This window comes from Alosa sapidissima, chromosome 17 (assembly GCF_018492685.1).
Source record: "Alosa sapidissima isolate fAloSap1 chromosome 17, fAloSap1.pri, whole genome shotgun sequence".
NCBI lineage: Eukaryota > Metazoa > Chordata > Actinopteri > Clupeiformes > Clupeidae > Alosa > Alosa sapidissima.
In genome coordinates this window covers 26,465,003-26,537,091 of record NC_055973.1, presented here as the reverse complement: position 1 = coordinate 26,537,091, position 72,089 = coordinate 26,465,003, and the positions used below count along the sequence as shown (strand labels likewise).

General features: G+C 42.7%; 2 protein-coding genes and 2 long non-coding RNA genes across 5 annotated transcripts; 1 reads left to right on the top strand and 3 right to left on the bottom strand.

Moving 5' to 3' along the window:
• Positions 1–22,091: 22,091 nt before the first annotated feature.
• Positions 22,092–26,241, bottom strand: en2a (engrailed homeobox 2a). Its single transcript, XM_042067321.1, has 2 exons — positions 24,663–26,241; positions 22,092–22,857 (listed from the first exon to the last, which is right to left on the bottom strand). The coding sequence occupies exons 1-2, from the start codon at positions 25,138–25,140 to the stop codon at positions 22,535–22,537; spliced, it is 801 nt and encodes a 266-aa protein (XP_041923255.1). The 5' UTR covers positions 25,141–26,241; the 3' UTR covers positions 22,092–22,534.
• Positions 26,242–34,417: 8,176 nt separating this feature from the next.
• Positions 34,418–39,941, top strand: LOC121688028. Its single transcript, XR_006024489.1, has 2 exons — positions 34,418–34,764; positions 37,593–39,941. It is a non-coding gene; the product is annotated as an uncharacterized LOC121688028 (long non-coding RNA).
• A 1,166-nt stretch (positions 39,942–41,107) lies between these two features.
• Positions 41,108–49,171, bottom strand: insig1 (insulin induced gene 1). 2 transcript variants are annotated; one of them, XR_006024487.1, is made up of 7 exons: positions 48,917–49,171; positions 48,356–48,695; positions 47,134–47,258; positions 46,124–46,290; positions 45,260–45,359; positions 41,662–43,317; positions 41,108–41,223 (listed from the first exon to the last, which is right to left on the bottom strand). XR_006024487.1 is itself a non-coding variant. In XM_042067322.1 (6 exons), the coding sequence occupies exons 2-6, from the start codon at positions 48,687–48,689 to the stop codon at positions 43,288–43,290; spliced, it is 756 nt and encodes a 251-aa protein (XP_041923256.1). In that variant the 5' UTR covers positions 48,690–48,695; positions 48,917–49,090; the 3' UTR covers positions 41,564–43,287. The 2 variants fall into 2 exon arrangements, 1 of the variants encoding a protein (XP_041923256.1); XM_042067322.1 differs by lacking the exon at positions 41,108–41,223 and having other exon boundaries at positions 41,564–43,317; positions 48,917–49,090.
• On the bottom strand, positions 41,564–54,530 carry LOC121688027. Its single transcript, XR_006024488.1, has 2 exons — positions 54,500–54,530; positions 41,564–41,675 (listed from the first exon to the last, which is right to left on the bottom strand). It is a non-coding gene; the product is annotated as an uncharacterized LOC121688027 (long non-coding RNA).
• Between the last annotated feature and the right edge of the window lie 17,559 nt (positions 54,531–72,089).

The window sequence follows — 72,089 nt, the reverse complement described above, 5'->3', positions numbered from 1 at the left end:
GTTTTGTATTTGTTTTAACGACAATAAATTGCATATGTGCAGATATTAGTGTGTACTTGAATTTCACTTGTTTCGCTATACCGTTTACTTGTTTCGCTATACCGCTTTCAAATTACTGTTTTCTGACCAGTAAATAACTGCAATATTTGTGTTCACTTTTACTGGGTACAGGATAAGACAGGACAAGAATAGTCCCAGAGCCTTTTAAATTGAGTTCTACTACTATGTCATATGTGTTTGGCCTTTGAGTGTGCCAGCAGAGATCTGTCGGTAGCTGAGGCGCTTCGATGCTCAAAGTGAATTTCAGGAAAAATGTCCTGTGTACCACTCCGCCAAGCGCATTTGGGCATGCCATGGAAGAATGACAGGAATTCTGTCAGGGAAAGGTGTGTGATGGCGTGAACGTGGGGGAGCCTGCAGGCAGATGAGTATGCTTGCTTGCACTGGAGGGGCTAATAGCACTGGAGGTCAGATCTTTTTGTCAAGCCTTGTGTTAAGGCTCGCGCTGAGTAATCGCACTTTCAGCTCCACCATCCTGTCATGTCTACCCATCACTTCATGTAAATACTCATTCCTGATCTCTTCATTGAGTGAAATAATTAGATGGGTTTATTTGCACGCTTTGGGCTTCAGACCTGTCATAACTCAGCTAAAAGTACTACTGTTTTCCTGATAGCTTGACTTCGTCTGAGCTTAAATGCCTCCTGGCAGCGTCTTGCAGTCATGGGTTCCTGTGCAGGAACAATAGTAATGTCGATCTGATTTAAGACACATCTAAAACAGACGAAGTCGAAATGTGGCTGAAAATGTGTTATGGGCGCGACTGTGTTGGTGAGCATTGTAGCTCGGCCATTTTGGCTGTTATTGTGCAGAGTACTGTTGGTCCAACAGCGACCCCCTACTGCCTGTCTGCCTGTGAGTGGCAGGTATCTTTTCTTGGCATTGCAGCTCTCCCTGTCTGGCAGTGTTTTGGCATATTCCATATAACAGCAGCAGCAGCAGCATTTAAAGGACTGTGTTGGCGATGTGCCTGCCCTGACAGAAAAAGAAATGCAAACCCTCTCCCCGCTATGCCTTGCTTTTCTTCCCTTGTCTTCCTTCCCTCTCTCTCTTTCTCTCCTGATGGTGGCGTAGCAGGGTGATTCTCCACACAGCTGCCCCCCTGAGTTAAGCAGAGTGGGCTGCAGTGGGGTAGCGGCCTCCATTTTAGGGTGCACTGTTCAGGGGGAAGATGGAGAACCTTGCCCATGTACTGTGCTATGGCAGCTCAGCGGAAACACACAGTACTCAATGCCAGCGCTTCGACTGTACGTCTGTTGGGCAGCTGAATGCCATCCGAGCACAGTAGATATTGTGTCTTGCACTGATCTGACCGTCAAATGCAATGCCGCTTTTTCTGTTTCCCCCTAATATTTGACCAATCACACGCACAGGAAATTGTGTAATATATCAACATTTAGGCCATAGTAGTCCAATGATAGTCTGTGTGATTTTATCAATCTGCGATCTACAATATAACATTTTACGTATTATGAAAAATGTGATAGCGCGGAATATTTTGTGATATATCAGCATTTGTTTTTGAAAAAAAATTGTTTAGATGCTTTCTAAAAGTGGAAGCGTATTGTTGTACAGTTACAAATGATTATTGTTGTAACATTTGTTTAGATCTTCTAAAGACATATTTAGGAAACGACTGAAAATATTGGAAAAAGTGGAGTACACCCCTTAGATCAGTAAGATAGCAACTAATAACAATAAGTTTGCGTTCAAAGTGTTTTAAGTGCAAGATCCGTTTAGTTATAGCAATATATGACTACATACTATATGCACTGAAAATGCGAAAGAAGAAAGAAGCGGTGAAAATAACAAGAATAAAAAATAAAGGCCTTATCAAAATTAATCAAACAAACAACAACAAATAAAAATGGTAATGACCAGACATGGCTACAATTTAATAGATTTCAAAATTGTAGGATCACACAAAATCAAGACTTAATATTGCTATAGAGCTCAGCCTCAGCATTTTTTATCCCGGGTGAAGTATGAGGGTCAGCAAAGTGAAGCGATTACTTCGTCAACACAGTGATAAATATCTGGAACATGAAATGTAAGATGATCGAGTGAGACACTGACCTGCACAGAATCTGGAGCTATCCAAAAGAGAAAAAGCATAACAAATCTGATGGTACTTTTTAAAATGTAAAATGGGTTTTAACCACAATGACCAGCATTTCTCTGTCGTAGCACAGGCCAGTCAACCTTGTCATACAGTACTTGAATGTGAATTGTGCACTGTGTTTTAAAGTGTCACCAGATTCTACCTTTACATTAGACATACGGAAAGACGACCAATGCACCTGTAAAACAAGTTAAAACCTTTGAGCACAACTTTTAAACAAAATTATTAAAAGTGAACTCTGACAGCAAACTTTTATTCAGTCCAGTCAGATTTCCCAAATGTTTATACAAGGTTGATTTCTAGATAGATAGATAGATACTGTATTGATCCCCAAGGGGAAATTCAAGAAGGAAATTCTTGTATGCTGTGAAGTGTTAAATGCAGATTACAGAGTAAGGCCTCTATGACCAACAATGTCTGTTCATGTGAATATTATTAATCTTGTCTTGAAGCAATTTAGGTGCCCATGTCACCCATTTGCAGTAAACTATAGGAAGGCTCCATATTTTCAAGAGAAACCTGCATGGTGTTGTACAGCAATGCAAATCTAGATGACCATTGTTCAGATTAAATGTATTGTTTCATAAATTGGCCTAAGGACTGAACCTTGGGGGACACCTGATATATAAGAACTTAGACAGGACAACCTACATAGTGAGACACTGTTACCTATTAGACATTGCATCTACACATACATAGTAAAAACAAAACAGAATGATCTAGGTTAAGAAAAGATGATGTAAGGGGTCCACCACTCCTGGTAGATCTGTTAAAAAAGCTAACAAAACCTTTTTCTTTTGTCTAGTGTTAAATCGATGTAATTTGTTACTAAGAAGTGGTACATCCTAAAAGTCTGAAAAGAGAACTATGCAAAGTTGAAACAGACCACTTTAACAACTCCAGGGAGCATTTCCAAATTATTACTGTGATTCTGAGACATCTTTACCATTTTTCTTGAGCAGGAGAAGAACCAACTTTTTTGGCTTTTTGCCTATGATGATGGTGAGGCTGACGGTACGGTGTATGAATTATGGAACTACCTATACTGAAAGTTATAGAAAACAGAAGGACAGCACCCTGTAGAGGAGGCTCATATCAGGATCATTAAATGGCGAGCATCAACACTTGTGTAAAATATAAAACTGTTTTAAACAATTGCAGACCGTCAACAATGTTTAGAGGCCACTTTTCCTAACTATGATACATTGGAGAAAAAATATTTGTGTCCAATTGCCTTATTAAAATAGCCTGCTAGTAACTCACAATGTTTATATTCATGATTTTAAAACCTTGATTTTTATACAGCAAAAAGTTAACTATTGCATATTTAATATTGCATTATTCATTTTCAGGGTGTTACTTCACTACTTCAATATTTTACGTACTTAGTCTTGCCTAAATATGTCTTTGAAAAGTATATTTCAAAACTGGTTATATAGTGATATTTTTTAACCATATTGAAACATTCCATGGTGTTTAACTCAAAACATAGTTTACATGGTACCACTCAGACTGCTTCAAACTACTAGTTAATATGTTGGAGTCGTTCTGAAGGCCAAAGTAATTTTGTCACATTCATAGTATAACCACTATTCCTGGCCTAGGCTTCCAAATTAGTAAAACTTGTCAATCTGAATGAGCAAAAGCCACCCCGCCATATGAAATTGAAACATATAGCTCAAAACAACACGCAACCTCTCATCAGCATGCAACAGTGCAGTATATTAAAAAATCATCCAAATCATTTATAACCTGTCAATCTGACCGGCTTCTTGGTTGGAATAAGAATGGATTTTCCACGACTTGCCTAAAAACAATCGACTCTTGCTCTATAAAACATAAAGTCTTGGGGTGTGAGGCTTCTCAGAGTGGGATTTTGTGTTGGGTCTATGGGGAGGTGGGGGGGGGGGGGGGGGGGGGGGGGGGGGGGGTTGCTTGCTACTCAATCTGTTCTCTGCTCTTACGCTCCATTCAGGACACACTAAGCCCTGCCTGTGATCTTCCTACCACAAAGGTATAGGAGAGGAGGGGTATGGGTGTGTTGTTTTGTTTTTTTGGATGTGTGTGTGTGTGTGTGTGTGTGTGTGTGTGGCTATGAGTGGATTGGGTGATATTTGTGGCTTAGTAAGTTCAGTGGTCTGTGCTCCTTAACGATCTGCTATTTGGTAGAATTACTGACTTACTGAGTTTGACCTTCAGCTCCATTGCAATAGAACATGCACTGCTCCAGTCAGTGTTCATGGGAATGTTTTAATCAGAGGCCATCGTGTACATGCTATACTTTGAGAGTGGTGCTGGCCTCTCTGCTATGCCCAGTGAGACTGATTTGCATGTGATCTGTTTCGAGTAAACCCAGAAGACAATTTCATTCTCACCCATACTATTCCAAAAGTCAGTCAAAACACATTAAAGCAATTGTAAATATCTACAAAGTTTCGAGTGACTTAGATGTCACTCGAAATGTAAAAAGAAGTGGGAAGATCATCAAAGGATTGCATTTGCGTATTGCAGGATGTGCAATATATTATTTTGAAACGTGTGCAAAAATACAACCTTTTTCATGCGGTCAGAATTGTATGTGTGTTTTATGTATGTTATGTAGAGAAAACCTTACCTGATTTTGACTGGACAAATACACACTTGATTACACTTGACAATTTGTTTGAGCTATTTCAGCTCAGTTTTGAGAGTTAGGTTGGTTGTTTCTTTTTGAAGACCTCCCATCAACGATGTGTGTAGCTGCTGAGTAAATAGAGTGCTTTTGTTCTGAGCTAGCGGAGAGCAACCTTGGGCTTGGGCTGATTGTGTGCCAGAGACATCCGTGGTAATGTTATTGGATTGTTTATTAGGGAATGTGAATATTTTCATTAAGTTGGGGAATAGAGCGAGGGAGGGAGGGAGAGAGCCTCACTCATATCTTCAAGGTCCCCAAAGGCACTGCAGTGTATTTTAATGAAATCTCATCTTCTATTCCATCTCTCTCTCTCTTTCTTCTCTCCCTTCTCTCTCACTCATTCTCTCCCCATACACACTTCGTTTTCTCCATCTCTTCTCTCTCTTTCTCTCCTTGCCTGTGCCTCCTATACACACAGCAGCTGCGTTCCTGTGTCTGATGGGCTTTTAATTAGCCCGTACGGTGGAGATGAGAACAAGCATGCCACAGCTTGTCGCTAAAACAGCTGATGAACAGGTCTTATCATTTCATTCAGTGACCCACCCCCCCACCCCACCCCAAGAGATCCACCAGCACATGCCCTCGCACAAAATGTTTAATAAAGCTTTCAAGTCATAATATTTCATACTCATGAAAATCAAGCCAGAAGTTCAGATGGTTCTCGACAAACGGGAGCCACAAATTGCATGATATACGGTAGAGCTAATAGAGCCGTGTGCGGCGCTCCCCAACACCCAACCATGACGTTGCAGTCTCCTTGGCGAAATGGGTGGTAGGTCGTAATGTTTATTTCGCTCTGGACAGGTCTGTTGTCTGCCTCAAGCCCATTTATTCCCACTCTACCCATAATTTTGGTGGAAAAATGCAAAACAACCCTACTTGATATTCACCTGTGTTTAGTATCACTTCAAGTATGCAATGAGCTAGTCATTATTAGCAAACAACTTCTAAACCACCCGCATTAGGCGTAATCAAATCAAAGTTAGAATAACAAATATATGCCTGAAAGATTAAAGTAATTGGCAAAATTATACCGCACCAATGTTTTTCATTTGCAGTTTTGATTAACATAGGCTTGGGATGGGTCTGGACCACTGGACCACACTGAAAAATAAATCTACCACAGGTCTCTGGTAATTAATTTTCAATAAATAAATGCATTTCTATTTGATGGAACCAAGATTGTCAGTAAGCGACACGAAATGATGCCCCCATAAACAGGGATGATTCAATCATTGGCCAAACGTCTCTTTTTTTGTTTTTCACTGCAAATTCGTAATTGTATTCCGCAACTGTTCCCTAGCTGGGATTTAATATGCTGACCCTTTCTGACATTCGAGAAGTGTGATTTCCCTGAGCCTGTTTTGACTGACCATTTTAATGGAACAATGACACGATCAAACCCCCCTCACCCCCCTGTAGTCCGATAAGGCTACTCGCTACCAGCATGTGATGAGAGGTGAGAAGCAGGCACAAGTTAATGGGGAGAAAATGATTTTGGGGGATATAAAAGGTCAAGTGTATAAGCTCCAGTTAAAGGGCATTTCAGAGAAACACCCAAATTAACACTGCCAGTGTGTGTGGGTGGAAGGGGCAGGTTTAAACACACAGCCACCGAAAATATCAATTTCACGTTTGGTCTCACACTTTAACACCCAACACCATGGGGAGGTGTGTGTGTGTCTGTGTATTTGTGTGTGTGTGTGTGTGAGAGAGAGAGAGTCAGAGAGAGAGACAGCCATACTATGGGCTGTGGACCAAACAGCCCCATGTTATCTCCCATCAAGTCAGGGCCTGAGCAGGATTAACCCCTGGGAGGAGGGCAGTCAGGTCCTGGGGGCCCGGCGGCTCAGTGACCAGAGGTCAAGTCCACACTTCATTAGGACTGACCTCTAGACAGGCACGTCTGCTGGCCACTCTCCCTATAGGATCTCTTCCTGCATCCTTTTCTTTGTGTCACTCTTTTTCTCTCACTCTCTCTCTCTCTCTTTATCTCAATCTATCTCTTTTCCAACTCTCTTGTCCAGCTCTTTTTCCCGCTCTCTGTGTCTCTCTCTTTTTCCCGCTCTCTGTGTCTCTCTCTTCTTCCCGCTCTCTCTGTCCCTGTTTATCTTGGTACCTCTCACTTGCTCTCCTTTTCTGTGTCATTCTCGGCATGTCTTGTTCTCTTTATTAGTCTTGTCTCCCTCTGCGTATTTCGCACTTTCCTGCTGTTGTTTTCTTGTCTCTCTTTCTTTTCCTCTTGCGCTTTCTACCTTTGCCGCTTCCCTTTTTTCTCATATCACTCTTTCCCTGCCCTGTGGAAACAGGTAAGGAGTAAGCAAGGGGTTTGTGGCTCATACCCCCCCCCCCCCCCGCCCCCCTCCTCACACCAAGAAAAATCCTCTCTCTGGTGGGTTATACTCCCGAGCTCAGCGATAGAGTTGCACACCAAAAACACACTGGCTTCTTATCGGCTCTCTTCCTCCCCTTTCCTCACATGTGGTGCAAGACTCTTCCATTGCCAAATATCCCCTTCCCTGACTGGGGAAATACCTGAAGAAGGCAGAGGAAAGCTTGAAGTGGAGCTTGCACACCTAACTGGCTGGTACATGCACACATGCAGTGCAGTGCACACCCACACTCAAAAGGCCAGAGTAATTGGAATGTTTCTGTGAGTGTATGTGTGTCTATCTGTGTGTCTATCTGTGTGTGTGTGTGTGTGTGTAATCCCCATGTCTCTGCTTTATAATATTGTGAGATGCTTAGGGAGAGCAGGTGAGAGGAAGTGAAATACCTGCTGATTAGTTATGGTCCGCTCCAGGTGAGAGACAGGTACAGGGCTCAGGTTATTCTGAGCAAAGATTGCCTTTTATTAAGGAAAACTCTGTAACGCACACTTCAGGTGTTTGATATGTGCTGGTGCTACGTGTTCTGGATCGCTACCTCACAGAAGTTATGTGCTCTGAGAGCACACCACCACTTTCCCCCTCATGAAATTGCAAGTAACCATTTTGAAGGAATTGACATACACACATTACGGACGACTATAGATATGATTACCAAAATGCCACCGGCTTAGCCATCAAAATGGAGAACTGCCTAAATTAACTATTAGGTGGTGTATGCCATCAGGTCTAATCGAAACCCAAGGAGTGCAATCATTGTGCTTGAGATGTGCCTTCACCGTCTTCTGGTTTTGGTTGACTCATACAATACCTATTTTAGCCACATCTGTGTATTCAGTGGACAGCTCCACGCTGTTAGACCTGGTGCAGTGCAGTCTCTGTCTGTTTTTAATGAAATGTTATTTTCGCGCACACAAAAATGTGCAGCCCTTAACAGTTTCAATTCAAAATAACACCGGGAAATCTGTGAGAGGGAGAATTTGTGCCATGCTCCGCAGGTTCAGTCTGGCACCATGGTGCATGAAAAAAGGAGCTTTTAAACTGGAATACGCCTTCATTCCAAATTTAATTCCTGTACACTCCCCCTGTTAAGAACTCCACAGAGGAAGAGCTCTATACGCCCACCCGTTAATAAGCAACAGAAGTAGCAAAACTTTAACTGCTGAAGACTCTGGAGTTTTTCCGTAGACTCTGCTGTTTTAATGTGTGTGAATACACAAAGCATTGACAGCATGTGCGATTTTCAAACACATTCAACTTCATTAACATGATCACGCTGACTTATGTTGGTTTAAAGCATCTTTTCATGGGATCGGTACATTTTTCCCAACCGGGAGGTACATCTTGACCAGACACACCAGGCAGCACCGTTCACTTAAAAGTGTCTCTTTGTGCTGAAGGAGATGTAATCATGTGTAATGTTCCTGCTGTGTTCTGTGTCTCTGTGCATGGCCCTCTCTCCGCGCTCTCCACAAGCTTTTGGTCTGCCATTCCCACTCAGGGTAATAAAGATGCCGGGCCAGGCTTTCATTAGTCAAAGCCTGCAGGCAAACACTGCCACTGAGGAAACACACACACACACATGCGCGTGCTCACACACACATGCAGACACACACACACACACTCACACATACATGCGCACACACACACACACACACACACACACACACACACACACTCACACATACATGCGCACACAATCACACATACATGCGCACACACACACACCTATACACACACAGACATACACATGCACACACACGTACATGTATACACACACCACACACACATACACAGAATGAGAGGGAGAGAGAGAAAGGCAGACATAGACACATGGAAGCACAGGCTTGCTTTTTGCAGGGCTGTCCATCAAACCCCAATCTGAAGCACAGAGAGAGGGACACTATTCACTTGACACATGACCAGAGGCTCACTCAAGCTGAGGATGGCCTTTTACTGATCCATTCATGTATTTATTCATCTGGGAAAACAAAGAACAAAGAAGGTACAATGCAGTGCACAAACCATGCAGATTTCCTGTGTCTTTGGTAGGCCGTAGCGAAAATGGAGGATAGTGAAAAAACGATGCCATATAACCGAATAAACCTTACAAACACATTTCCCCGCAAATCGCCTATCAGTAATATTTCACTTGCGTAGATGTAATGTAATGCAGATTGAGTTCATCAGTAATATTTCACTTGCGTAGATGTAATGTAATGCAGATTGAGTTCATAGATTGAAAACATTTTGTAGGTAGTAGATGTTGTTGATTTTTTTTTGTTGTATAGTAGTGGGCCGATTTTGAGATCAGCGTTGTACGAGTATCACAGGATGGCTAAGGCGGGCAAGGGGAATATAATATGGAACCGCTTCTTCCACTGATTAAGTGGAGACTGAATCTGCACTGCACATAGATGACATCTGCGCCGATACTCATCTGAGAGATAAGAGGTAACATTTATTTTTGCCGACTGAATTGGCACAGCCTGTCCATTTTTTCAGTAATCACTGTGATGTTGTTGCCGTTAGGAGCTTCTGGCTGCATCAGCGTCACTCTGCTTGCTGTCTCCATCCACAAAGGAGAAAATCCCAAACAACATCATTTCTCCTCGTGCAGCGTGGCAGTTGCAACTTTCCCCCAGTGAAGCTTCAGGAGTGTGCCGGTTCCGCTGAGAAAACTGCTGTCCAACACGTACGGCGTCTTTCTCTTTCTCACACAAACACACACACCACACGCAAACCCCACACAAGCAGTGTCAAAATAAAGCTTTCTATCTAGCATTCCAATGGTCTCTTTAGTGGGACAGTTTCTCTTCTTTGCTTTTCTTTCCATCTTCCTGTCAGTCAGTCTGTCTGTCTGTCTGTCTGTCTATTAGTCTGTCTGTGTTTCAGTATATGTTATGTGAACTGAACTATGTTACCAGATAGTGAACTATGAACTATGTTACCAGATCTGTATGTCTATATAAAGCCTTGTTTGAAAAAGCCAGTCCTGTGTAATTAAGACTGATGCAGGAGGAATTAGCCCATAAACAAGGAAATTAAGGTCTCCTGTAGCTTCTGCAACCCCAGGACGAGCATGAGATTAAATAGGATTCAAGGTGATTTTGTGCAGTACCCCCTCAGCATCGGAAAACTCCAGCTGGGTTTAGAACAAAAAATGGAATCCACCATGAGCTCCGATGTTGCTGTGCTGAATAAAGCAATACGCTAGCTAGGCCCATTTTATATGTTCGCTTCGATGTAAGTAACAAATAGCAACAGATGCACTCTGTTTATATTACTCATCTCCCTGGGACTTGTTGTGGTGTTTTTGTAAACAAAAACGGTATAGATGGTGGGTTTAGATGTATTATTTTCTATTGTTAGCTGCAGCCCTATCTCTGCGCATTCATACCCACATAGATTGTAGGGTGATTTCCATGTGGACCAGGAAGCTCTACAGTATGTTTGCTTGTCTGTCTGTGCTTCTGTTGGAACAGCCTGCGTTTATTGGAAGAGAGAGAGAGAGAGCGGAGTAGTGGAGAACAGGGAGGGGTACAAAGCCTTCTCTCCTGCCCCACTTCTTTTTGTGTTGTTTTTTTTTTGGGGGGGGTGGGGGGTGTTATTAGCTCCCCAGATGGTAAAGGGGTGCAGAGTCACCCCTTTGTGTGTGCTGGTGTGTGTGTGTGTGTGTGTGTGTGTGTGCATGTGTTTGTCAGAGCGGGACGGGGCTGGTGAAAGGCCGTGCCCTAATGTGATCAGTGGCAGCGGAAGAGGCGGGGAGCGCGCAAACAATGGGCTTTGGAGCCCGGGCCCATCCAGAGGCCGTGCCCTCACTGCCCTCTGCAGCCCCTGGCCCTCGCACCCTGCAGGGGGCTTTGATCAGCAGAGGGAGGACCCCCCCAACCACCTCCTGGACACCAGCACTTACACCCACAACACCACTTTCCTGTGTATCCTGCACTTGGCCAGCGCTGACCCCTCCTTCCGGAAGGATCCGCAGGGAAGCGGCGAAGGGGAAGGGGTGAGAAGAGGGGGCACGGTCCACCTTGACCCGTCTAGACGCCGCTGTGTGTTCTGCTGTTACCAAGGGGAGGGAGTGAACTCTGACCCCTGATGTAGTCGGATGGGAAGCGCAATAGTGATTTGTGTGTGTGTGTGTGTGTGTGTTTGTTTGGGGCGGAGGGCTTAAGGGCGAGAGTGCTAGGTTTGTTCAGGGCTGGTGCTACACGGAGAGAGCATTGGCAGAGAGAGAGAGTTTAACTTTACACAAACTTTTGTTCTTTTGTTTTCTTTTTTCAATGCCCTCCTTAGGATGCCCCTGTTTAGTTTTTTCTTCCAAAGTGGGTGTTAGGACATGAAGTCAGTTTCTTGGCATGAAGCGAGTTTTACTGTGTTTTCTGTTGCAATTATGCAGAAGAGTCAGTTTAGCAGTTTATTTTTAGACCTGGAATGTGTAGTGGCTTAAAACTAAGGCGTTGCGGCAGCACCCCTAAACACTCATTCAAGTGTCTTCTCTACCTGGATTACTTTTAATGTTTTACTCCATGATGTCCTCCCAACCTCTGTAAGTACCATGAGTAGCCTAATAATTGAGCTTATATGCTGTGGTGTTGTCATGACACAACCTTAGCCATTTAACCTAGCCCTCGTTTTCCACTGTTTGTGTTATCCTGGTCATATTTTTATTCCCCTCGTTTCCATAACTCTGTGATGAATATGACATGCAAGATTGAGTTGCCCAGTTTTTTTTCCTGAATGCTTACATGATCAAAGAGTAATGATGAACCTTTGATGGACTGTTAATATTATTTGATTCCTGCAGAAAATAAATGAAAAGCTGGTATGTGTCCACTGGATGCCACTGACAGTGTAAATGGTATAGTATTGTTACTACCTGCGGTTATGAATCCTTTGTACTAGGAAGCATTGTTTCTGTTTATTATACTTAAAAGATTTGTATGTAAAGCAGGTTATGCATAATTCCCTGATTGAGCGGTATGACTGTGGATATGAACGAAGGATTTAGAATGCTTTTTGAAAATTGGATTTGGTGAAATGATTTATTTATTAAATTGATTCATTATTTCATTCTAATCTCGATGTGGCAGGTTTGCATCGCCACGATGGCACGCCACGTGCTTGCTGATTGTTGTATGACCTATTTCCAAAGCACTTTGTTTGGATGCCTATTAATGCCAATAAAACACGCAAAATCATACAGCAGCAGTCACTGTGTGGAGTTCTGTTTATTGTGTTTAGAGTAAATTCTCTTTTTTCTTTTTCTTTATCTCTCTCTCTCTCTCTTATAAACACATAAACATACAAACAGAAGTTTCGATGCAAAACTAGACATTCGGTGCAGCGAGTTAATTGTGTGTGTGTGTGTGTGTTTTGGAGTGCTGGTTGTCAAGTGTGTCCTAGGTCGGATGACTCAGAACGTGTAGGATGGGTGTGAGAGAGTGGGCACTCTAGGTTGTGTCAATCGGGCGGGTTGTCTGCAGAAATGGGGGGACTGCTGTTGTTGCAGTGAGAGCTCAAGTGGGCGTTTGCTGCTGCTACTGTGTTTGGAAGCTGGGCATTAGGACTCCCCAATGCCTTCGGTAGGGCCCCGCCCTCCCAATCCACTCACACATTCACCAATCAACCTTGTGCTTAGCGACCCACTCATTGCTTCCTGCTAGTTATCTTTCGCTCCTATCCTATGTCTCTTTGGGTGCATATCGCCATCTGTTTTCCTTATCTATGTTTTAATCATGACGATCGCTAACCCCTATTCTCAGTCTTGTGGTCTTGCGTGGCACTTGGATCCATCGACTTTGAGTCATTGTTTATGTCTGAATACTATTCCTCTCAGAGGGGAAAAGAGGGGAAAATGTTTGTTCCGCTTTAACATTCAGCACAGTGTTTTAGGAATTGCTGTGTCAGATTCTCCCACTGTGTGTGTGTGTGTGTGTGTGTGTGTGGAAGGGAATAGGGAAGCCCGTGTTCCAGAGGCCAATGCAGATGTTATTGTCTTCTCTCTAGCTCTATCTGTCTGCACACCCTTGGCCGCCATGGTGCGTAACCATGGTGAGTGAGTGACAGATGAGTCCCACACACAGGGAGGGGGTGTGTGTGTATGAGTGTGTGTCTGCCTGTGTGCATGTGTGTGTGTATGGTGTGTGTGTGTGTGTGTGTCTGTGTGTGTGGTGTTTGTACAGAGGAGAGATGGTGGGAGGGAGAGAGAGATAGAGAGAGTGGAGTTCTGCCTCACCACGCAAACACTGGCAGTGAAACGTGTCAAAGTCAATCTGCCGCTCGGTCCATGTTGGGCCAGAATGAATGTGGAGCAGTAATGTGTTTGTTTACCATGGGCTTATTTTCACACCAGCCAACTCGCCTTAGTGTGATTATGAACTGGTTGTGTGAAACGCGAGATGGCGAGCGCCATTTCCTCTCCGTCTCAAACATGGTGGCTGTTGCTCCTGCCATCACTGTGGCCGCCCTTCACTAGAACATTTGTTCCAAAGGTTGCTGGGGGTTGCAAATTAAATTGCGGTGGTGCCTTGAAATTAATGAGTCTTAGCGAAATTCTCCATTTTGAAATCGACCGAAAATGAGGATAGCGTGTGGCTAAGTATTCTCTGAATGCTGTGCACGTGCTACTTTGTCCAGAAAAAAAATAATTAGCTTTTAATTAGTATCCTCATGTGATCATATACCAAAGCACTAAAATGCTATTTAGCTATACAGTTATGCACACCAACAAGCATCGACAATTTGGTTTGGATCACTCTATATCATAATGCTTTGTAAATTTGAGCAAAACAGACATTTACATCTAGCATAATTTCAAATGCTATAGTAAACAATTTGTAAGAAATTCTTTTCACATGTTCTCTGGTCCATGTCTGCATCCAATGCGTAAATGAACTATTTGACATATATTGTCGAAAGGGAACAACTAATATTGTTTTGTAAAAGATGAAGGGTTGGGTGCATCACGACAAATAGCACAACAAATCACAACATAAGAGAGCGCTCGAGCTCATTCCATCCTGTTTCACTGCACTGATGACATTTTGTTCTCTTCCTCTTTTTCTCTCCTTCCCTGGTTCCCTGCCCTTCCCGCTCTGTCCCAGCCCTCGTCCAGTGAAGGCGTGATGAAGAGGATGTCCTTCCCTGGTTCCCTGCCCTTCCCGCTCTGTCCCAGCCCTCGTCCAGTGAAGGCGTGATGAAGAGGATGTCCGTCCATGAAATATGTCTACAGCAGTAGAGCAGGTACTGAGCTGACACAGATGTATCACCCCGCCTGTCTGTCCATCCCTCGCTCTGCGCTGTCCTCTACCCTCCAGTCTTTTCTCGCATCTGGCCGCCACTCAGCCACACTCTTGTCCCTCTTTGCTTCGCCTGTCCAGTTACAGTGTCCACACACACTGCCCTATACATTTGAGATACACACATACTTGCAGCAGAGGTACAATAAGTTGGTGAGCCTTCCCATTCTTTCCACATGCCCTCTAGTTCTGACCCTCTTCAGTTCTTGCTCTTGTGTTGCAGTAATGACTCCTGTGTTTATCCTACAGTAATGAATAAAGACATGATAATCACTGACTGATTTTGGTTTGAGAGTTTTAAATTGGCTCCTCTTACAATCTAATAAAGTGAGAATTGGTCCAATCTGACAAATTATGATAAGCACTGACGGACACTTACAGACAAAAATGCTATATCTCAAAAGCACATTTTACATCTTTACTTACCAAAAAATGACATAACCTTGTTTCTTCATTGTCCAGAAGGATGATTGTGCCGACTATCCTTTTGATTGTATAATAAATTACTTGTCTATATTTTTTCAGCTACTCCTACTGCTCATTAACAATGTTTATTGGAAATGAAAACAGTGGGCCAAAGTAGCTTGCTGGGTGCATGCGTTGCTAAAACAATACTCATGGCTAAAAATGTATTCTATTTATTCTATTTTATAATTGTTTAAATGTGAAACACTGAGAGCAACCCTGACAGACTGTGCCGTCTTAGGTCTTTTTCATAATGAACACAATCATTAAGACACCGGGCCATTTGTACATGTCATAGGGTGTCCAACAGCAGAAGGGCAAAAGTCAAGTTGGAATGTCCAGAGGCTGGCGAGGAAGCAGGTAAAGGTCAGCTGCATAAGAAACGTTTAGTGCCGAGGGAAAGAAAGTCCAGTAATAAGGAATCATCATTTGGTATTTCTTCTGTTTCTAATAAAAAAAAATGAATGCTGTCTCTGTGGAAGCAGATATATTTTCCAGCATGTTCTGCAGAGTGCAGTACACACATTTTTGTGCGTATTTTAATTGAATTTAAATTATATTTTGTATTTCTGTCCAGTGGACACAATGCATTTGAAAGATATAATATAGCTGAAGGGCCTTATGTATGTGTGTATATGTGTTTGCATACTGTATGCATGCTGCAGGTATATATAGTGTTTGCATATTTGTACAATTGAGGTTCACCCTGGGTGATAAAGCGACAAATACATGACATATCCAAGTCATTGTGAATGCAGGATAATCAAAGTCTTATAAGACGCTATTGAGCTCTTATGTTTCACACCACACCAAACATTGGCAAGCGAGTCTAGTTCAGATCACAATATTCATGATCATACATCTCACTCATAGATTCACATATGACCCAGCTCTCGCCATGTCTTTTGCCACCACATAATCAAGACACAAACATGGAACTACCAGATACAGTTTTTGGTCTCTAGTGTCTTAACAAACTTGAGAACCAACTTACGCCAACTTTTAAATATTTTTGGCAATTTGGACTCTGGTCTGTGTGTGCCCTAATGAAATAAGGTGATTCAATTAGGGAAGTGTAATTACGATAGATGTCTTCATTAGACTGTCTTATTGCCGACCGTCTCATTATCACAAAACAATGTGTTCATCACGCTTTTTTAATGCCTCGGCGACGTAAATTATGTCATGCCACGGTTTTTCTTTTTATCAAACCGAAACTCTGTTCAGTGACTGAACCAAAGAGAGTATTTGCTGTCAGTCTTTCTTATACACTACTGTGATTTTTCGACATCAACTTCTCCTCGTGTTAATAAGTGCACTTGATGAAAGCGAGAATGGCAAAGCTCTTATTAGCTATGGCTATCAGATGTCTCGTATGAGAAATCCTTGGTATCTTTGACCACCTGCCTTTGTATCACAGTGCAAATGCCTTTCTTTAGCAGAGGTCACTCAAAGACTCAAATGGTGTGAAATGAAACTTTGTGTGTGTGTGTGTGTGTGTGTGTGTGTGTGTGTGTGTGTGTGACTTCTCCACAATGCATCTGTTTCCCTTTTGTTCTCCCTAGTCGACTTCTGAGCAGCCTAGGCCTTGTGTCCCATACATGAGAGATCAAGAGTTACCAAGGTGCTATAGAGGAGGGACACGGCAGACTGCTACACACAAATACTCCCTCTCTCTCTTTCTCCTCCCTGTCCCTCTGTCTCTCTCACACACACTCATTTCCTCTCGCTGTTAGAATCCTGCTGAGCCTGTGGCCGGGGTCACTGACACCAACACCAAATTCGCTGCCTTAATGAAAAAAGCATGTGTGTGTGTGTGTGTGTGTGTGTGTGTGTGTGTCGATGTTTGTGTGTCTGTGTGACTGTGTGTATGTAAGAGATATATATATATATATAGAGAGAGAGAGAGAAAGTGAGCGAGTGTGGTAAGCGTGTGGTAGTCTGTACATTAGTGTTATCGTACCATGACGTTTCTGTGAACTAGTTACAGAAATACTTGAGTTGTAGAGTTTCTACCCTAGTTATACAGCCTCTCTGTGTCTGTGCGTGTACCACGATTTATTGGTGCCTTAGTAAACCTGTTTTGTGTGAACTTATTGTGGACAGATAACAGCAAGTGGACCAATCTGGATCTTCTCCCTACAGGGTGTCTTTGTGTTGGTGTGTGAGAGAGAGAGAGTGTGTGTGTGAGAGAGTCTGTGTGTGTGTCTGCATGCCTCCATGGATGTGAGTGTGAGCGAAAAAGACAGAGAGAGAAGGGTGGGTCAGTGTGAATGGACCAGTGTTGCACTAGTTCTGTCTGGTTGGGGAAAGGTAAGACTCTGTGGACCAGTGTTGCACTAGTTCTGTCTGGTTGGGGAAAGGTAAGACTCCAGTCCCTGTCCCGTTACCCTCCTCATCCAACGCAGTGCGTTGTGGCATTAACTTGTATTCTAACAAGATTAAAATATATTTGTCCTGGGGATTAGCATAGTTAAGTGTCCTTTTTCCTCCTCTTCTGCCCGGTCCGGTGTGGAGGCGACTGCGCTTTGATCTTCGTGGCGCGGAGAGGACCCTGGCTTGGGTCTGGCCATCCAAGGGCCTAGTGTGAAATTGGCCTGATGTCATCCCCATTCTGCTGCGTTTACATCCCTCCCTCCTCCTAATGATGTTTCCGCACCTCTGAGGCGCAATCCAGTCAGGGAAGAGCTGCGAGAAATGCTTAGAGCACTCTGGGTAAAAAAAAAACTTGGAGAGAGTGAGCGAGAAGGGAGGGTGTGTGTGTGTGTGTGTGTGTGGAGGGGGGTTAGTGTGTGAGGGGTGTGGTATGAGACCATTGTATGGGAGGTAGACAAGTGGACATCAATACTCCTCCATTTTCTTTGTCATTTTCTCCCTTTTCTCATTCCTTCCATTTTGCTTTGTCCGATGAGAGTCTTTTTCTTCACGTAGGCTGGTGAAGTTGAATACTCCGAGGTGAAAGTTGTTTCTGATTGTTTTGTCATTGCTGAATAAAAACTAATATCATTATTTGGTTGGGTTTCTGCTCGGCACCACATTGTTCCGAACTTGCCATTTAATGACAATTTTTAAACTTGTCTTGTTTGTTCATGTTGCATTTTTCTTACTAATAAAGTGACCATCAAGTTAAAAAACAGATTTTTCATAAGCAAAACACATCAGTCAGCAGTCATGATGGCCATCTAAATGTTGTAAATATGTTTACGCCCTTGTACCAAGGAACAAACTATAGACTCAGATTGAAAAGGGTTTCCCGTCCGATCATATTATGCCCATACCTCAGTAGATGGGGGTGCCGAATGGCTACTGTGTGAGAAGGGGTGTGGGTGTTGGATGGGGTGGGTGCGGAGCAGGAAACGAGCCACCTGCAGCCATGACAGCCGGCTTTGACCTTCATCAGGGTATTGGGGTGTCTGTACCCCCTCCCCACATATTTCTTTTTTTCTCCAACCACAGTCTTTCAATGCACAGTGTACTGGCCGCTTTTGAGGTACCCCTCCCACCCTCTCTCTGTTTCTCTCTCTCTCTCTCTCTCTCTGGGTCTTGCAGTCTCATTTTCTTTGTCTCTGTCCCTCTCTCTTTCCCTATTATTCTCTCCTTTCCCCTTTTGTCTTTCTCTCTGTCTTCTACCCTCTCTCCCTCTCTCGCTCTCCCTCACTCCCTCTCTCTTTCTCTCTTGCTTGGTCTTACTTCCCTCCATGTGAACTCAAGTCATTCAGGGCCCATTTGGTGTCACTTCCTCATACATGGGTCCTGAGAATGGAAATGGAGATGAGGCTCTGTGAGGGTTGGCATTGCAGGGGTCAGTGCATGGGAAATGTTTCCCTGCCAACCATTTTTTGATTGCTTTTGTGTGTGCTTTTTCAGTAGAGGAGAAGAGGGTTCAACCGACATTAAACCTATGTCTCCAGACTATGCCAGGTGGGTGTGCCCAAGGTTCACCTTGGTGGGTCAGTGTTGCCTTCTAAAGGGGTAGATAAAAGTTTGGTCAGCTTTATACCTGAAAAATAGTGGACGTAGTATGAACATTGAAAATTGTCCCATTCTGTTTGGATTGCCAGTTTAATGTATGGCTTAATGCGCATTTGACGCTAATAACTTTCAAGTGCTTCATGTAGGGCAGCCGTGGCCTACTGGTTAGCGCTTCGGACTTGTAACCGGGTGGTTGCCGGTTCGACCCCCGACCAATAGGCACGGCTGAAGTGCCCTTGAGAAAGGCACCTAACCCCTCACTGCTCCCCGAGCGCCGCTGTTGTTGCAGGCAGCTAACTGCGCCGGGATTAGTGTGTGCTTCACCTTACTGTGTGTTCACTGTGTGCTGAGTGTGTTTCACTAATTCACGGATTGGGATAAATGCAGAGACCAAATTTACCTCACGGGATCAAAAGATTATATATATGTAGGCCTATGACGTTATGTTTCAAAACGCAGTTCTTGCGCATTGTGTAATTCGGTCGGCTTTCGTGCCCTTATTTTGATTAATTGTACTTTTGCTTAACAGACATGCCCTGCATGTATTGGCTGACCAAAAACAATAAATGAAAAATGTCTACTACTCGTCCACCTTTAAAAACATGTATTTACTCTCTTGTATACAAAACTGGTACACTGTGTTCGAAATCTATTTTTGTCTATAGGTCTATCTTTGAAAATACCAAATGCCACGGGTCATAACTAGAACGTATTAGGGAGCTCAGTGGTGAATTTAAAATAAAAGTAAAGATACGCCTACGGTCACTCTAGCCTTTACCATTTTTATAATTTGCCAAGGCAAATAGGCAAGGTGACCTTGATTTCTACTATATTAAACATTATGTTAGTGTGGTAATCATGACTTTAGAAAATACCTGTATTATTAGCAAGTCTACATCAAGTTCCATGTGACTGATCTAGGCCTGGTGGTAATGGCTCGAAATCAAAAAAGGCCTATTATCGTGAGAGCCTAAAGATTCAGTCAAATGCTTTATGGATCATTACACGAAAACAGGTCTACAACGGGTTACATTTTTGTGCAGTGATAGCCTACAACGAGGCTAAAACCTTCGCTGGTTAAAGAGAGGACGCATGGTTAAGTGCAATGAACAACCAAACAATATAGGCTAGAGCAAGTTCAATAAAAGTAGCCTAGTTTCTAACAATATCTTATGTTTCACATGTCCAAACACAAAGTGGATTTAGATCATTAGGACAAGCATGTAAAAAAATCCCATTACTTTGTTAGTTATAATTTGGTTACGAATTTTATGTCACAAAGCGCGTTGGTGATGGCTGTCACGCACGGTCGGCTTTTGCGGCACTTGTCCTGCAGAACTAAAGTTTCTCCCAAGAAGCTCCACTGAGACCAAGGAAGTTCAAAATAGCCCAGATCACATATGTTTTAGCAACTAACTTTATCCATATAGGTATATGGACGCTAAACACTATATGTTTGAATAAACAAGCTGCACTTTCTTTACACAGCCAATGTGAGTGAGAGTAGTAGTAGCCTATCCTATCACGACATGACTCATCTCTGACTTGGCGAAGCTTTGTTTGCCAAACCATGACGTCATATCCGGGGGGCTCAATTCTCATTTGATAACAGCGGCACAAGCTCTGCTCAGTCACCGCTTTAAATAGATTCTGTGCCTTCCCTCCGAAATAATTTCATAACAACACCATGGTTCAAAGACCAAACCATGCGCTTTTATGAAAGCGAGAACACAAGTTAAACATGAAGATGTAGTAGGCTATATTTCAGATTTATTTTTTCCTCAAGTTCAGGAGGCAGTTAATTACACAATTAATACATACATGATACAAACTATTTACATATATAACAAATAATATTTAAACACAAAATAAAAATAGCATTGTAGTATACAACTCAAATTGTGTCATCAATTCATTTTAAACATAGTCATATATAGATAGATCTTCGCTGATGATTAGGATAAATTCATTAGGTCTTACCAGCAGTTCACATAAAGGCCATGTTCTTAGATAAACTCATATGCATTGAAATACTGTTTTTTCTGATTCGGCACAGTTCAGTGTCACAAAAAGTTCGTACTGGAACTTGTAAGGCAAAGTGTGGCAAGTTTGGTGGATTTTAAATTCACACACACTTTTATAGATATACAGCAAAATGATTCAGACAGCAAAAAGTCCACAATTTTGGCATGGATACAATCTGCAACTTATAACTCGATCATACCCCTATCGACAAAGATCATAGTTAATAAACATTTGAATCTGCCATAATATAACATCGCAGCTTTCATGCAAAGGCCCCGAAACTGCTTCATTCACATAAAGAAGTTATTGCAAGATAAATAAGCCATGTAAACACCTCTGAAATCTAAAAAAGCAACATCGGTCTCATGTTTTTTCCTCGTCTCCAATATAATCTATATAAATACATAACAAATATGAAGTTTTTTTCCAACAACGATAAAACAATATTCCAACAATAGTATTACAGTAAACAATTGGCTTGCTTCATTGTTAATGGTTATAACTGTGGTTGTGTGTTTATATATCTATGTGTATATATTTATTTATTTATTTTCATATGTATGTATAAAGTTGGGCGACGTCCTACATGGCGCCATGAGTTCGCTCTCATTTCTACATCATTGCCAGTATGCTACACTTATAGGCAGTTTTCATTGATTAAAAGATATTTTGCTACAAAATGTTATTGTTATATTGCTCTTTCATAAAACTATTCATATATCAGGAGGCCACGAAACTGCATTTCTATTATTATTTGATATAATGTACCCATTTAAAATTAATGGGATTCTAGCACTTCGTAGTGTTAGAGTGTTATCGGACTGTGTTGTTTGGCTTCACAACCGTAGGGCTATGTTGTTACATCAATAGATTACTTGTTTGATTGTATACACGTTTGTTAATAAAGTTGCCAAAGATGGCCAGGCAAATCTGAGTATCTAAAATATATATGTATATCTTTAAATATGCATTCTGTTACATTTTGGGAACACGTAGCCTACGCAGTAACCATTCAAGACTCCTGACATGTCCGTTTTATCTAACTCAAAATCAAATAAAACCAACAAAGCTGAAACAAAATATCTTCTTAGCTATTTATTCATATTCACAGTTGCCTGGATGCAGCAGAAAAAGGATTCTTTGGACTTAAGCGAGATGTTTTCATGTTGCTGACATGTAATGGTCGAGTAAGCTTATCAGTCGAACGCACTGGATGTACCTGACAATATGTTAACGATACAAAACGTCTAGAGACACGGTTTCTCTCTCACGAAGCATGTAGGCCCACTTACTCAGAAGGAAAATGCCATGTTATATGACATATATAGATATTTAACTTTTGTACATTTATGTAATAAATCACGTTTATATGTATGTAATAACAGATATGTATTTGATAGTAATCTTCTTAGATTCAGTTAATGCTGGTATTTTTATACACTGGCCCTTATTTACTTTCTTTTCCTTTTTTTTTTTTTTTTTAGAAATTATTGCATTGTAATCATAACGATATATTTTTTCTGTCTTAGTCGCTGTCTCTGTCTGATTTGTCGTCCTTTGATGTGGTGGAGTGATTGTACAGTCCCTGCGCCATGAGATGTAAGGCCAGAGAATTCTTAGAGCCGGTGGCTTTCTTGATTTTGGCCCGTTTGTTCTGGAACCAGATTTTGATCTGAGACTCATTGAGGCCGAGTTCTTGAGCCAGGCTCTGTCTTCGCTGTTCGGTCAGGTACCGGTTGGTTTGGAACTCGGCCTTAAGTCTCTGGAGCTGCTCTGCCGTGAAGGCTGTGCGTGGTCGCTTGTCCTCTTTGCTGGGGGTTTTCTTCTTTGGTTTACGAGATCGAGGACCTGCAATAAATGAAAGTGAATACATTAGTTTGAAGTCATAACTTGGTGTGTGTGTGTGCGCGCGTGTGTGTGTATATGTGTGTGTTTGTGTGTGTGTGTGTGACTGCGTTTACTTGGTTATCTGGTTCTCAACTCTAATTGGAAGATTGGAGCAGCTGAATGAAATATGCTTGTTTACACACAGATCTGAGCATACTCATCTACCCATTCCTTGATCCATTTCACCAACCAGTCAGTCAACTATAGGTGTCGATTCACCCTGTACAACTCGATCATTCCACGCGCTTTTCCAGCAGTGTGACTGAACAGATAGTGTTGGGGACCTCTAATGGGTGACAGAATAAAGATGATGGAAAATAAGTTGGCTATTTATCATGGAGCATGACTACGCTTAGTAATACTATGGCAGTCATTGCACAAGCAACGATTATCTATCTCAAATACAATCCCAATGCTTGTTATATTATGGTTGGCATTGTAAACTTCGCTAAGGATTCATTCGCGACACGCCCTTCTCCATCCTACAAGACACTGCACTGTCCGCCGAACAATAGCGCAACGATAAAACTCTCCAATGCAATGTAGAAGATGTAAACAAATCATGATTTTGATGGGTCTATTTATATTCTGAACTGGCTGCAGCCTGCTGACCAGGCTACACTCTAGTTCAGAGCAGAAGCACTTGCACGCAAGACTACGAGCATCGTGCAAAGCTCTGTGCTAACCACCCTATCTGACAACATAGAAGATCATTTAAACTCGATTAACACAGACCGTTAGGTAACAACACAAGAATATTTTAGCAGCGAATAGTTAACACGAAAGGTAAAACACCAAACAGAGGGCTTCAGCCTACATTGAGGGGGAACACTGGCGACAGGACGAGTACAGAAGAAACAGTTGAGGAACCTTTTCTCAGGACGCCTTTTAAATTTGTTAACACACTTTTAAAACCACCGATCCTACAGTAAATGGACAAAATGAAGGAGATGTAACAAACATCGAGCGCGATTAAATCGAGGAATCCCTTTTGCATTATGCATGAGTACACATTGTTCTTCTTGACTCCATAAAAGTATGTAAATATACAGTTTACGTCTTTCCACTGCAAAATAACAGTTTGAAGAAATGTGTGCGTTCCGAGAATCGTTCGCTTTCGCTAAAACGCTGCGTGCAAGGCCTTGGCTACTCCATTGTGGAGAATATGCTAATGAAATATCAACAAAGGCAACGGGATTCATTCGGATGAATTGAAATTGGACCCAGATAGATTTATACTTTTATTTATTCTGTACACATCTTATTTTTCTATTGTTAGTCTAGTCCTTTGAAATTACATAAGGCTCATTTCCAGAAGGTAGGGAGAGAAATTCACACTAGAGATACTCTAAAACAGGCCTCCAAATTGTATTCGTTTGATGTTGCATATGAAATACAAAACAGATTGTTGAGATGGAGCTTTCCCAACTAACCCTACAAATATTTTGGGGGTGTTTGGCTCAGGTCAACTGGAGTAAAAGTCATAAACCACACTGATATTACAGACTTGGGTTTAAATGTATCAACTCCATTACTTTCGACTATATTATTTGCTATTTTTCGCTAATGCATTTATGGCTCATCTTGCACAACTTATTAAGGTCCTGCACGTCACCTTCCCTAGCAACATACATGTTCAGTTTCGGAAATGTTACAGGTAAATTGTGTTCTCCAAGGAATCTTTCTGTTTGCAAACTGAACAATTCCCTGACTACTGCAACACTGCGAAAGCCTGAAAGTCACACTATAAGAAGAATTAGGCTTACCTGACGAGGGCCTATCCGAGTAACGGGTACAGTACACCCAAGCCGGCCAAAGCATAGGCGCGCTGTTAGGTAAGGTTGTGCTGGCATGAGAACTATCCGAGTCCGAACTCAGGCACTGGTCTCCACTCTCACCACGGGACTTCAGCTGTTCCTCGGTCGCTATCTCTGCCTTCTTCCCCCCTGCGCCCGGATGAGGCGTGGAGGTTCCCTCTGCTGGCACGGTACTCCCCACCTGCCCCACTCCTGGAGTCGTCGGGCTATGGTTCTCTCGACTTGTGAGGTTGCTTTCATCGCGCGTAATGTTCGCTTCTTTTCGCCGTCCAAAGTCAGGACGTAAGATGTTGTCGATAAAGAAGTTGGTGATTCGATGCGGGAGTTGCAGGTTTCCCGGTGCTTGCAGAAGTGGAAGGATCCCCCTATTCGACTCGTCAGCCGACCCTTGACGCTCCGCTTCTCTACTCTGCTCATTCTCTTCCATACTGATACACTTTCCACTCTCTGCCCTTAACCCTTTTATCGCTCTCCCGGACACAGTCACTCACAATCCACTTCTGGAGAGCTTCGGATCACTTTGCAATATATTTAGGAATAGTTAAAAATTATGCTGAAATATCAGTGGATATTGGGGACCCCAAATAGCCCTTTCATGTCGTAAACACAAAGGAAAATCATAGTTTTGCTCCTTTGTCCCCTTGTTCGCTGTCCTTTACTTACAGTGGCAGGTGGGAAACACTTTTTGCCAGACGTGGAGCCCGTTTGGTATGATCCGATCTCTGCGTCAGTCCACTACCAGGGCTCCAATAGCAGCGCCGATGCGATATAAAAGAGCTTCTAACTGCTCCCGAAATACTTTCACTCCGGATTTTTGTTCTTATTTTTAATACGAGCCCCCAGTGACGTCGCACTCCCGTATCCTAGACACGTGCCTCCAACCAATGGAATTGGAGAGGTTTGACCACATGACAGTGAATTGCGAGTAACAGACAACGCGCATCCTCGCATTTTTAAAGCAATAGTGCGCAATCAACGCATTAAATGCAAAAAGTAGCGCAAAACGCAGCTTGAATATTTGATTTGATAGCGAGGTGGAAGCCAATGTCATTACGCGTTTATACATCACTTTTGTGACTATCCGCGCTCTATTTAAGAATATAAATTAGGTTTCTATTGTAGCCATACATGCATTGTATAAAATGTATATTTTAGAATACTGTTGTATTGTAATTGTGTCTTTGGGAAATGTATAATAACCAAAAGCTAATCGCGGTGGCTCCCAAAGCGATGTACTGGAATGCCTGCATTTGACGTTCTTGCAGGTTGGTGTAGGCTACGCCCAGAGAGGGTGGGGTAGAACACCGCGATTTCTAATTTTTCATGTTTATAATTCAGATGACTTGTTTTAGCATATGCTACTAATACTGTGGAAGGGTTCAAAAACTATGCACCAGCAATATGTGTGGTGTGAAAAACAACTACGGTCCTTTCTGAAAGATAATCATTCGAATAACTTTCGAATGGAAGGCACAAGGACTGTAGCCTAAATTCATTTTGGGAAATATAACAACCATGCTGCTGCTGCCTTAAACTTACATCTAGTTAAAGACAAACACAAACACACACGAGCGCGCTCACGTAAGCACTGAATTATACACACACCACGCACGCACGCACGCGCGCGCACACACACACACACACACACACACACACATTGAGAGAGAGTGAGAGACCCTCTTGCCTGAGCTCTGCACAGGTTAACCAGAAATCTGGGCGATCTTGAATATGATAGGCCTACTTGCTGCAGTTGGGGTGAAAAAGGCCTGTACCTCTTTAAAAGAAATCGGTGATGCAAACAAACTGTTGTGCTCGCGGTGCACATGATGTAGAATCGCGCCAAAGACGAAACTTTGCAGAAACTTATTCAGTAAACTGCTTTGCCATTTTCATTCCGACACAAGCATTGACCGAATGACTTGATGGTACCGTTTCTTTCTCGACCGCTGTATGTAGGGCTACAGTGGATTATGGATGGACTCTGAGGCAGCGCGTTAAGTGTGAGTGAAGACTGGGAAAGAAAACGATTCTGTCTACTTTACGCACCTAGACCAAACATCGGGAACGTCACAAAATATTGTCTTTATAAATCACTGAAAGGTTATTGATGTCTCTGCGGTTATTGGTATCACACAATAGCGAGATTTCAGCCTTATATAGCTACAAAAGAGTGGGTTACCGCGATTACAATTGGCATGCGTGTGGTTACACTTTCGCTGTAGTTTATTTTTCACTCTCGATTTTTGAGAAAATTGCATTTCCTTTGAAAATATTAAATGATTGACGGACTAACCACTGGTCTGAAGTAACCCAGACTAAACATTCGTCTAAAAGACTTTTCGTTTTATTTTGCTTTGCCGGTGTTTTGTTACATTTTTACTCGATTTAGGCTACCGCTTGTCTCACTGCCTCTCCGTTTGGCCATAAGTGGCCCAAGATGAGGGCTTAGGCGCACTTGGGTGGATTTTGTCGCTGAAGAGGTTTGGTGAAGTGACACTTCAGAGTTTTCCAATTATCAGTCTGTTCCATGGAACTAAACAGCCCCCAATTAAGATGATGTTGTTGCAGTCTTCCAGCATCTCCTTTTGCAGCAAAATGTCTGTCAAACCAAAGCATAAATGTATAGAAAAATAAAGGACTCACACAGCCTATGGGACACATATTCAATCAAATATAAACCTCAGAGAGAACATGTTATGTTATTGTGGGTTTGTTCAGATCGTCTATATTGGTTGACGTGCGCGTGCCGTTCAGCTTCATTTTGTAAGCAAAATCAATAAATTGCCTCACTTTGTCATTTTGAAAGGAACAGTGGGGTATTAGTTAGATAGGATGCTGTGTGTTGCCTGTCGTTTTCATAACCACCACGTTAGTCCACTTCACACGACGAGTAAGTACCTCCTAGCAGCAATAGGCTAGGCGAAGAGCTGACCAACTCCAAAATAATGTGTGTAGGACTCAGAGGGCATAATTAGACGATCCATTTCCACAATATTTCTTTTTTGCTCACGAGGGATAGATGGATGAACTCAAAGGCTAAATGCAATGAAAAACAAAAACTCGCGGAGAGAGGCCGCACGCCGGTGCTGCCCTTTAACCCCGCTCCGCCTATCCCATTCAGCCGACACCAAAAAATGCTCTCTATTAAGGTAGGAGCGTGCTTCTTAGTCTCCCTATAGAAGAACCAGCGCCATGTGGTAGGTGATTCTTAAATTAGACATAGTGCTTATTATTTTTTATTTTTTGACATGTATCGCTGTTAACGGTGTTGAGGCTGATGTAGGCCTATGCCCTCTTTCGACTAGACTTTATTGGATTGATACTAAGTATAAGGGCAAAAACAAAATGATATTGGCTACGCCCATATTCTTACTCTATATTTTACTCTAACTGCAATTCTAAGATGACGCCCTTTTAGTGGCACTGCAGTCACAAGAGAACATATAAACATACAGGAAATGAGCCCGTTGTAATGGAAGCATTGTGAAAAGTGTAGGCTAATGGGCTGTCTTGTATTTTGTATGTTGCAGGTAGGCAGAGCTTACATACCCTATGCCGTTTGTGCGCAAAGTCTCCTCTTTTAGAGGTTATCCCATCGCAGACAGCCGTTGACTGGCTTCCGACAAGTTTTTAGAGTGCTCCATTAAAACAATTGGGTAACTCCTCGAGCTTTATTTAACATGAAATATTGTATTTCTATGTCTAATACTGTACACAGCTGATAACATCGCATTGCAGTCACAGTCAAGTAGGCTATTCTCATTGTCTGTAACCTAGGTACCCTATATTACAGACCATTTAATGGTGTCGCCTAGTATGGTGTACCTGTATCAAAGTTGCAGGCCTCAGGTCATCGACATACTGCAGTAGGCTAATGTAGAGAGTGTGTAACAATACTGTGTTGTTGCATGGGTAAACACATAATTTCGCCACCCACTATGCGCTCAAGGTCAAAATATGGCGTGCGCACTGTTCCATGTCGCAGTGGACTAAGTTCCTACATTCACAGCCATATTGGCTATAACGCTACCCTACATCGCCTAGAAACTGTCTCTCTGCGAGCGTTCTTATTGCACAGTCTGAAGACTACTCTAGCCTATCCTACATAGCATACGAAACACGTTGATGTTTTTATTTCGACTGGATATGACATCACCCCCGCTTTTCGTGGTGTTATTTCTCTAGGTGCTTACGCCTGTAATAGTCTCATGCGATGGTCGTCGTCGAGTCCACACCTGAGAAGGATGCTAGCCTACCATGTTTTTCTCCCATTGCACCTCTGACTGCCGCAGAAGATGGAGACCTTTCCACATTTCCGATGGTCGTAATGTAGGCTACACAAATACATCGAACCATCGACAGCAACGCTATAGCCTACTTTATACTTTTGAAGGATATTAGGCTATATCTCCCAAAGTCTTTCAATTCCAATGAATTTCATGGCTTTCACGTCCAAGAAGGGCCATGTCACAAGTGATCACAATTAATGCAGCCATTTTAATAAACAATGATGGAAAAAGCGGCATTCTTCTTGTGGGAAATTATTTGGGCTGCAGATGATTATGACTTTGTTGTACAGTCCGATTGATATTACATATTTGCTTTTTCACCAACTCATTCCCCTATCTCATCACAAATAACACGTTAAAGTAGCCTAACCTATCAGGATTTTAATCACTACAATGAAAATTCCATTTGGTATTAAAACGCATTTAATAAATATATCATCTCTTAGGCCTAAATGTTGATCACGTGAAATAATTATATAAATTAAAACATCTATCTAAAAACGCATAACATAATACAGACACATGTCGCTGTGCAGTTCAAACGCTAACTATAGTTACCAGTTGCCCTGTAGGCCTACATCACATTATAATATATCCCATACCCAAGTCAGCTCGAAATATGGGCTAGGCCATTGCCTACGTGAGGAAATTATGAAAAAACATAATTAAAAGTCTCGACTTGGGTTTGCCAAATTAATATTTAGTTTTAATATTTTTTGTACCTTCAGGGGAAGTGAAAATATCGATTCTCCTTCAGGCAATGGAGGCTTAAACCGTACACCTGTCAAATGCACTTGCAAACAAAAGTCGATTATCAAGGAATAGACATGGTTTTATCAAGAAAGCACCGGTGTGCATATCGAGTTTACTCGCAATGGGCCTACATAATCACGGGTCTAAATGATTGCCTATGCTTTGCGTAAAACGTGCGTGTGTATGATTGACAGGTGTCCCATAATGAAGGTGGCCAACTGGTGTGGGTCTTAAGAGTTGGCTAGTTTACATCGGGTGGTTTGCTCGACGACCTCCCTTCCTAATTCAGCCCCTACACAGACCATGCTGTCAGGACCATAAATATATAGGCTAGTTAGTTACATATGTGATTTCTGCTTACATCTTTCTGCATGCGTTCAAAGAGCAATTCGTTATATCTGAGCATATCTGAGATTCATTTGCAAGTTTGTTGAATTGGTTGATTGGGGCATCCTAACACGCTGCATTCATAGGCCTGCCAAATGCAGGTGCTCATACATTTAGAATCTGAAGCAACTTCACACACTAACTGACGTGAATAGCCTATCTCTAAAGAAAAAAACTAGAAGTCTACATACGCGCATACAATATTCCCGTTATGGGCCCAGAAGGTTTGTGGTTGTCACCCGTGGCTCTACCAGAACTCCGTTTTTTCCTGAAACTGATAGAAAGGGGTCCTTGTGGGGCCCCAGACGTCACAGTCACTCGGAGCCGTTGGCACAGACGCTCCACTACAATGGGTGGTGACGCGCGAATTGGATTTGTGAATGGAAGGGTTGATGTGTGCGCGGCTCACTGATCATAAGGCTCTGAGCCATCTGTAAAGTATCCCCGCTAAAGTTGTTCTCTCTCTCTCTCTCTCTCTCTCTCTCTCTCTCTATACTTCACACACAAACTCACTCACACACACACATACACACACACACACACACACACACACTCACACACACACCATAAAATATTCGGCCAAATTGTGAAAACAGAGAATTATCTAAGTCAATTTACAATGACAATGCTCTTCATAACAGCAGACTTCACCAGACTTGTCTTAAGTGCGTGTAGAGTCATGTACTTTGTACAAGTCATGGAATACAATAAAAACAAAAACAACTTCGATATAGCTTTTGGTTAGTTTGCCAATCACGATCAGTCTTTACACACTTTCTGACACATTAATTATTCCAAGTTGGCTCTAATTTCTTACCCAGATCCTTTGTTTCAAGTCTTAGAATCTCCTGGACAAAGCGAATTAACTGTCGGGGTCCTCGTCTTAGCAGAGTGGACACTTTGAAAAATGTTGGGAGGAGAAAGTTGATGACTTTTAATTCCTTCAACAAACGTCTGATCGCCCTGCCGTAGATAAGTCCCTTTTCAAAGACCATATCCCTGTCACTGGCTGCACCTCAAGACAGCTGTATCCCGCAAACGCAATTAACCTCCTTTGGATGAGATCACGCTAATTGAATGCTGCCCCCTGTCCTGAGATACCCATTCTTAGGAAAATGGCTTCATTGACAGTCAAAGCTTTAGCCGTTTATCTGTCTTATAGGTTTTCCTTGACTTTCGCTAGGAACAATGGCGTAAACAGCAGGGTAGATCAAAACAAACACCCCCAACATACCCAATTTTTATTCTCAGGCCCATCTCAGTTTCATCTGAATAATGTAAAGTGGATTTCAAAACGCTCGACGACTGACCACTTCCATTCCCCTCTCGGTTGGAAATTAATAGCTGAATTTGACGCAAATATATATTTTTTTCATCAAGGTGACCAAACGTTTCTAATGAAACCATTTCAGTAAAAAAGTGGGCTAACCCAAAGTCAATATACCCAACTAATCATAGAGCAGCCCCTCAACACATAGGCCTATACATAAGCTACACACAAAAACAGAAATGTGTATGTCCTAATTTAAAAAAAGACGTTTGTTAACTTTTAGTAAATTATTAAATATGCTTCTAAAAAATATCACAGAAATATCTGCACTTTTTTTTAAGTTTCTCACTGGATATCATTACTTTTCGTGAAGAGCTCTAAAAATGCCACATGGTACAGTTTTTGCAATTTGTAAAAGTCTTATAGTCTGTGCTGGTGAGCATCAGCCTGACATTAAAAACGTAGGCCTATATGTATTTTAGATGAATTTACTCTGAGTAGGCTGCAGCTAGTCCCCCAAGGGAAAACGTACTGGTACTGGCGAGGGTTTCTGCATCTTGTTTGTGTGATGTGTATGCTATTTTATACAACAATATCAAACTGGAATGACTGTTTCTTTATGGGTTTGTGCTTATACGTTACACAACTCCAAGACATTTGTACCAGAGTCTGAAGTTGTTTATGTTAAAACTATCATACGTTTTTATCTAAATTATTTTCTGGCTGTTCATGTCCGTTTTTAACCGAGGTTTAGTGGCCATTTGTATGTATTTTTTTGGGAACTGAAATTAATTTACAACCGACAGGTTTACTTTAAATTCGTTGGACGAACATTATGTTAATTTTGCCTCTTGTACTTTTGTAATTTATAAAGACTTAATAAAGTTTATTTCATAACCAAAGAAAACTCCCTTTTGATTTAAAATGCATGGGTTGGGTTTATTTTTGTGTTCATTGAGCGGTAGGAAACACTGCATGTCACTTGAACCATTAGCCTATTTGATTGAAGTTTTGAAGTTGACGTAGACCAGTAGCTTATCCTATTTACATTAGCCTACCTATTTGGTCAATTTTTTAAAAATCAACCACATTTTAACTTAATGGGGATATGCCACTAAAGTTTACATAAGTTACTGTAACTGTATTCTGAAGCAATTTACAAATGACGATGTTCAATCCTCTGTGGGCCATTTAACATTTATTAGCTTCAGATTATTAAATATGTAATATTATATTATACTTCATGAGTGCCATTCCACATTATACTGCGTTAATTTAATTAAGTAAGTAGCCTACATTTAACAAAATACATGTCAGTAATAGTTATCGTGACTTCAAAGTTTCAACGTTTTCTTTGGTTATTAAGTTGAGGTCCACATTAGTCCAGAATATATCTAATAGGCTCATTTATTTCACTAGGGCCGTTCCTTAATATTTACTTGATTAAGGTGAAAGCCATTTGTTGCTAAATGTAGCCAAAGCTACTTTATGGCCATTGATAAAACTTTCAAGTATACTGTAGGTACATATATATATCCCGGAAATCATACTTGAAAGTTTTATAACTGTATTCTGAAGCAATATAGGAATATTAGCCTACTTCCTAGGAGTTAAATAGGCATAGTAACTTGAATTGGACCAGAAAACTATGAGATAGAGATCAGCAGCTGCCTAAAAGTTATAATTTCATGTGGCCAAAACACTGGAGTCTGCACATTTTGTCTTAGTTTCCGGCAGACATGAGGAGAAAGTTGGAGTGATGTTAAAATGTGTAATGTCTAATTATTTTCTGTCTTAAATTCTTTCTGAAGTTCTGCTTCTATATCGCACAACTTAAAGCGCCCGAGAAAAAGTTCATCATGGGCCCCTGTCGGGACGTCTTACTTTTGACAGTAAAGAATGAACGCCACGTGGTGGCTATATCCGTCAATGAGGTTAATGGGTTTACGTTCTTGGTCATACAGAACAAATAGAATGCATGTGGGGAGGGAGGTGGCAATTGAATGAATAGCGATCCACCATAAATAATAAAAAAAAAAATCAGTCGGCTACAATATCCTACAAACTCACATCTAACAGGGGCTCTCTAAAAGGCTTTATTCACCAAAGCGTCTTGAGATCACAATAGAGAGCTTATAGGCGATATCATACCTGCCATGCCACCAAGCAGGAAAGCGCATGCTTCGTGGTGCCCCATGAACCATCTAAAAATGCATGTTATCCTGTGCTATCCCTATTGCCTCAACGAATTTCACGTGCCCTGAATACCATCGGCACCTGTCCAGAGTGCCTGTGATTGTTTATGAGCTGCGCGACAAGTGCAGAACATGTGACAGGTGCAGACAAGCACTTGTCCCTAAAGTCAAAGTCTTTACCCACCTCATCGCGTGCACACTTGTTGCATTATACAGTTTCCTTGTAGTGAGTATATCTCAGCTATAATGACAGTCAGTTGGCTCTTTTTTATATACTAGTTAATTTAGGCTGCTTTATTCATGTGTCTAGCCCGCACTCAATGGGCCAGTTTTCAGCATTCAGTAGTCGCCTTAAGACTATTTCATTACAATTTACCCTGTACGAAGGGTAGTTTCTCAAAGTTTCTCAAAGCTTCTCAAATTAGTATAATCAAAACCTTTACATGAAACCCTCAGACTGATTGAGGTCGACGCTTACACTAGAGTTATTATAGTCTGTCCCTCTTCGTGTGTGGCATCGTCTGTCTGTACACGCTAGATATATATAGGTTGCCGAGCCCTAAGGTGTCAGCATAGCGCGCGAGTTCAGCAGGCCACCTCACCTTTGACCCTACAGTGCGCAGTTTTCATTTCACAGCTGGTCTCTGTTGACCACAGTGTTGTATCTTGTGTACTTTATAAACTACAAACTAAGATATTTATACTTTGTAAACTAATTTACCCCTATAACATCTTACAACCATCAAAATATCTCAGGAGTAGCAGACCTACCCCTCGCAGTTGTCTGGGGAAGCAAAACTGCTCCTCGAGACTGGTGTTTGTCCTTCGCCACCCCCTCCAGTCCAGAGAAGTTGAGAAAACCCCTCTTTATTCATCTGTACTGGACCGGAACCTGCCTCTTTTACAGGGACATCTGCGCGATGTGATCTAAAGAAAAAATGTGAACCCATTATTTCAGTCGTTGTTCTTCCTCTCCATTTTGGCCCTCTATCTAAGCTTTTGTTTACGTCGAGTGACACTATTACAGGCCTACTCCGTTAGCAGCAATACTTTGAAAAAGACCAACTTCAAGAACTGGAACATAACCAAAGAAGTTTAAGTTTACTATCACCGTTACTGTTACGAAAGTTTTGGTGCCGCCAGAGCGTCCAGCAGCGGTAGGTTTCCCAATATTTTTGTTTTTCTCTGTTACTGTTTTAAGAAGAATTGAAAGGTATACCGTACTAAAGTTTTTATTCGCTTCTTTATCAAAGCATGTCTTTATGAAATTGTTAGCCATAAGAGGCTGAATCCATGTTTCTTGAGTCGATCATTGTCCTTCACCAACGTTTGAGCATGCGTGATGAACATGATGGGTATGGGAGATTAGAGCGCAGGTGATCCTCATCAGAGAGAGTGCAAACAAGAACTATGCATATCGAAATATATGGGACCCAATTAAGCCCTGCAACATAGCGGTAACACGATTTGTTTTCGGAAGGGACTAAAAATTAGCAGGTAGTTAATTTATACCGGTGTATTTTTTTGGCCTAATGAAGCAGGCAATATGTCACATTCAGTGCATACATACGTCCAGTCACTAACACAGCATTTTAAAGCTCTAAATTGTTTGTTCTATCTGGACACTGTAGTAGCCTTCAGGTAAGAGTGGCCCAGACCGACCTTTGGAAGCTTGCCTAGAGTTAACAGCTACCAATGACGCTCTGTTATAACGTAGTGTTAGGCTTTGGGAAGCCATCCCAGAATAGTAACTTTTAGTACAATTAGTAACTTTTCAGTTAACTGATATTCTCAAATAGCTTTCACTGTCTCTGATATTGTTGTGAAATGCGTTCAGCATGGGGTCAGGTGCATCCAGCATCTGTTGGTGAAATGACATTGATGGGTTTCTTTCGCTTGTAGGCCAATCAGCGACTTCTGGCCTGGGTCGGACCCAGACCCAAGTGGTAGCGGTGAAGACGGTATTTGTCCCAGTCAGTTAAAAATCTGCGCAATATATTTGAAATGTATATGTATTCAAAGTTACAAACAAATGAGAGCTGCTTTGGGAGAAAATTAGTCGAGGTTTTGATTACTTAATCAGGGGTTTTGGCCAATGTAGATAGATGGATAGATAGATAGATAGATAGATAGATAGATAGATAGATAGATAGATAGATAGGGATATTGATCCCCAGGGGAAATTCAAGAAATGTCAAGGACTCAAGAGATATTCTTCATTAATCGTCGGTAGCCCAATCCGTTTATTTATGTGGGTGACTTTAAAATAACCTTCTTTAAATAAACAAACAAAGAACACACAGATATATATATAGGGGTATACCGTACAGTCATTTTATAACCTCAAATATGTTCCACTTGCAACTTCCTAGTCATGGCAACTCCATATTGCGCAACATTGGAGATGCTGTGCCACGTTACAACTTGATTAGTTATAATATTAGCGAGTTGAGTGCTAGGCGGCTAATCCCAGACTGTAATGTGTGTTTCATTTGCACTGTAAAGGATTTGTGCGGATGAGACGCATCATGTGCCATCACCTGAGATTTAGCCTACCTCTGCAAGCACCTCCACATGCACAGAGCTGGAGCAATCATCAGAGAGCTGATACAATGAGCATCACGCCTGAATTCCCTGATCTGGGTAAAAATAGTCGCTTGCTCACATCACTCTAATCCTGAATATTACGTGCGTAAACGTCGCTGTAAAAAAACAGGTCTGCACCAACATCTTTGTCAAATAGCCTAGCGATTTATGCGCCGAAATTCAGGCCATGGAAAGCTCAGAACCGAATAATACAGGCCAGGCCTTCGAGAGGTGAACTGAAATCAAGAAAGTACAGCCGACGAACCGTAGTAGGCCTGTTCATACTCTCAGTTGATTAGGCTAGGCTACTTCATATCAGCAAATTGACATCAAGCTAATCTTTATAATAGTATCACATATTTTATCATAGGCATATGTTGGTATAAAAGCTGACATTTCATATATCCAACTACTCGTATGAGCTGGCTACGTGTTTTGACTCACCGAATTAATAAACAGCGTTTAGGCAGAATAAGCAAGTTGTGGCAATGAGTGACCAATCCCTTGTTTGTTATCTGGGGTACGGAGGGGTGAGGAGCTTGGCTGGCATGTGTAGGAGGCTATTATTCGTTCTTGCCCTCTCCAAAAATTCCAGTTTTCAGATGATCAACCTCATTAGTGTTATGGCATTCCAGAAAAGATTCGTCCCTTCAAATAAACGAGGATTTGGTCAATTCTTCAAGATATGGCAACTTAAACAGACTCTTGCCTCTTGATGCATTTATTTTGTTCGCATGTAAAAAAACAACACATTTTTGTGCTTTGAGGTTTTGTCTTCATCTTTTAGCTGTCTTTGTCATACCGTCATATTCACATCTAACGCCTCACTATACGCGCGTACTGAGACACACACACACACACAGAGAGAGAGAGAGAGAGAGAGAGAGAGAGAAGGAGAGAGAGAGCTCCTTGTCTTTTTGTAATCTCAGTTACAGACACTGAAATGTCAGGCGTGAGTCCAATAAGTCAGGGTAATTGCTATTCTGCCTCTTCACTCGTTCGGCTGAATCATATTCCATTAGAGAAGCCATGGGTGGCCCGCAACAAGGGCCAAAGAGCAATTTAAATTCTCAACGCTTGTTAACCAGTAGATTTATTTGGGCCTCATTTCCATAAAAACACATGGAAATATTCCCTCATGGACAGAAATATGCCTCTCTCTCTTGTTTTGAGCCTAAAAAAAACTTAATATAGATCGTAAGAATGCCTAGTTTTATACCGATCATTCTGGGTGCCCTACTGTCATACTGTCACCTCCACCTGCCATAGGTAAATGAACGAAGGTGACGCCCCTCCTCTCCCGCCCTCGGGCTACAGGTCCTGCTTAACCTCTCCTACGTTGCCGTGGAGACCCCGAGCTCCCATGCAGACTTTCATTTGGTAACCATATTTCCTGCAGACATGTTGCTTCTCGGCGTGAACACGCATGTAGCGATGGAGAGAGAGGAAGGCCGTCAGACGGCAGACAAAGGCCTGCATGGAAGGGGTGCTGCTGCGGCCCATGTTTGACGGCTGGCCTTTTCATGCTTTCTGTCAGCGGGTGCCGGTTCACTCAGACCACCAGGGGTCCTCAACTGACCTGTCAAATCCGAGGAGCCAGGAGGAGGGAGGGTGCCACCTAGTGGCAGTGAGAGCAAACTCGTTTTGTTCTCTTTGTTGTTACAGTCGTCTGAGGTCAGTGTTGGATGAACTGCTGACATAGATTGTCATGTCGAAATGTAACATCTGAATAAAGGACAGAATTATCTCTCTCTCTCGGTTTCTCCTTTGGTGTCTTCCCTGCACAATACAATGCAGGTTAACAGCAGGAAGTAATACACTTTAATTAACACCTTCCATGTGTTAATGAACAGTATGAGGTTCCAGTATGATGTTGGATGTAGACACTGGGAATGGATGGAGAGTTATTTGCAGACCTGGTCAAAAGTGGTGTCCCCTGTTTGACTGTGTTCCAAGTCACCCTGTTCCAATGCAGACAGCCACAGAGGTGGCACTGTCCCATTACATTAACCTTTTAATTCAAGGCCCATTACACCACTACAATCAGTATTAATTCCCAAAATTATTTTTTAATTTCAAATAAATATTGAAGGAACACACATGCATGTACGTCCACACACCCCATGAACACATACACTGCACAAGATGCAGTGGGGTTCACTAACTGTCATCTTTCCACAAATTGTTTTAATCATTTGCTAAGGCACCAATACACTTGTAGGCACACACAGAAAGACTTCATTTGACATCTTTTAATTGAATATGATGAAATTCAAATCCACAGTTTCTTTCCTGGTATACTCTAAGTTTATAATTTTTTGAGTGGAGATACCTTAGGAAACTTTTCTATTTGGTTACAGGCGGTGTGTGTGTGTGTGTGTATGCCAGGTTTCGGCTGGTGGGAGGGCATTATGGAGTCTGAGTAATGCTTTCTCGTAACCTATATCCTGTCCCAACAAACACAGGCGGCAGGCACCATGCCAGGTGAGATTGAACCAAACCCTGCCCTCTTCCCATGGAGGTAAGAGCATGACCGAGCCAAAATGGTGGCACCTAGGCCCCAGTCTTCGCCAGACAGAACCAACATGGCTGCCGTAACACTACAAGGGGGTATTGGATATCCCTGACTGAGAGAGAGACAGAAGGAGGAGCCAAATTCCTGCTTTTAGATGAAGAAGGGGTGGGGGGGCTGTCTAATGGAAGTCTGCTGAGACTCCAAGTCAATTATTCAGCCAGAAAGTAGAGGAGGAGGAGGAGGATCTGGAGAGAGTGGGGTATTGACTTGGGTAATAATCTCTGGTCCGTCAGCAGCAGCCAGCGCCCTGAGACCGTGCTGAGACCAGACGCGGAGGTGGGAGGGAGGAAGGGGGGGTGTTGGCCAAGATCCTAGACATCCTCTCAGAGCAAAAGGTTAGTGTCAATCCCCTGCCGCATCAGGTATAAATAGCGTCTCTCGTCTCCAGATGGCAGTCAAGAAGGGGATTTGTGTGTAAAGATGTTTATGCGCATACTGGTTGCGTGTTGATTTTGAGCATTTGAGCGTGTTGAATTTGTGAGTGTAAATGATTCAGAAGGCTCAGTTCAGATAAGGTGAGGTAACAGGCCTTCTTGTTCTGTTGGCCCGTAGTGGAGACTGCATAAATTGTCACAACAATTGTGTAATAGAAATTAGACAATGACACTTATACAAATGAACAAAACAGTAAAAAATACTGTAATGTACTAGACAAATATTAAAAATGTCTATAATTTTGTTTGCTAATTATAATGCCTGAATGTTATACATGTGATGATTTTGTCCATAACTCTTTAATTTAGTTACCTTGACCTTAAGATTACACAGATCACTGGGGGGAAATCTGTTGGTAATACCTGCTATCAGAACTAAACATGGCGGAGCAACTTTTAGCTATGCTGCTCAGCTCTGGAACCAACCTCCTGATGACATCAAAGGTTCTCCAAATATAGCCAGCTTCAGATGTAGAATCAAAACCCATCTCTTCTCCAATTCTTTTTGTCCACTGATTTAATGCACTGTACTTTTTATTTTTTTATGGCTTTAGTTGATTTTTCATGCTCCTTCCTTTTTAATAGTTTAATTTTATGGTCTGTTCACTGTTTTAATGCGTTTAACCTTTTTTAATCTCTTATTTCTTCTATGTTCTTTTATCTGGTCATTTGTAAATCACTCTGAATTACCCATCTGCATGAATTGTGCAATATAAATAAAATGGCCCTGCTGAACACATTCCCTAGTATTACAGTGTCATTTTTGAGCACAGACAATAAAGCTAATCACATTTTGACATAATGATCCCCCCTTCAGCCTTTTCACTAATAACAGAGTCATCTTAGACATTCTGCACAATACTCATTTGAGTGGTGCTTAAGTACCTAGCAAATAAAAAAGGTGATAAGATTGTTGCTAGTGGCACAACAGAAGTGTTAAAAATGGGATAATCCTGGTAACACATGAGCTGATAAGGGAAGTAATAGATTTTTATTTTATTATTTTATTATACCTCAAGGGATCAATACCATGTCTGTTTTGTGAATGTGTGTGTGTGTGTGTGTGTGTTGATCTGATGGCGGGATTTCCACAGACAGAGGGAGACAAAGAAGCAGTCTGAAGTGGACTTGAGATGGAAACGGTCCAAATGTGTACAAATGCCATCCCGCCCCTTGCTGCCTCTGTGAGCCAATGGGAGAGGTAAAGGTGGCCCGAGTGGCGGGTGCATTGCCAGAGCGCGCCTAAAAAAACTAAGCAGAAACCACACAGGAAAAACAGAGCAGATGAGCTGGAGTCAACTCAGATCTTATGGTGCTAAGACCTGATGAAAGATGTGGGATGAAACTTGAAAGATTATTGAGCTCTGCTTGGTGTGCTTTATTAACTTTATTGCTTTTTAAATGTGACAGTTCACATTATTCATCAGTTTTCACCAGTTGTTTACTCACTACTGAGCATTATTGAATAAACGTCACGGAATGTACAGTAAGAGTGAATTGAAAAGAGAGGTCATTGATTTTACTTTATATCTGTATGTTCTTTTTTTTGGCAAATCTTCCTTGACAAATGCATTATCAAGTGGGGATCAATAATGTGTCTGTTTTGTGTGTGTATTGATCGGTTCAATAACAAAACTGCAGTGAAGGTATAGATCTGGTGACAGCTAACTTAAGTACAGTGATCATGTTTGTGCCTGCCGAACCAGTCTACCGACAGTTGGATGTAAACACGCCATGCCTTTAGGTCAGTGTAGACATGAAGAAAATGCATTTAACGCGTTTAAAGCTTTTGAATACCTTCGGGGAGGAAACAAATACAAATCAACTCTTGTGTGAAGACACACAAAGCAGAGTAACAATCATGTATGAATACACAATGCTTGGCCAGACAAGAAACACAATCTCTAAATGTATTAAAAAAAATTATTTTTAATATTTTCTTTTTTACTTTTCACTTGAAGTCCAAGATAGTAGAAATAATGCTCAAACTGAAATGTCCCAGGCACACACACACACACACACTCACTCGCCAAACACATACACTCAACACTTAAAAACACCAGGTGTTTCAACACCTCAAAATAAAGCTTTCATTCTACCTGTCCTTTACAACTCCAGAACAGATTCAAACAGTCAAGTGAGGCAACACATCTGTTCTGAACCTCGTACGTTTCCCCCTCTTTCCATTTTTAAAAAGCACTTTCAACACATTCCTTCCAGCCCTTTCAAAAACACAGCACACTTAAATGATTTATGTGGCCAGAAATACGGTTAAAATGTGTTCCCCAAGTCCACTAATGAATCTAGAAGTACAACTTGATACACTATAGTTTCTCTTGACAGTGAGAATGGTCATTGGTATACATGTGAGAGAATAATAAAATCTTTTATTTGTGACTCTTAAAAAGGCAAGTAATCTCTTGTTGTTGTTTTGTTTTACACTGTACCTTCAGATTAACCACACACACACACACTACATCACTACTATTATTGCTTGGTTTTGTTTTCCACACTGCATACGAGTCTCACTGTGTATTTTCTTTTAAACATCAAAAATAATAAATAGGAAAGTATACCATGCTCATACATATTGGATTGCACTTCAGTTGCTTAGACCCCAAACCCTGCTAAAAACTAGGTCTACAGCACAGTAATACCTTTCTGAGTACATGGGAAAAGTGATTACATGTGTGAGCAAAAAACCAACAACAAATTAAGTACAAAAGAAGATGAGGAATAACAATGGAATAGTGACAAAAGCACTCAATTCTATCATACAAGGCAATCACAGATTGCAAATCGTCGAGGTTGCTGGAAAAAAAAAAATGCCCGTAGATTCTTCAAATTAGGACAAAGTGTTTTCCAATCATTCACTGCTTGCTACTCTGGACGTAATGAACAATTTTGCTTTCATAAAAATTGTTACCCCCCCCTCCCCCACACATACTCAGCAGACAGGAGAGATAGAGTGGATGAACTTTGGCACCTTTCTGTCAGGTGCAAAGGAGGACGAGAGGAATTAGCACAGGCTGTGTCTTGTGCTGGGTCAGCAGCAGAGGCTAACCCAGCAGCGGAGGCCAACCCAGCAGCGGAGGCCAACCCAGCAGCGGAGGCTAACCCAGCAGCGGAGGCCAACCCAGCAGCAGAGGCCAACCCTAACCCATGGAAGGCTGAGCCCAACACATAGCCCCGGTGCCCCCGTCTTCTGTGTTCCTTCAAATTGGCACGACTGAACATCGGTTTGGAAATACTTCTGGTTCAAGCTGTACTTTTGCCTTTTGAGACTTGCCCCCGCCACCCCCTCCCCCCTTCCCTCAAGAGAAAAGAAACTAAACCACACACACACAAACAAAAAAGAAAAGAAAAAACAATTACATACATTTTCTTTCACAGCTCTGAAATGTTTCCCTTTCGTTTTTGCATCCAGCAGGAAAGTAAAACAAGAAAAACATGCATGCACACACGCGCGCACACACCTCTCTTACTCTAGCACCACCACCCATGCACCCTCTTATCTTTAAGGACTAGTCAACCTAACCACCATTCCCCCCCCCCCCCCCCCCCCTCAAATGGCCTGCTGTTCTTTTATCTCAGAGCAAAGTAAGCCACAGGCTTCAGCAATGAGAAACCAGCATCCAGCCTCCTCAACAGCAGGCGGAAGATGAACGTGTATGTTTGTGTGTGTGTGTGTGTGTGTGTGTGTGTGTGTGTGTGTGTGTGTTTATGTTTATGTGTGTGTTAGGAGGATGGTGATGGTGATGAAGGTCATGGTGGGAAGGTCACAGGGCATCATTTGGCCACACAGAGGTGTAGGGCACTGTGGGTCAGTTCTGTGTGCCAACCACCTCAGTTAATGTCTCTTCTTTTTCATACTTTTTCGCTGAGCAACAAGAAGGAGGAAAAAAATAAATCAGGAGTACAAACGAGAAGAGGGGGTCTCTCCGATGATTGATGTGCATCCCCTCCCGGGCTCTAGAACAGTCCCGACATTTCGAGGTGTGGGAGGGGGGAGCGACCGGATTGCCCCCCCCCCCTCCGCCCCTGCGTCTCTGCGCCCTTTGACCTTCAAAAGTCAGCCTTGCTGCCTAGTCGTTGTGAGGTTTCTCTGCAGCTCCCTGCAAGGGCAAAAAGAGAAAGAGAACACCATTAGACAAGTAGCTCTCAAACAGCAGCATAAACCCATAGAAGATTCCATAACCCACTGAGCTCTTACAACACAGCAGACTGCTGGGTGCCTTTGCGTCCTATATATGTGTATGGAGAGTTATAAAAAGCACAGCTGACTTTACTGAGACGGTTAAATATGATATCAAGCGACCCCAGAGGGAATATCTGCCCTTCTCCTCTCTCAAAAGGGATAGCGGAGTGCTCGCTTCCAGTGCGCCAACAGTCCTTATAAAGAAAGCATATGGCAGGAGGATAGAAGTTAGGAATTGGCATCCATCCTCCTTTCTTTGACTAAGTGATAATTTATGCCTCTGTGGAGAGATTTTAAGGACTTGCTATGGTGGTAGGAACAGCACCAATGGAAGGGTGAAGGCACATTTATCGCCATTTCCTTTCTTACAAGTAAGCAAGGCCTGTAGTCCCTCTTCTGAAAAACTATTCATTAGAAAGTCAGCTGAATCCAAAAAGCAGAACAACTAGTCTACCAAATTAATTGTTACGCTTTCGACTGTGCCCAAGGACTGGGAAATCAGGCAGGAACTAAACAACTTGCCTTTTGGGCCCCAAATCCAGAAAGCCCCTGCCAAAAAAAATCTTTCATTTCATAAAAAAACAAACTATTGGTTAAGTCACTTCCATAACTGACTCCCTATATAAACTTTGCCCCCAAAAACCAACAGGAACAGAAGCCACCCAATAGGCAACTGAGGGGAGCTTTGCACAGTGCAGCAATTAAAGGGTTTCCAGGGCTACAACAAACATGGGGGAGGGAGAGGGCACAAAACCCCCACAAGAACCGTCCCCCTTGGTCAGGGAGCAGTGGCTTGTGCCAGGATGAACTGCACAACAGACGCGGGGGCAATGAATGTGGCTCGAATGGTAAACAAAGCAGCCGTTGGCTAGGTCTGGGAATATTAGCATGAAAAACAACACGCGTAATCTGCTTTCATGCTCCCTTATTCGGGCTGAGAACAGGGGCTACACAGGACCCAGATTCCACGGGAGACGAAAGGCGAGACATGACTCACGCTTAGATTAAGTTGTTTTTCTGTTTGTTTGTTTTTCGGGGTTTTTCTCCCCCTCTCTTTTCGCTGAGCTATGCGGAGGGGCTCTGTGTTTTGTGAGTGTTAACAATGAACTCATTTCGGTGACATCGCTTCGTTGAGAATTCAGTTTGGAAATAATTACACACATTTTAAGCTGTCCAAAATTGGGGGTGGGGGGGTGGACTGTGACTGTGCTTCTCCGTTTGAAGTCTCTTGCCCAGCTCTCTCTGAGTAGACTACACTTTCAATTTACAACTTTGGACCAGTAAATTGTTCATAGTTCTTAGTTGGAGGAAGTAACTCCTTTTTTGTGTACTGGCACTGCAGGCACTGCACCACAATCATACTTCTTACAACACTGTTCAGGATTCCTCTCAACATGGGCCATGTTTGGTCTGAAAATGACTCTGATGAAGGTCTGACTTCATCAGGTCAAAGGTCAAAACTTCAGATCCTCAATGATAAATTAGATACATAAATAAATAGCTTTGGATAAAAGTGTCTGCCAAATGAACAAATGCAGATGTAAACTGGATGAACCATGGAGCAAGAAGTGTTGCGCTTTTCTTTTCTCGTTCTCGTTGATTTTGCGAAATAGCTGCACCCATCAACGTGCATCAAGGTGTGCAATCTCCTCTCTATCTCTATCAAGCTCCTCTCTATCTTCTGTGGTCTGAAAATGGCAAATTAACCCCAGATTTTTCAAAAATGCTTACGTATGGTCTTCCTGTGTACAGTCACTGAACCTCATGGACTCACTCATCAATGTGTCACAGCTCAGCCTGTGTTAATTGTGACTGTGTCAAAGAGTTGTTCTGCAGGAAATGAGAGAAGTAGGCCTCACCATAGCCAGCTGCCGTCCAATGTTTCCCACAGTAATGCCCCCGGAGAAGAATATACAGGGTAGCCACGAGCGAACATACAAGAAGTCTGGAGAGGTGTACCTGAAAGATCGGGTAAAAACATTATATTAAGTAAGACATGTCCACATCCTTATAAAACCTCTCTTCTATTTCTTTCAATGGACGACAAAAAAAAAAAAAAAAAAAAATCACAAAGGATAGGAAAAACGAAGGAAAAAAAGAAACTGATCTAAAAAGACAGATCAATAGCAGGAGGAAGCATTAAAGATTAATGCTGGAAATAAAAAGGAATCTCCCCCTTCCATCTCTCATGTGCTCGCATTTTCTCTTGATTTCTTCACCTCCCTCCTTCCACAGAGAGAGAGAGAGAGAGGGAGAGGGAGAGATCTTATTCTTCTCTTTATGTACACCGTGTACAAGCTCCGGGATCCTGCTGCACTCCAGGATGTTTGTGAGCATGCCTATGTCTGACAGGTTGGAAGCTGGTAATTGGCTGAATTCGCTCTCCCTGTTTTTCATTCTTCCTCCCTATCTTACCAGCTCTACTCACTCACACATATCTGGGACTCCCAACAGGGAAAATAACTGCATACATTTTCTGGTAGTGTAGCATCTGGGCAGCCCTTAAAGGGTGCTAGCTGAAAAATACTATCTAAAACTGGGCTCTCACTGTTGTCACTCTATGTTTGTTTTGATTCTTTTGGATTTCCAGATTGAAAGAAAACAAATATTTATTTGAAATAGCAACAGCCCTTGTTTCCCTGCCCACAACTACTAGTTTCACCATCAGCAGCAATGAACACATATTGAGTTGCAAACAGCTGATGCGACTGGCTGATACTTACTGGTAAACACCGTTGTAGACCAGTAGCTGTGTGATGAGTGTGGCCAGCAGGGCTGTGGTGATGCCAAGGCCGAAGCCACTCCTGGAGCGGTCAAACGTCCACCACAGGCCCAGCGACAGTGCTGCCAGGGTCAGGGAGAGCTGGACATTATTAGCAAAGTCCAGTTTCTGAAGAAGAGTTAAGGGAAATGCGATACAGTGTGCAAATAGACACTGACGACACCTTCATTCACACATTAGCAGCATTATAAAGTGACATATGAATGGCCTTACGACTTGATGCATGTTTCAGACATGGGTCTTAATTTGCATTGAAGCAAAGCAGGTTACAGGTTTTAAGCTGGTGCAAGTACCATTTCAATTTTGTTTTAAAAACTGGATTAAGACCTTCCACGGGCTTGACAGTAAACGAACAGGCATTTTTTGTGATTAGGCATTTGCTGCCTAATCACAAAAAACACATTTGTGATTAGGCATCCATCTGAACCAGCCCATGAACTGCACTGGTGGAGAAGTGGGTATTTAACAAATGGAACGATTTGACTGCTTTGGATGTGTACACATGTCCTTGCCAGATATTTTGCAGTCTTGCCTTGGATGAACAATTAGGAAGATGACATTTTAAAAGGCAGCAAGTTGTAATTGGCAGTGAAATACACCTCACTTATAAAGCACTTTTGGCCTTAGCTTTCTATGCTTAGCCATGCAAACAGGTAATGTTAATCAACATATACTGACTGCAAAGAGTTCTAGACAAATTGAGAAAGCTTAGTCATATATTCACTATTGCATACTTATTAACATTACTTTTAGCTTAACAACACTGTCGATAATAATTCATACAATGCACCATGTAGTGCACTAGTGTTTGGGCAATTTACAGAACAGTAAAGAAACTTTCATGAGGTGACATTATTGCGAAAGGAAGTGGAACATATTGTATATGTCAAAGTTCAACAACAACAAAAAAAGTGCTCTGTTTTTAAAGTTGATGGTCAGAAAAAAGGATACAGCACTGGCGTGGTTGATGCCCACAAACACTGCGATGCAACGCATCACACTGGCCCACTCCCTCTTAAACTTGTGTGGCTCCCCAAGATGGCTGTCCAGACAAGGGTACAGCAGGCCAACCACAGCTGGAGAAGTACAAGAACAAAATGCATACATGAAAAATCATAACATTTAGCCAATAATATTGACAAAAAGTCATGCTTTAAGATCAGAAATGCTCATTGGTCACACTTGAGGCATTTCATCTCAGTACAACGTGTATATAAATGCTCATTGGTCACACTTGAGGTATTTCATCTCAGTACAACGTGTAAAAAAAATTCTAATAGGCCAGTAGCAAACTGTTAGAATGTTCTATTATCTGGTGGGTCCAACGTTATTCTGTTGAAAGAATTCTGCAAATCCCTTGATGAAAGCATCTGCTAAACTATTAACCATTAACTTTACTTCTTCGTTAAGGTTATTTAAAACTTGTAAATGCAGAATAATTCGTTGATGTTTCTTTTATTTTCCAGTGGTGTCAGACTAAAAGTAAAGCTCAATCATCATTTCTACTTTCGTTTCATAGACAAAGCGAACAGTAGCTAGCACATGACGGTATCACTCTAGACTGGAGTCTAGTCTATGGAATGCGGGGGGAAGGGTGAGCAGCACATTTATTTATTTTTTTCCGAGAGCACGACTTCCGTGTTTCTCTTTTTCGGCAAGTGGCATGTTCGACGTGAGAGCCAATAACGTGCCGCTTTCGCATCTCACCCGTTCTACAAAAGCCAATGAGAAATCAGCACACCCCATATGACCCTACATGCCAGGCTGTTTCCAGGGCAGCGAATAAAATGGGCGATAGAACTAGCAAGCTACTATCGAAGGAGTCAAAACAAGACACCCCTTTTCTGTGGACTTTGAGCCTCATTACATAACGCACTGAACAACAACAAACGGACCACACACGACGTCTTCCAGATAGCTGATTAGCGAGCTAATGATGGAACAAAGTGTAACGTTACTGAAGTCTGGCTGACAGCTAACGTTAGCGTCAACGATGGCCGCCTGACTCCGCAAAAGGCATCGCCTACCCCCCCTCCCCTTTCCTTTTGCAATAGCGACAAGCATCCTTTGTCTCATCTCGGTACTTATATGTTGCAAATTAATACTAATTAAAGAAGCAATACAATATTTGTCATTTAACTTAAAAGAGTTTGAAAATCAGCCATTTCCTTACCTGCTGCTGTTCCACAACTAGGTGGAATCCACCAGGCAGACGAGAACAAAGTTGCTATCACTTCCTCGGGGAACAACGTGACGTTTCTTTGAATTTGTAGCAAATTTAGCACCAATGCGAGAAACACTCCGACGGTAAACAGCACGAAGCCCCGTCGTATTAGGTTAGCGGACTGGATACTGTGAATGGACCCATATGCATGCCGCATAACTGAGGTTATGATGGACATCATTTCTTCTACTTTAGATGAAACCCAACTGGCACTCGACAGGTCTTTAGCTTTCATTCGTGATGAACAGGAGCAACTCCAACAGTGTCCTTCAAGTCTTGGCATTTGGCACTTCAGAGGGAAAACACAAACAGTGGCAATAGTTAACACTCAATTTAAATGAATAAAAATATGATGCTAACATTTCCTTCATCGACTAGTTCCACAGCATTGCAAACTGTTTGTGTTACTGGGTTTGTACCACTCTTTCAGCTTACTAACGTTACTGATAATCCTTCATGGTTCTCGTAGAGGATTAAGCCGAGAGCACCATCTTCCATCACGTTACCTACCTTGATCACCAGACAACAGCGTCCTCACTGTCTGCAGCGATTCAGAGGCGACCGTGGCTTACACTATCGCACCTGAAAATGTTTTCACTGTGACCGCCGCTTGCGCTAAGAGTTTGTCAGCGGCCTGTTTGGTCACATCATCGTTTTGATGAGATACGAAAGTGAAAAAAAAAAAACGCTGTTGGCTATTTCATTCCTTAGCACAAAGCTCACCTCACGGGCGTGCTTCCTCTGCAGAAAACAAGCGCGCTGGTGTCTGGTGAGTTGAGCTGGCCAATGATAAAGCGGCGGGCGATATGACGCGACATACACACCACCTCCCCTACATCCACGCATTACACGTAGGCTATCCACTGCTGTATGCTCTCGCGCGCAGGATCAACGGAAGCTCACTGCTGCTGTGGTGGCAGTCATGTAACTTTGAAAACAAACTTGAACGGGCAAGACAGGAATGAGGAATGAGGTCAAGTGTCCAGAGTGAGATAATCAGACTCCATTATATGCTGGTTGTAAACAGTATACGCTCAATAGACCTGAATTTAGGCCTAGTAAAAATTGTAATCAGTCTACTTAACCTCAAAATGCCAGGCCTGCTTTCAGTGAAAGGCCTATGTATTGGAAGCAACTGTGACTTATGGTGAGAATCTTGTCCCTAATTCAATATAAGGAAGGAAGTCCACTGCAGTGTCACCTGTTAGACAGACAGGAAGGCAACGCAGAAACAGGGTCAGTGGCACTCTGATGGGCGTTGTCGGTTGAACTGATACCTTTGTTGTGAGGACAGGGGGGGTCATTGACACACAGCACAGGCGGTGGGGTCAGAACAGTCACATGCTTGTGTGTCACACTGTAAACACCCCATGCCATCGTGTAAGTGAGGAGAACTGAGGAGTGACAGGAAAATAGCCAGATATGGGGTCTGAAAAAGGCACAAAAACACACAAAAACATGTTTACTGCTGGGCATTGGCAACTTATTTGGGTCACTTCTGTCTGTGTACATCCCACTGGGCAAGCCAATAGGCTAAGAAGATGTAGACAGTGGTTATATTTCTCTTGACTTACTTCGACAACATCAGAAAATAGATACGAAACCATAAAAAATAAAGGGGATTGGGGGAAAAAACAATAGGCCTACACCTTCTCCTTTCCCCACATGCAAATTCAGGTTGGGACTTCCTCATCAGCTTCAAAAGTCACATGCGTATGGCCCTACATTCTTTTGACAATCTTGTCAGTTATACTTACTTGGATAAAACTAGTACAGGTTTGCATCTGAGAGAAACCGTCTTTGTTTTCACCTGAAAATGCTTGAAAAATACATGTTAAAAACTTTCTCTTTGGGTCCCCCTACTTTTCCGGTCACTTAAGAAAACCATCATGGAAGGCCTAACCAGAAATACCACATTCTCTCTCTGCTCTGTTTGATATTGCTGCAGGAGTAAACCTCAGTCCACTTCACTTCTGCACTAACCCCAGGCATCCGATGATAAATATAGGACTTATCGGCTTGCAGGTAGGCTTTGTCTCATATTGTACCGGTAATTAGTAATAGTAGTAGTAGTTTCTGGGTTTGTTTGATAGCGTTAACTGTTTTTTCTTCTGACCTATCGGAGAACATAGAGGAGCTTCATAATCCCACAGGGCTGAAGTTATCCGTAACTCCCTTTCCCTCTATCTGAAAGTGCTTAGCAAATGAATGAGGATTTCAGTTTTGTCTGCAGTTTTATTTTTTACATTATTTTGAATATGACTCGCTCCAGTCTCAACAGCATATCTTCTTCCTTCATACGCATCTCAGTTCTAAACACACATACCCTGTCCCCCTCTCCCTTTATCTCTCCATCCCTGCGCATAGGGCTTTCTTAAAGCTGCAGTTGGCAAGTCTGACAGATTAAAGGGACACCAGGCAAGCTTGATGCTTTTTCTCTACGAAACTCCCCCTCGCTCGGTCTGAAGCTCTTTTCCTTTTCTTTGCATCTTCCGTCAAGGGTTTTCGCTGCTTCTTCGCTTCGCTGCCATTATACACACGTTTGCAACAATCGCTAGCGTTTCGTTAGCCTGCCTCTGTGCTGTATGCAGGATGTAAACTGATCCTGCTTCGGTCGGCGGGTACGATACACTGAACTTGCAAGCGGGATATTCTTCCTACAGGCAGTAGGGGCGGGCGAGAGAGTCTTCATTCGCCCTGTAATGAGTCAATTAACCATATACTGACTTACGAAGATGAGTAATTAACACGAAAACGTTGCCTGGTGGCCCTTTAAGGGGACGTAGCCAAAATGTTGAATGTTTACAACTCTTATGCCCCTCCCCCACTACCACCGAGCACCCTCTCATCAAGTTTGTGCACGTCAGTGCGCACCAGACTACACCAGACTGTGATTGACAGTCAGATCTCACACAGCCCTGCTCTGATTGGACCAGAAGAACCGAGAGCTGTGGATTTTTGCAAAACAAATTACAGGCTCTAGGTGGAGGTAGAAGTGCTGATTGTTTTCTAAAACCATCTGATTTATGTTGTTCTGTCGGATCATAGTCTCGGTTTCAGTGAATATGATCAAAAAAATCTTGCCAACTGCAGCTTTAAAGGAACTGCACCATTTTACAACAGGTTATAGACTACCACATCTACATCTTCATATCAAAATGTTTTGTCAAGGGTACGCTTGCAATTGAATATAGCCTAATTATAGGCTACACTTAAGTCATTTTTGGCACTAGATATCTGCTTGAATTCAGTTCAGTAACCTCAGTGTCTATTAATGGCCCAGTGTTTCCCACAGAATTGAATTCTATAGACCCTTAAACAATAAAAACAAAAACAATGCTTGAACGTTCTATTTGGTTCCCAATCTACTTCCTCTGCATTAAGATAACATATGGAATGTTAAAACGGAAGCCTTGTGGGGCCAACTATGATGCTGATAATGGAACTCTCTTGAAAGGGTCTATTTGTGGTGGTAGGTTTGCAGAATTAACATGAAGATTTAAGATTTAAGTACAATTTAGTACAACCTGGAAAAATCATTGTGTGGTGGTCAATGTTGATATTGTGGTGGGCCGCCACAAATAAGTCAATGTATGGGAAACACTGATGGCCTATCTTAAACTACCGTGATCAATTTAAGTTCCGGCAACAGTGATCAATTTGTGCCCCCCATGGAAATATGTAATGCCCGTCCGTTAATTTTATGTCTGGTAAGGTCTGGTAAATCTACTCATTAGGCCATGGTGTGGACATATTAGATACATATTTAATGCTTCCTTAAAAAGACAGGAAGTGACTGATGCATTGTAAAACTTGTTTTGAGTTTCATTTCTGTTTAGAAAACCCCTGTTCTGTTTAGAAAAATCTGTCATCACATTGGTTGCATCTGGTGCATGTATTTGTATTAACAATTTGTAAGAATTATTTTTCAGTGGTGGGGGGGGGGGGGGGTTGGGGTCATCCGGTCTGTTAGTGATCTCACGTACTTCGAATTGTTATGCAAGACAGAGGGTCACTATATCCTCCTGCATCCAGCTCAGATCACAGATCACACTGTGGTGAATATTGTACAAGGGTCTGCAGTCAGAGTCGAAAACAGGGGCGAGGGTCTGCAGTTGCCTTACTGCTTCTGTTTTGTATGTACAGGAAGAAGGTCATGGGTCATTAGGCTGTACTATTGCCCCCTGTCAGTTTGGAGCCGTCAGACTTACTGTGGCGCTATTGGTTACAGAGTCCAAACATACACTGTATGTTTTTCACATCAAGGTGTAATCAAAAAGGTTCATAGTAGATTATTAAATAACCCTTGTTATCAGAGGCCTATTTTTCTTCTCCTGGCCGTAATCCCATGCAAACACATATTTTGCCATTTAAATGTTTTATCATAAAATGAATACCTTGCTGACAGAACTCTTAAGCTTTGTTATACAAAACCAAACTGTCCACATCTACCTACGCTGCTAATATGCATTATTCATCACATAGATAATGGCCATTCCTTGTTTTATAGGTCCAAATGGTGTTTGTTTGCAAACATGTTTTCTCCTCCTCATGACCTAGCATAGCCTTGTATAGCAGAAATAATTATGTACCACTGTAGACAAGTACATCATGTAATTTGGGAGAGGTCACGGCTCATGACAATTAAATAACCAAGTGTCAGCGTTGTGCTGAAACATACAGTATTTGAACAAGAGATAGGCTACACCCACAGATTACAGTATGTGTGTGTATATAATGACTGCATACCAGGCAGATCCCTGATATCATTTCCTAGAGAAATCATGCCAAAGCTCAGACAAGTGATGTCAGCCAGCACTGCCATCACTATACTAACCTTAACAAAATCATCAACACTTAGTCATCCAGAGAGCCAGTGTACGGCACATGCCATGTCAATTTGTAAAACCCATAGAAGAGAATTATGCTTAATTAAGTTGTCTGACTTGGGGATTAACTTGAGTCTGCCATGAATTCACCCAAATTAGTGGGCCAAAGTAACAAAAAGGAAAACAGGAAAGCACTTGCTCTCTCTCTCCTCTTTCTCTCTCCCTCTCTCTCTCTCGGTCTCTCCCAGGCTCCTGGCATTTTGATGAAATGAATACTGAGGGTGTATCATCCTTTTCATGCTAATCCGTTACCAAAATTAAGACTCTCATTGACCTGGAGCAAGTTATTGCACACACAGAAAAATGTAGCTGCGATCTGATATTCTTTGCAAGACATTTAAATTAATTTTGAATCAGAGGCGATTGTTGACACTGTTGGTCTTTAGAAGATGCTTTCTTTTATTTATTAATTTGCTTTGGTCGTTTGGATGCCAAAATAAAAAAAATAATAATAAAAAAAAAACATGAAGGAAGGAACTCATCTGGAAATTGATTTACAGTATATATGGCTGCTTTCCAAGTTTCAGAAAACTTCAACGCTCTGGAGCGCAGTTTCCCCACGCATGTTTGTTTGGAAACACACATTAAGGATTTTAAATGCAGAATTGTATTAGGGCCGCAGCACATCACTGGAAAGCTTTACAGCCATAGCCTATGTGTTCACTAACTTAGCTTTTCTATTTGGAATGAGGAAGGAATCTGCTATGCCATGATGAAAACTGCACTGGAATCTATGGTAGTTATAACCCCCCACCCAACACACATTTATTTTTCTCTAAAATGAGGATTTTAAGCCACAGATTTGTAGCAATGCAGAGCAAGGCAAGCCCATGAAGTTTTGATTTCCAGAGTCCATGGATGAATGAACATGTCAGAATTGCATTCTGAAAGGCTGTGTGTGACTGACATTGTACACCTCAGGCATGAAAACATGTTTTAGTTGAATATTACCCTCGATTCATGCACCAACAACATTTTGCAGGGATGGGGTGGTGGCAACAGCGTTTTGCCATCCAGCAATGACTTCAGCATGCCTTGTGGGATAAGAGCCTGTGGAGAAAGGAGGGATTGCTTTCTTTCATCAATTTCAATATGTCTTTTTCTCTCCGGCGTCTCAGACAGGGTCCCTTAGTGATGGCTGCACCTCGTGATACCAAGATGGGCTCACATCAGGACTCAACCAGACATGACCCCCCACCCCCACCACACACACACACACACACACACACACACACATCATGATCTTTCTCTTTTTTCTGTCTGTTTCTTCTCTCTATCTGTCACTCTTCCACTTTCCTTTCTGTCACTCATTTTCTTTTTCTGAAAGGTTGATTTTGCAGGTCGTATTTGGGTATTTTTCCTTTTTAAATAGACAGAGAGGGAAAGAGAGAGAGAGAGAGAGAGAGAGACCATGTGAAAAATAAAAGCTTGTAGGCCCCTCTTTCAAATGATGTGTGCCACAAAAGCCCGGCGGGGACATGTGGCACATGCAGATAAACGCAGCGCAGGCATTGGCATGTGCCAGAGACTGAGGGTCACACACAAAAACAATCCGGGCCTCCCAGCAACAAGCCTCCTCCTCTGTAGCCGCACAAAGGCATCCCCACCTTCTACAATCAGTGAGCCAAAGAAATATGTGTTTCTCAAAATGCTTCACTTAAAAGTAGTTTGGTTTTTTTTCTGTTGAATTCCAGAGATTCCTGGAGCAGGCGGATAACGAATGCCAACAGAGGTCCTTTCCAATGCGGTGCAAGGGTCAAGTGATTTAAAAAAAAAAAAAAAGCTTAAATGTCACACACAAGCATTTATCAAAAGAGCACAACAGTGCCTTCAGCCAGCATCTGATGAACTTGGCATGTTCAGCTATCGTCTGCGGCAACAGAGATATGTGCAATATAGCGTATGGTCAATTCTCACCTGTGTGTGCAGTATTGGCTGCAGTTTTTGAGTAGCTGTACACATATTGTACAGGCATTGTACACAGGCATTACATTTGCTTTCATACGTACTGTAGCTCTTTCTCATAGCAGTATCACAATTCTGGAATAGGAAAAAACATCTCTTTTTGCCTCAGACACTCTCTCGTTCTTTCTTCTGCCTTGCAAATGACAGGTGATCAGGGATGAAAGGTCTCTCTTTCGCTCTCATACACCCTTTCTTTGTTGCTCTCTGGAGCAATCCCTCTCAGCGCTCTCCCCCTGCACCCCTCTCTCTCTCCTTCTCTCTCCCTCTCTCTCTTTCTGAGTCGTTTGCTCATTTCTTCTTTCTTTCTCCTATCTCGTGCTGGGTTGGGCTTCATCTGAGGATGAAGCAGCATGATGTTATGACAGATCAAATGAATCCTAGATCAAGCATGGCACAGATTAGGCTCCAAGTCTGTGAGGAATAGCAGCATATTTAAAATAATAAAAATGTTAAAATGTGCCATAAATTGACTCATCAGGCTGGATTTTGACATCCTCTTCATGCGTCTGCATGGAGTTGTGTAGGGGGGGAAAAAGACATGCTAATCCTCCCTCTGAGACATAGGATTAAGCCCTAGAGTTGATTTCAGTCTCATTTTCAGACTGTTCCAGTGCTGTAGATATGTTGTGATAGTTACTAATGCGTGTTAGACGGATCAAGAGATGCTGTGCAGGCCCTGTAGTCATCCAAGGCTCTTCATTAGTCATGACGTTTTGGTGAGATCTGACCAATGATAAGTTTGATGGAACAATTATTTGATCCTGTCTGTTTGAGTTAATAGTAGCAACTTGTTAAAGCTATCGATGGGCTCACTTTAATTAATATGCTGGGAGAGCCTTTGTTCTGAGTGTACGGCATCCTGTGCTTTTGTGATCATTAGACCTTGTTTTCTGTCTCCAGCCCTTCGCAGTCCACCCGAGCACTGTTTAATTTCCCAGAGGACTCTGACACAATCACATGTTTATTGCACTTGACCAATAATTGGCAATCCAACCTGACGGTTAGTGTCCTAGTTTTGTTTTAGATGTTTATTACTGTGCTTAATCAGCGTGCCTTTGGAAAACAACACTCTTTACTGCCTATGGGCTCACACTTGGGAGCCAATGAGATTCAGCCTTTTGTCTTCAGTTCCCAAGGAGGCCAATCACAGACCGACCCTTCTGTGGGTGTGTAGGGGGGAGCCACAATGTTTTGAAGTCTTCTCATTCATAAAATTCAGAGCGCACTATCTCGGTGTGTGGGCTGGGAGTGCATGTCAATAAATACGTTTATCTGTGGTATTGGTGGAAACTCCATTAACACAACATTTTTTTGTTCAAAGTTCTGTTCAGAAGTCTGGAACACTGGTAAAACAGTGGTACAGAGGTCTCCCTATCTGCCTTAACGTGACACATAGCAGGAAAGACGCAGGTGTTTACCCATGAAAGTTCTCAGCATGCTTGTAAGATTGGTAGGGTTATCAGCAGACTGGAAAGGTTTATCAGCAGATATTCCTAGTCAGCATGGCGAACCTGTTTGGCTGATGTTTGTGACGTCCACATAAGCCCACACATGAAAGCGAAAACACATTGCACACGTAGAAATGCATGACATGAGATAAAAAGACACTCGCATACAAATACAGACACAGACATAGATACACTCTCTCTCTCTCGCTCTCTCTCACACACACACACACACACACACACACACACACACACACACACACACACACACAGTGCAGAAACACACACATATGCACATAGTTGTGCACAAAAAAGCAAAACAGAGTACCCATGTGTGCTTCTCTCCTACAGATAGGTGCTACCTCTCCCTTCACCTGTTAATGTTTAACATTTGCTCTGAAATCTGCACAGGGGCCATCGTTTCTCCACAATCAGTTGTTACAAAACAGGTCTACCGAAAAAAAAAAAAAAAAAAAACTTAACTTAAAAAAAGTTACTTTGTAAACCTGACCTTGTCTCACTGCCTCACCTCACCCCACTCTTACAGCTCAGAGCAAACAAGTGCAGAAATATTTCTACCCTCCATGGTGGAATGTTGTTGCTCTTCTGGGTATACCAGGGATGAATCTGAAGTCCATGGGCCCTGGGCCTTTGCAGGCAGTAGCGTTAGGGATGAGGGGCACTGGAATAAGGGAAGGGGGGAGGGGGTGCCCTTAAATAATATTACTATGGACCCTTTCAAGAGAGTTCCATTATCAGCATCATAGTTTTTAACATTCCATATGTTATCTTAATGCAGAGGAAGTAGTTCGGGGCCCAAATAGAACGTTCAAGCATTGTTTTTGTTTTTATTGTTGAAAGGGTCTTTCACCTTCTTCTGCAGTAATGACAGTGGGTTATTATTATCATTTGACTTACAGTGCGTATGAATGTGGAATGTTGAACCTTGATGATGTTGCATTTGGGGGAACATAGAGGGAAAATAATTTTTTAAATGGAAACATTCAATTATATTGTGTGTTTTTAAGATACGCTGGGTAGAAATAAAATGTTGTCTTAGGGTGCTCAAAGCAAGTAAAAGGTATGTTCATTATGTTAAATTATTGATAATTAAACAGTTACATAACAATTAAATATTATCAACACCATGCCTTACATTTTACAGAAGTAAATCTGTTGGGCATAACTGAAAAACTGATAACCACTGTTTTGTTTGGACTCAAGTGCTTATACAGGCTCATACAAACAGGCTGTAAAGGTTAATGTATTCACTGCTTATCTCTGTCTGATGTGATGTACACGCCCTTTAGGTGTTAGGCTGTAATTTTGTTACTGTGTTGTTTACAGTCTTTCAATTTATTTCATCCCTTGTGAACATTGCACTTACCTTTTTTTTAAAAAGCCTCAGCTGCAATGATATGAAAACAGTCTATAAACTCTTTATTCTGACAGATGTCATTAAGCATGGTTTAATGGTGTGAAGGAATGCCTTTTTTGTCTTTTTGTCAGTCTTTTTGTCAAGTCTTTACTTCCTTATGGGCCTATTGTCAAACGATCTTCAAAACTGAAGGTAGGTTGCCCCCAGGTGTTTTAAAATAGAATTGCAGGCCCTGCTTTGTAGCATCCTCCAATCCCAGCTCTTTCAACCAAGACAAAGTGGCTTTATTCTGTACAGGCTGTGCCATTCATGTGATGTTTGTGTACATCTGGGATCACATCGTATGTGATTAAATATGATCTCAGTTCTGTGTGGCCTTGTTGATACTACTACCTGGCATGCCCTCATTCATTATTCCTTACAGACTATAAACACCAGGCATTGAACGAGTTTCTGAAATACCTATAGCGCAGACTTTGAGTAGACAATGAATCATGATTCTTTCTAAGGGGTTCTATGCATTGACATGCAATGATTTTAGAGCAAACATGCAGATGCTTTAGTACCTTAATGTACTTTATAAAAGAGAAGGCTGCTGGAATGCCCACTTGACCAGCAGAGGGAAGCAGTAGCCCAGTTTTTATTGCCAGTAATACAGTGTAATCACTCTTCTCGGTGTCTTGTCTATTCAAATGAATCACAGATTGTGAATGAACTCATAAAATAACAAATAAACTACACTGATCAATATTTATTTTAAAAGAAATATTGGAATGAATGAACACTTACACCAACAACCTTATGGGCCCATTCAGCTTGGTCGGAGGGGAGTTCATGGCACAGACTTGAGAGCACCTGCCGCACAGTCGGTCCAGATACACCCAGGTGGCTGGTGCAGGGCTTACCAGATGGGATAGGGAAGAGGAGGAGGAGGAGGAGGAGGAAAGCTAAGGCAGTCCAGCAAGATGAAGGTCGGCTGAAGCAGAATTTCCTACTGGGCAGTGTGACACATAGCAGGTCTGGACTCAAGGGTTTGGCATCAACCTGACAAGTGTGGAGGAGAGACGAAAGGTGGATCAGGAGTTCTGTGCTGCAGTGGAGGAAGTGTGAGCAAGCAGGCGTTACAAGCCTGGCTCAGTAACAGCGATATATTACATTTCTTAAATAGAATAGAACTTAACAGAGTAGGTTAACTAAAGTCAGTAGTGGTGTTGGATTTGGAAAATAAAAGTGTAAGTAATCAGTATAATGCAGTTCCAAAGCGGTGTGGGAGAGACGGAGCGGCGACTGTGGACAACCTCTGTTCAAAGTGCTTCTTAAAGGCCCAAACCAGCTCTTGGGTAGCAAAAATCAAAGTGTGCCGCCTTCACGTACCGGAGATCACAGTATCCACTCGAAGGCAGGGGACAAAAGTGTGTTGAGGAAAACGTCTTCATTTCAGACTTTTTCATCCCCACGAGAGTTTAACAGGTGCGATAATTCAAAATCCCCATGTTATTTTCCCATAGGGGGAAAAAAAAAAAAAAAAAAAAAAAAAAAAAAAAAAAAAAAAAATCGCCAGATACCGGGTGTCAAAGATGGCAACTTTTTTGTAGGCGAACTTCAGAGGTCTATTTGCATACGGCCTCTCTCCTCAGTCCTAGGTCCTCCAGCTCGTGCCCTTCATTCATGTCTCAAGAACTATCAATCATTACCTCATTATCAGGGTCAATAAGTGGGAAGAGTCCACATTCATATGCCATTTTTAGGCTTTGGTGTAAGTTTATAGTCTCTGCAATTAGCGTGTCTATTTATTCTAACCTAATAGGTGATGCGCCACATTATCAGTAATTGACGTCTCTTGAAAATTATGCGTGAGTGAGCAGGACGTTTCATTTCTCATATCTGTCTCTCCTTCATTCCTCCATCCTCTTATCATTCCGTCCTCGTTTCCTTCACAAAATGAATTAGAAGGAGGGACTAGGACAGGAGGAAGGTTAGGGAGGCTAGACAAAGACACATTATATGAACCCAGAGATGCAACACAGACAGGAGGTATTAGAACCGACTCGGGGATTGAACCCGGGTCACGGGCTTGGCAGGCAGGAATGCTAACCACTGTGCTATGGTCCAGGTAGAAATCAGACTCAAATGCAGAGGTTCAAATAAAAAAAAAGTTGTCTTGTTTATTCCACAGAAAGCTCAGAAACAGAGTCCATAAATCAGTTCAGCAAAAAGGAGGGAAAAAACAGAAAATCCAAAATTAGAAAAATTGCTTGGCAACAAAAGGCACTTCCGAAATCAGAGCTCAACAAATAAGAGCAGCAAAGTCCATGAACACAAAAGGTTTTAGTCTTAGCTAGTCAAAGAGCTCACCAGGGACGTGTGGAGTTAACAAAGTCTCAGTGGCCAACAAACAGAAAACCGTAACTTGTATTTAAGTACTAATTGGTCACATGACAATAACTCATTAACAACAGGTGGTGAGAAACAAAAATGGAGGGAAACACAAGGGAAAGGCGTGGCCCGGAGCACATGGCAAACCAGAACACAAGATCAAGCACCTGTCACATAAAGACAGCCGAGCCGGGACCCAGGAGCACTCTTCAGGGCCGTAGCCCTCCCAGTCAACCAAGTACTGGAGCCCACCACGGACACGGCGAGAATTGAGGAGCCGGCGGACAGTGAAAACTGGCCCACCATCAATGACACGGAGAGGTGTCTTTGGTGTTTGGTGTTTTTTGAGCCTGGGCGGTAAGAGAGAGTAAAGTCAAAGCGGCTGAAGAACAAGGCCCACCGGGCTTTCCGAGGGTTCAGACGCTTGGCTTGCTTGAGGTACTCAAGGTTTTCGTGGTCGGTCCATACAAGAAACGGATGCTGGGCTCCCTCCAGCCAGTGTCCACTCATCCAGAGCCATCTTCACAGCCAGCAGCTCTCGATCACCCACATCATAGGGGGATTCAGTGGGGTTCAGGCGACGTGAAAAGTAAGCACAAGGGTGCAGTTTGCCATTGAACCGCTGAGAGAGGACTGCCCCAACGCCAACATTTGACGCATCCACCTCCACCACAAATGGCAACGATGGGTCAGGAAGTACCAGGATCGCTGCAGAGGAAAAGAGTTTGAGGTTCTTAAAAGCTTTCTCAGCCTCAGGCGTCCAGAGAAAAGGTGCCCCAGTCTTCCTTGTTAGCGCTGAGATTGGTGCCGCCACTGTACTGAAGTTTCGAATGAACTTCCGGTAAAAATGTGCAAACCCCAGGAATTGTTAGACCTCTTTGATGGACTCTTTGATGGACCGCTTTGGTTTTGCTTGGGTCCATCTGAATCTGTCCTTTCTCCAGTATGAATCCAAGGAAAGAGGTCTTGGAAACGTGGAATTCACACTTGGGAAACGTGGAATTCACAATTAGGTGCCTTGACGTAGAGATGGTTCCTCAACAGCCTCTGGAGAATGCTCCGCACATGATGGTGTTCTTGTAGTGACTTAGAAAAAAAACAAAGCGATTTATCATGTCCCTGAGTACGTCATTTATGAGTGCCTGGAAGACAGCTGGAGCATTGGTTAGTCCAAACGGCATGACTTGGTATTCATAATGTCCAGATGGTGTATTGAAGGCTGTTTTCCACTCATCACCTTGTCTGATGTGAATCGGGTGGTAGACGTTTCGCAGGTCGAGTTTTGAAAAGACAGTGGCCCCCTGTAGCAGATCATAGGCAGTGGACATCAGTGGTAGTGGGTAACGATTTCGGATGGTGACTTTGTTCAGACCACGGTAATTAATACAGGGGCGTAGGCCGCCGTCCTTCTTGCCAACGAAGAAAAATCCTGCTCCAGCAGGCGAAGTGGATGGCCGGATGAATCCAGAGGCCAGGGCGTCATTAATGTATTCTTCCATAGCTTTGTGCTCAGGCAGAGAGAGGGAAAAGATTTGACCACGGGGTGGAATAGTGCCAGGAAGAAGGTCGATTGCACAGTCATAATGTCGATGTGGAGGTAGAGAAGCTGCTCTGCTCTTACTGAAGACCTCTTTCAAATCCCAGTACTCAGAGGGAACTTGAGACAACTCGGCAGGGTCCAGGGCCTCAGTAGGAATCACTGGAGGATTTGCAAAGAGGCAGGTAGCATGGCAAGTAGGTCCCCATTCAATAATAATAATAATAATAATAATAATAATAATAATAAGCTTTATTTGTATAGCACCTTTCATACACAGAATGCAGCTCAAAGTGCTTTACATTTGAAGCATGTAACACAATAATAGTCAGTCAGTCATTATCAATCACTTTTCTTTGCTGTTTATGATCTACTCAGCAACATATCAAAAATATAGAAAATGACGTCATAAGACTGGCAGCCTTAACCCTCTTACCCCCCACAAGCACGCCATATGGCAACTGTGGCAAGGAAAAACTCCCATATTCCAGGAAGAAACCTTGAGCAGAACCTGACTTAATAGGGGGAGCCCATCTGCTTCTGGCTGGCTGCGCCGTCCAATAGTAGCAGATGTAGAATAATCTGAAGATGTAGTCTACAGGATAAGATGAGTTAACTAAAAGCTTTCCTGTACAGGTATGTTTTCAGATCTTTTTTAAAAATATTTACTGAACTCGCCTGCTTGATGTACAGAGGCAGGGTGTTCCATAGTTTGGGGGCATAATGGATAAACGCAGCTTCTCCACTTTGTTTGTGGAGCACTTTGGGTACGATTAAAAGATTAGAATTGGATGATCTAAGTTTCCTTTGTGGTTGATAAGATATTAAAAGCTCAGAGATATATGAAGGTGCTATGCCATTCAGAGCTTTGTAAGTAATTAACATAAGCTTAAAATCAATTCTATAGGAAATAGGGAGCCAGTGCAGTTCAGCCAACACAGGGGTGATGTGTTCTCTCTTCTTAGTCTTAGTTAAAAGTCTAGCCGCAGAGTTCTGTATGAGTGCCAATTTCTTTAGATGTTTTTTGGGAAGACCAGTGAAAAGTGCATTGCAGTAGTCTAACCTGCTAGTGATAAAGGCGTGAATTAGTTTTTCTGCATCTTGTTGAGTTAACGCGGCCGGTTACCCAATCAATGTGACGGTTATGACGGGTTAGCCAAGGACTGCCCAGGATCACAGGGAACTCAGGTGAATAGATGAGATGCAGGGAAATCTCTTCTCGATGGGCTTCAGACTGTCGACGAAGAGGGGCAGTTGATTGAGTGACTTTGCCATCACCCAGGGCTTGGCCATCCAGAGCAGTCACAGAGAGGGGCACTTTCAGAGGAACGAGTGGGATCTTGAGTTTTAGGGCAAAGTTGACGTCCATGAAATTCCCAGCAGTGCCGGAGTCCACCAATGTCTGGCAGGTATGAGTGCCTTCACCCCAGGAGATGGAAACCGGGAGGTAGACTCCTTGGCCAGGAAACTCGGGAGACAGGGTAGCTCCAGTCACAACCCTCCCTCGGCTGGACAGGAAAGTCCTTTTCCCGAGAGCTCTGGGCAGGAGGCTCTGAACTCTTTCCGCAGTAGATGCAGCACTTCTCCCTCCAACGGTGTTCCTTCTCAGCTGCTGACAATCGGGTGCGACCGATTTGCATTGGCTCAGTTGGATCGGGGTTCTGTGAAGTAGAGTTCGGGAACCAGGGTTGAACAGCTGCATCGGGGTTTTTGCAGGAGGACGTTCTCTGAGCCGATTGTCGAGTCGAATGGCATGCGAAATCAAGGACTCCAGGTTGGAGGGGCACCCCACAGAGGCCAGGCCATCTTTGACACGATCTGACAGACCATGATGGAAGGCAGACACCAGTGCAGGCTCATTCCATTCACTTACGGCAGCCAGGGTCCGGAAGGAGATGGCATAGTCAGCAACACTGCTCTTGCCCTGCTGGATGTACATGAGTCGTTTGGCTGCCTCAGTACTGGCAACGGCCTGGTCAAAGACCCGGAGCATTTCTTCAGTGAATTTCTCGAAGTCGGCGCACTCAGGGCCCTGTCGCTGCCAGATGGAGGTTGCCCACGCTCTGGCCTTGTCAACTAGCAGTGTTATTACATAGGCTATTCTGGCACTGTCTGAGGGATAGGTGATAGGTTGCAGTACAAAGGTGAGCTGGCACTGAGTAATGAAGTCCCAGCACTCACCCTGCTTGCCATCGTACCGTTGTGGAGCTGGGAGCCGTGGCTCTGGAATCGGTGAAGGGTGGCGTTGGGGGTCCGCACCTTGAACTGCTTGAGCTTGAGAGGGAGTGGCTTGAACTTGAGTGGCAGGAGCTGGTTGACTTGGAGGAAGCGTTGTGGTCAATTGTAGAAGAGTGGTCGCTATCTGTTGCAGCATCTCATCATGACGTGCCAAGGCCTGTTGCTGGTTGGTCAGTGCACGGCCGTGTGTCCATGGTTGCTCCGAAGCTGGAAAGCGTGGCCATCAACTTTTCATAGTCCGATACTGGGCCAGGCTGAGGAACCTCTGCTGGGTCTGACATGACTGAGACTTCCTATTGAAACCGACTCTGGGATTGAACCCGGGTCGCTGGCTTGACAGGCAGGAGTGCTAACCACTGTGCTATGGTCCAGGTAGAGATCAGACTCAAATGCAGAGGTTCAAATCAAAAAAAGTTGTCTTGTTTATTCCACAAAAAGCTCAGAAACAGAGTCCATAAATCAGTTCAGCAAAAAGGAGGGAAAAAAACAGAAAATCCAAAATTAGAAAAATTGCTTGGCAACAAAAGGCACTTCCGAAATCAGAGATCAACAAATAAGAGCAGCAAAGTCCATGAACACAAAAGGTTTTAGTCTTAGCTAGTCAAAGAATTCAAAAGAGCTCACCAGGGACGTGTGGAGTTGTCAAAGTCTCAGTGGCCAACAAACAGAAAACCGTAACTTAAATACAAGTACTAATTGGTCACATGACAATAACTCATTAACAACAGGTGGTGAGAAACAAAAATGGAGGGAAACACAAGGGAAAGGCGTGGCCCGGAGCACATGGCAAACCAGAACACAAGATCAAGCACCTGTCACATAAAGACAGCCGAAACCAAAACAAACAAGACAGGTAAGTGTTCAACAGTGACCCCTGGAGGCCAAAAGAGACAGAGCACCCTAACAGGAGGAGGAGCGAGGCAAAGCCGTGACACAGGGCAGTGGTGATGCGATAATAGCTGGGACGATCACAAGGACGGCGAGCGGGTAAAAAAAAAGAAAAACAGGCACAAAACTGTCACTTTTCTCTCCACAACATGAGAAGTGGACGATGGAGGTCAACCTGGAGAGGCAGCTATAAATTCCAGTCACCCAGTCCGTGTTGAGACTAGACATCATCTTTGTCGCTGAGGCCACAAGACAGCTCATGATACTGGAGATAACAATGACTGTCCAGGAAGAAGAGACTGTTACGGCCCATGACGAAAGCTGCAGCAAGAGAGGGAGGTGGGAGAGAGGTTGGACTTTAAACCAAAAATGGTTTCATTAACTAAATGACGAACAAGCCGTGGGAGATGGGTCATGTAATGCATAATGTTTCTAGGGTTGGAATGAGGTGAGTGCTGTGTGTTCTCAACCCCAAATAATAATGGCCCATTATCATGTAGCTCATCAGCAATTAGCAACATGGAGGTGGCAGAGTAAGCATCCAGATGGCTGGAGAAGAAGGGGTGATCAGTGGGGTCAACGGAACTCCCCTTGGACACAGGCCGTGGGCTTGATCCACCTCCGTCGAGCGACCTGGACGTGGGTATCTTTTGGAAGACCCGAAACCGCTGAGGCCTCCAGGCTACAGCTTGGATGATGTGTCCAAGTTTGTCCATAAAAAGATGTGTCAAGAATGAGCTTTGAAATTCAATACAACAAACTCTATTTTTCTTCCCGGCTCTCTGTTATGCTGTACAAGATACAGTATAGCAGCTTTAATGTGATGTAATGACCCGTTTCCTATTCACATGGTCAACTCAATGATTTTACAATGGGCATGGTGTCACTCTTCATACCTATTTCCTGTTTGTCCGGTCTCAGCAATATTATACTGTATTTCTATAGTTTGTGTGCAGACACAGAATCAACAGATGATCCCCAACAGCTGCCGAGATATAGCCTATCTCAAATAACAATGAACAACAAATGACAACATAACCGTGGAAGACATTTCTTCCCCGTCACTTTCTTTCTTGGAAAACAAGGCCAGAGCGTAGAGAGTGTGCTTGCCCTTGCTAGTGCAAACATAACACTGGCACACAATCAGAACTCAATTCCCACCACAACCCAAACCTTTCTTTCTCTCTCTCTCTCTCTCTCTCTCTCTCTCTCTCTCTCTCTCTCTCTCTCTCTCTGTGTCTCTCTCCCCTCTCTTCACCTATCTATTAAAGAGTGTGGCACACAGGTAAACCTGTCACCTTCTCGGTGTAATTCAGTAATTCAGCTGGGGACATGCAGGGATGTAGCTACAAACATAAACAAAACATTTTAATCATTTTTATGGTTCCCAAGACAACCACAGGAAATTGCCTTACAAATTAAATTCCAAATAAAGCTTATAGGGTTTGGTCCGCTGAGCTTAGTAAAAGGGTCGGGCATACCACTTGGCAAAAACCATTGGTGATATATGCATAACATGCATCCATTAGCATAAACATTGGTTTATTGAAGTATGTATAATTTCCCACTCTCTCTCATTCTTATTCTCAGTCTGCAACATGGCCTGATTACCCTACAGACCGAGGCATATTAGTGTCCCTCAAGCCAGAGCCCACTGGTCTGTGGGAGGATTGCAGGTTGGGGAGATGAGAACTAAGTGGGTATGTAGACAGATAGATGGAGATGGAGAGAGGGGGGGGGGGTTCCTCGGAGATAGATCTTAACTCATCAGTGAGGGTGTTGAGGGTCACTGATGACGCAACCCACCCCGCCACCCCCCCCCCCCCCCATCTCCTCACCCCACCAGCACGGTACTTACAACGTGTTTGATTGCGGTGCACTACAGAGAGGTTTGGCTATGCAGCGTACCCACTCCTGCATGCACACACACACACACACACACACACACACACACACACACACACACAAAGAGAGAGAGAGAAAGAGAGAGAGAGAGAGAGAGAGAGAGAGAGAGAGAGAGAGAGAGAGAGAGAGAGAGAGAGAAAATAAGAGACAAAGGGAGAATATCCATGGGCATGTCATATACATACAATCACTCTCACACATAACTGCCGACACACAGATGTGCAGAAGTGAAAAATAAATTCTATCTCTACCCCCATTTCCTCCTCCTCTCTACCTGTCTCTTCCACACTACTGTGCTTTTAGTCATGAAGCCACAGGCCACAGGAGGAAAACGTCACCAGTCTTCCACTATAATGACAAACAGGAGAGGGGTGTGAGAGAGGACAGACTAGCCTTCCTAATCCATCCAGTGCAGTCCAGTTACACAAATGTCAACTTAATGTCTGGCTGGCCTTTTTCTTATTGGAAGATCTGGGTGAAAGAGATGCATAGCCTTATATATTCATGTAAAAGAAGAAGTGAAAAGGGAAATACATATATTTTTAAGAGAACATGGAGTACAGAATTAGATTAGATTAGATTACATTAGATTATATTCAACTTTATTGTCATTTAGCAGAGTACAGGTACAGAGCCAATGAAATGCAGCTGACACAGAATGGCATGTAGAAAGACATAAAAAGTAAAACAAAGAAAGAATAAATGAGTGAAATGAATAACAGAAAAGAGAAAGAACACATACTTATCAAACTTTAAGGACACTGAAGAATAAATACATGAACAAAAAAAAATGTTCTGGGGTGCTGACGTGTGGACTTGCAGGAGAGCCACTCTGTGCCATAGTGGATATGAGCTGTCTCAGCTCAGCCCTGAGCAGCTGTCCCTGCTGACACAGAATGCTAGAGGATGAAGCAGTAAGTAGGAGAGTTGAGCTATTGCTATTTCAGCAGCTACACATGCACGCACACATACACACAACAGTACACTCAAACACACACACACACACACACACACACACACACACACACACACACACACACACACACACAAACACACACACGCATACACATCCCACATGTAGAGGTTAATTGCTTTCCCAGGGACTCCTAACTCCAAATGGCTTTTAGGAAGTCAAGTAAACAGGCGCTACTTTTCCCATCTTCGCATTTCTCAGCCTACTGAGTGGGCTCTTTGGTGAGACAAAAAAAGAGAAAAATGAAAACATTTGGTGCCGTCTTAATTAAATACAGAAACATACATTCACAGCTACACCAATGACCCAGAGTGAACAAACGGAGAGAGACAGCATTCGTTCAAGGGCATGAAATTGTGCTCCACCTCGCCGATCTGAGCTCTATCAATGCTTTCCTGTGTTCCACTGTTTTGTGAAGTTTCATAACAGAGACGTGATGTGGGGACAGTCATCTTAAATGGGTCAGAAGTTAGGACTCTTCTTAAATCACTCATTATCTGCTCAAATCTATAAAAGTTTACATATTGTCTCAAAGACAAAAGAAAGTTGTGTATGAAGCTGTCTTTGAAGTGTCCTTCATGCGAAACCTGTTCCTCTGCCTCTCTGTCAAGGCCTAATTCACTTCTGAAAGGGGTCCCTATTATCATAAGCTGCTGTAAAATTCGTATCGGAGATGTAAATGCAATATGTGGCATGAGCTGAAACAATGGCTCTGCTACCCCTCCCTCTGCTCTGACTGTGAGAGATTGATGGTGTGCCTTCCATGGCATTTGCGGACGACCTTGGCAGAAGACCTTGGCGGAGTGGCATGTTTAATTTTCCCGACGTCTTGGAGGACATCTCCTCGGGCTTTCCAGCCCAGGGGGGAGGAGTCAGGGAGCCCTGCGGGCAGGTCCAAAGACTCGTCCCGAACAGCTCATTAAGCTCGTCAATTAACACCCAAATCGTTTAGGAAATAATTATCAGGAAGGACCGTAAGGGGGGGACTGGATTTGCAATTTCTGACCTGCGTGGTAGTTGTATTAACTCCTTCAAAACTTTGTGTCATTCCAAAGAGTAGGTTTCAGAGGCCGATGTGAAGACCTTAATGAATTGCTGTGGGATTGTCACATTAAGGCAAATCAATTACCTGAATGTCATATTCAAAGATTATTAGCCTGTCGTGTTTGTGGATTAATTGCTAATTAGAATGAGATATTTGAAATTAATATGCCAAAGTTGTGTACTGCATAATGATCGTTCTGTGAGCTGAAGTTGAGCGGAGTCGCAGGAGCACTGGTTATTCGGGGGCATAGGTGTATCTCTAATTTGCATATAACCTCGTCATTATGACTTTTGAGAACTCGGCACTGTATATGTAAAAGGACCTCTCGGACTCATTAAAAAAAATCAGCCTACTTTAGACCACCAATATCTCTTCCATGTTAATGCTTTTGCTTGCTTATTTCAAATGTCAGAGCATGTCTGCAGCTTACTTTCCAGTTCCTCTGAAAACAGTGAGAAGACAGAAAGAAAATACAGAAGTTTACTGAAGATTAAATTAATTATACAACAGGATGAAGAACAGAGGAAATAGAAAATGATGTTTTCTAAACAAAGTTCGAGAGGCAGCCATTACTCACCCCACTTCCGTTTGTAGGAGATAAAACCCTCCTTACCTGATCACTATGTCACACTCTGGAGTTGCAAAGCCTCTCACTTCCCCCCCTTTCTGCTCCATTTCACTAGTAGCTCTAAGCTCTAATTACCCCTTATTCATAGGGGTGTCAGTAGACATCACAACCAGAATGTAATTTTCCATGCTTTTACAACCACCACACACACACACACACACACACACACACACACATACACACACACACACACACACACACATATAAACATAATGCTGACCATGCATTGTATCAGAGGCACAGGCACCTGGAACCACATCTCTGTGTAATTCATACAGTCGACTGGAATGAGAACTGTGGGACAGGGGGCAGTTTGGGTGCGTCCACAGATCTGGCCCAGCATGTTTCCACACACACAGGCTAGGCTGCACGATGCTGACACAGAGAGCCGTGTTAGGTTTGGCTCGTAGTGATTTTCTCCACAGAATAAATCATTCTACCTAGTTTGACAGTTGCTCAATATGGTTACTGCACAGATCATTGGAGTAAGCTGAATTCTCTGTCAAGTTCTTGAGGCTTTTCCCAGACAATCGGCCTGATCACTTCATCTACCTACAATCAGGTGCAAGGGTTTATGTCACTGTCATGGAAGGATAGATCTGCTTGGCAAACATCCCGCAACTTTTAAAACTTTATGTTTGTGTGTGTGTGTGTGTGCCATAAAAACAGACCCAGCACCATGACCAGGACCAGCATCAGTCTACCTATACCTGCCTGATACAGAAATGGATAGTTAGATACATCAACTAATACCAATGCCTAATCAGAGATGGTTAAAGCGGAGCTAGTAATCAAGGATCTTTGGCCTAATCCTTCCACCCATTCTTAACCCTCATGACTTCTCCTTTGCTTCTGTACTCATTTTGTTGCCCTGTTTACTGTGAGTGCATTTGTGCTGCTGAAAGAGCAGGATTTTATAGGGGAATCACTTCCCACAGTTCAAGTTCATTGTGACGCACGAGTCTGCCATCAACACGTCACGCATGCCGCAGCCTCCAACCTGGTTTCTTGACTACATTACTGTAGGAGTTCAGATGCAAAATCAATGAGATTTCATAGCTATAGCACAAATCTGCTTGGTCGGGCCTTTTTCCGGAAAATACGAGGTACGTCAAATTCACTCACAATTTGTTTTGTACTTCCATGGGCTTGTGCGTCATCCCAAATGTCACATTGTTTTTATACCAAATGCCTTCAGTGGAACAAGGCGCTGTCAGTGAATGCAGGCCCAGTAATCACTGATGCATTTGGCGTTATAGTTCAAATATGACAACTCCACCAAAGCAGCTTCAGATGGCTTCTGAGTAAATAAATGTTTAAATGCCACACGAGCAATTAATTTCTAGTGCCTCACCGCCAGGCTTTGAAAACAAAGTCTAATGGCGGAAGATTACCCAGGAAGATTCGGCTTAAAAAAAAGGACATTCTGCAATTTATTATTTAAAAGCCATAGCAAGGACACTCCATCCATACAGACTGGGACCAGAGTCGCATGTACCCTTCTGCAGCAGAAGATAAAGCTGGACATGACTGACTGTAGAAATAATGAGGCATGGGTCACCTCAAACCCCCAGCTTTTCACCAAGGTACAGTTATGATTTCTAAATCCTGCTTTTGCAATAGTTGTTCCGATTTTGTGCCTTCTGTAATTTGCTTTTGGAATGCAATTTTATATATATATATATATATATATATATATATATATGTATATATATGTATATATATGTTATATGTATGTGTGTCAAACTAAGCAGATTTAGCATCTCTGAAATTAGTGACTGGCTCGCTCTCAGTTCTGTGCAGTGCTGCAGTGCTGAGTGCAACAGCTATTGCTGGCAGTATACGGTTATATTTACTGGCACATTTAAATTGCCAAAAAGGATGGCGCGGGGCCAGAGGGGCTTGCAGAGGCTAAACCTCATTGTGCCAGCGCTGAGAGATTGCTGAAACATCTGCACACTGCCAGCGCGGCTCTGAGACATTACCGCCGAACGGCTCTGCATAACAATACCTGAGAAGACCTCTGTTACTTTTCACGTGTGTGAATCATCGGAGAGGAGGGAGACTTGTTTTCTTTTCTTTTATACCAAAGTGACCATCAGGTGACAGAGCCCCACTCCGGAGGGTAATGTGATGACCGATGGTCTCGCGTCTGCATCATCCATCACAAGTGTCCTTATTGGGAAGAAGTGTAAACACCAGGGGGACAACTGTCCTCCGATAACCTCAGCTTGACCCACATATAGGGACTGAGCTGGACAGGGCTGAATAGGGAAGAGAATGAAGTGTGGATGGGGATGTGCTCTTTTCTTTTCAATGAAACTGGCCTATATGAGGGTCAAGGAGCGGAGAAGGAGAAAACATCCTCATCACCGGAAACACAATAGACCCTTTCAAGAGAGTTCCATTATCAGCA

Bases quoted from the DNA above. Each gene is read 5' to 3' on its own strand.
- insig1 (XM_042067322.1), bottom strand. From the start codon at position 48,689: ATGCCAAGACTTGAAGGACACTGTTGGAGTTGCTCCTGTTCATCACGA. The intron at 47,259-48,355 runs GTAAGGAAATGG...GTACTTCTCCAG, and splicing joins TAGTTGTGGAACAGCAGCAG to CTGTGGTTGGCCTGCTGTAC. The intron at 46,291-47,133 runs GTATCCTTTTTT...ACTCTTCTTCAG, and splicing joins GCATCAACCACGCCAGTGCT to AAACTGGACTTTGCTAATAA.
- en2a (XM_042067321.1), bottom strand. From the start codon at position 25,140: ATGGAAGAGAATGAGCAGAGTAGAGAAGCGGAGCGTCAAGGGTCGGCT. The intron at 22,858-24,662 runs GTAAGCCTAATT...CATTTATTGCAG, and splicing joins CTCGGATAGGCCCTCGTCAG to GTCCTCGATCTCGTAAACCA.